At 34.9% G+C, this 60,031-nt stretch overlaps 1 protein-coding gene and 1 long non-coding RNA gene across 2 annotated transcripts; one reads left to right on the forward strand and one right to left on the reverse strand.

The window, feature by feature from the left end:
* Positions 1 to 381: 381 nt before the first annotated feature.
* LOC144351281 (uncharacterized) lies at positions 382 to 997 on the reverse strand. Its single transcript, XR_014930635.1, has 2 exons — positions 630 to 997; positions 382 to 460 (listed from the first exon to the last, which is right to left on the reverse strand). It is a non-coding gene; the product is annotated as an uncharacterized LOC144351281 (long non-coding RNA).
* Positions 998 to 15,679: 14,682 nt separating this feature from the next.
* Positions 15,680 to 57,858, forward strand: LOC102806701 (RWD domain-containing protein 3-like). Its single transcript, XM_078008991.2, has 5 exons — positions 15,680 to 15,870; positions 34,002 to 34,301; positions 43,671 to 43,834; positions 46,527 to 46,645; positions 51,075 to 57,858. Exons 1-5 carry the CDS (start codon positions 15,795 to 15,797, stop codon positions 51,190 to 51,192), a joined length of 777 nt encoding a protein of 258 aa, XP_077865117.1. The 5' UTR covers positions 15,680 to 15,794; the 3' UTR covers positions 51,193 to 57,858.
* Positions 57,859 to 60,031: the final 2,173 nt, after the last annotated feature.

Here is a 60,031-nt window from a genome sequence, read left to right on the forward strand (position 1 = left end):
TTTCATTTGCATAAATTAATATTCATGAGCAATGAAAAACTCGTTTTTTCAGTAATATTGTGCCAAAATGCTTTCCGATAGCATACATGTTAGTTCTAAAATGACTGAGTCTATCGTTACGAGCTGAAAAAATAATCGGAAAAATGATGTAAAGGTATTTTTTGAGACACGTTTTCGATCAGACTCCAGCTAACTCAGGCTGTTGAAAGTAAGCATAGGTTTTCTCTTTACCATGATCATAGCAAGTTACGAAATTCATGGAGAATGCAGAGGCGCGTTTAAATTTCACTCTAGTAAAATTGCTCAAAATATTTTCTGTGACTTTTATCAGTGTGGGTCCCTTTCATGCAATGAAATTAAATAACACCATGGAGGCTTGACTTGAGGGTTATATTGTCTTTAATGCGCACCATCTATCACATAACCATGCGTTACATGCGATATGACACGATACGATTAACTGAAAGATACACAAAGAAATCAATAAATACAGTACTCAAATATTCTCAAAATACAAACATAAATATCCATAGGCATATACATGTACAAGTCACACAAGAAAATTTAATCCAATAAAATATAATGCTGTAAACACAGTAAGTATAATAGCATAAAGAACCATGTCTCACCGAAACAATTTCCCAACACCTCCAATGGAAGGGACTAACATCAGCTTGTGCTAACGGCTTGCTTTACAACAACTGTCCTTCAATACTGGGAAAGCAAATAATAAAATATTGTCTATAAACCAGAAACCACTAGATACCGGTAAAATTCTATAGAATATAACAAATACAATATTTCTGAAGACATAGAATTACAAAACTATGCATAAATCAATAAATCAGACGTAAAATACAGCAAATACTCTCACTAGTGAAATCAGTCAGCGCAAACATATGCAAATGAGTCGCGAGCGATAACATAACGTACCGAGCAGAAGTCACATAGTTGAAACAATTCAGCAACAAAACCTCTCAGAAATATACAATAATGTCAACTGTATACTAAAAAAATGAATTGGAAAACATAGTAGAATAACAAACTGTACATACCAGCGTGCTTTACTTAGCGCCGCTCACTACACAACAAGTTTCTCCGATCAACAAACGGCTGACTGCACGAGACCAGGTCAAACAAAAGCCTAATCCCCCACCTACCAAAGAGGGCGCTCTACTGCAAACCGAACATAAAGAAATTTGGTCTCAACAATCAGTGACAAGTTACTTAATTAGTATGCATTTCGAGAAACCATAGTGTGTGTGCATGCGCAGTTTGAAATGGAACAGTTTTGTAGAAGACGCCGAACTGCAGCGTCAATGCAATCTCCTTCCCAGAGGCCTTTGCGCTTCACGCAATAGTGCCTCTGCCACAGGCAGCCTTTAATTTTGTGGTCAATCACCTCACTACGCACGGCCATTTTCCTGTAGCTGTTACATCTGAAAACGTACTACAAAAAGTGGAAAAAAACGTATGTGACATCCGAACTATTTATTAATGTCAGACTTCAGTAAAAACGTAAATACGAACCATTTTATCGCGGACTATGTTTTGCAAGGTAATGTTACTGTAGTGAAATGGCGCACGTGATACACTAAAACATGGAAGAAAAAACGTTCTGTTATCGTATATAGTTGGGAAAGAAACATTAAAGACTAATTTAACTGAAAGGAGTTTCCTAACATTTCCGTTCATCTTGTATTCTGGTGAATATATCAATACTATTTCTGGCTTGAACGGGTTCGATTTTGCGCGTCTAACAGCAATAGAACACACAGGTTCTAGTAAGTTTATAAAGTTAGTCATTTATAGTAGAAACTAATGCTTTGGCATGTAGAAAAGGATTGTACTTTTCTAACGCAAGTCATGTATATTTTATTCTAATTAACTGAACATTTTATTCGGAGTCGGGGCGTAAAACGTCTTATTAAAGTGGTTAAAGTAACCAAGAGGCTTACGCATAACTTTGTTAACCGACACAACGCCCTCAATCTCCTTCCCATAGGTCGTTGCGCTTTACGCAGTAGTACAACGCGTATCGAACTTTTTCAGAGTTCGCGATGGGTCTGTTCTACCCATTCTCTACCATCAGTCCCAGGCAACAGAATGGCGCGTGACCCTTGTTACGCAGGATGTATTCTATTCTTTCCATTCGATTAAAATGGAACACCCCGAGGTTATGACGTTATGCAAATCCCCCCAAAAAATCGTTGGTTCTGCCAAAATCATGAATGAGATCGCGTATATGGTTTAAACACTCAGAATGGCCAGACGGATGAAACGATTGCTTCCTTTGGCGAGGTCTTGGATACTGGTATTTTCATTATTTTTGTTTTGGGGGAATGTATCTTGCGTGGATATTTTGAAAGAATTTGGCCGACGCTGGGCTGAAAAAACAGGAGACAACATATACTCCGTCGTATCCAGTTCGTTAAAAACAGACACAATCGATGTATCTGGGTTGAGATCGTTGGAAGAAGTTCAATTGTGGAAACAATCACACAGGTATTTTCCCTTGGAGTTTGATTTCACGATCGGTAACAGAGAATCCACGACACCGCCACCTCTTTTGCTTTGCGCCAGCGAGTCAAGCTTGCGGCAAAGCAATGGACAAAACACCAAGGAGGTGTGCACTTTCCAGGAATTGTATACAGTATATGGAAAGGCTCTTGAAAAGAGTGGCTATACCGGAGGTAGCTTTTTAGACGCCCTGTCGTTGTTATACCACTACGTGATGTGTGAGGGAAACCAACGATCTATAGACGCCGATCTGCAACATTGCCCCAATCCGTGTTTGGGAGATCCGTGCTCTGGTATCAGAAATGCTTTACCTAAATCATGCATGGTGTACACTTATCCCGAAGATGAACAATCTCCCCTCCATAAAAGCAACAGAGACTTCACCTGTCTGTGCAAGAAAGGTTACATACAAGTAGCTCATAGGGTCGCGTCTGAAGGCAAGTTACTGCACCCTGACACCTTTAAAAATATCCGCTCTGCTTTAGCAAAACGGGGCTTACAGCATTGCGAAAAGATTACTGGCAAACAGCACCCCTTTCTATTTGACGATGACAGTATTACCTACCGTAGATTGAATGAACTATCAACATTTCCAGAAGCGTTCCTACAGTTTCCAAAGGATTTTGATTTTACCTTGAAAAGTAGAGGAAAATCACTTTTAGCAAGTTGTTTGACTTATAAAAAGAATCGGCTTTCTGTTTGCTCGGCACCGAATTTGAAGAGTTTCTTCAGAAGGCGTTTTATTGGCATGGGGTATACAGAAGATCAATTAGATGACGTTGTATTGCTGCTTGTTTCTTATATTCTGTGTGCTGGAACTGATAAGACCGACGTGCATTTTGCACAGTATGCCCATTGTCCCAATCCATGTTTGTCCAATCCATGTGAACATGCGGAGCACGCCATTAGCGATGGATGTTACACTTTTCCAGATATACTAAGGTATCCGACATTATCGACCAGGTCCTTGCGTTATAGTGGGAAGTTCGCGAATAGAATGTGGTCATGCAAATGTGAGAAAGGTTACGGGCACGTGATCAGCTCCAACACTGAGGACGACGATGCCTATATGACTTCGCTGCACCAGTGTGTAGACACTTTTGATAACTGCGATGGCGTGAAATGTCCCGCAGGAAGTATTTGCGTAGACGCAGGAGCAGGCAAAGAATGTCGTTTTTGTCACAACAAATCTTGCATGAACGGCGGAACTTGCGTGGAAAGAGGAGACTCTAATTACCACTGTGTATGCGTTAACGGTTTCTCGGGGGATAAATGTGAAAATGAAACACCGTCTGGGTGGGGACAGTGGGGGCAGTGGACGTCATGTTCGGAATCTTGTGGTGACGGTTTGACAATGAGATCCCGGACAGGTATTTCTGGTAAAATTATTGGCAAAGAGGACATTATGACGGCACTTTGCAACCCTTGTCGACCAGATTTTGATTACGCGCTATATGCGTACACAAACTGCAATGATGGATTAAAACCCGAGATCGTTATTAGTGTTTTATCAGTTGTATTTATTTTAAAAATTAATTGAAAAAAAATCAATCATTACTACCTTATACTAAAATATGTTTGTATATTTAGAATACTAACAAATTTCCACTCCCGGTTGGTTAGACCTAAAATACACCACGAATATTCACTTTTGAGATATATTTTTTGGTATGTGTTGATTCTTGGATATTTTTTCTTCTTCGTCCTGTACTTCGTTTAGTAATTCGAACTTCCCAGTTTGCGTAAAAAGGGCGAGTTTCGCGATTTCGACATGAAAAATTCCTTTGCTTCATTATTTGCTGAGTGACGGCCTCTTTGGTATGTGCTCTGTAACTTGCAGCACGTGAACCTAAAAACCTTACATAATCAAACAAAAATGACATAGTACTAAAGTCCAAAAAGTACGTTCAAGGTCTGCAATTTTCGTAACATAAAACGATTTACTCACTCCTTATTGTGACACCCTCAAATCAACTGATTTCCATTCCCCTCAAGAGTCAAAATGGTACGTGCCTCTATTTTATGCTACACTTGAAACAGTCTTTTTTTTGCCTGGTGTTCATTTGACTTCAATAACATTTCAGTGACTGTCACTGTCGTACTCTGAGTCTTGCGGATAACATTTTGTTTCAAATTTACCAAGAAAATTCAAGAAATCTTTCATTTCTTTGTCAACTAACATGACGGAAATCAAATTAGCATAACAATGCATTTGAAGGTTGTCGCCATTTTATTCCAGCTTTCCACACTAGTGCCACGCCACAGACAACGAAAAGATTTAAACCTTTGTTGGGAATCTCACGTGCATTAAATGACGTTTTCAAGTGGCATACCATAAATTGCGTTTTAGAGTCCCCCAAGTTTGTTCCAAAAACTGCAGTCGCACCAGAAATAACCAGAACATTGATTCGTTTCAAAAACGTTCATTTTTTATTTAAAAACAAATCATGTCGCTTTTCCATCAAAATCCAAGCAAAAAGATCGTACAACAAATCTCTTCCGTGCTGCGTTCAATAACATTAACATATTTAAATGAGCTATGGTAATTTGAACACGTTGGCATCATCCATCGTTTTCAAAGAACACCGTCCAAGTCAAAACGTGATATATAGAAGATAATATTTCGTAATCGTAGTCCTAAATAACTATTAAAAATAGCTAGACGTTTCGAGCAATGGCTCTTTATCGATAGCATAGAAGAAAATGTACATTTATTAAATCGTTTCAGGGACCTGTTTACTAAATAATGATAAATGACACTTAGAAAACTTGTAAGAACAAACTGGGCCCAAATTGCGCAAATTTGCAATAAGTTTACGCTGCTAGTGTCTGGTTCGGAAGGAGTTCTATGCGTGATTTCATCGCGTTCAAGGACGTTCTATTTCCGAAGAATTTGAAACCGGAAATTACGCGAGTACTTCCGGACTTCAAACACAAACTTGATTGTCGGTATTATGTGTTAGTTTCTGTTGTTTCAAAGATTGAATTATCTATGACAATAATATTTCATTCACTAAATAATATGTCACTAAAATACGTGATTAAAAAGCAACTTAAATTGGAAAAAACATTATCAAGTTCCGTGTATAAACACTAGTGTAAAGGGGCGGCGGAGCGCTATTTTAGCCAAAATCGGCTAGTAAGGCGTCATATGACACAGCGAACTCCGCACAGTTCGATACGCGTTACTTATCATCACTGCACAAAGCAGATTTGCATAGAACTCATTTGCATATTCGAATATGTTCGAACTAATTAGAATAAAATATATACAAGACTTGCTTTAGAAAAGTGCAATAAGTTCCTAGATGCCAAAGCATTATCATTATAATGTACAATAAATGACTAACTTTATAAACTTATTAGAACCTTTGTGTTCTATGACTGCTAGACGCGGAAAATCGAACCCGTTCAAGCCAGAAATAATATTGAAATATTCACAAGAATACAAGATGAACGGAAATGTTAGGAAACCCCTTTCAGTGAAATTAGTCTTTCTTTCCCAACTATATTCGTTAACAGAACGTTTCTTTTCTTCAAGTTTTAGTGTATCACGTGCGCCATTTCACCACTAAAACATAGTCCGCGATATAATTGTTCGTATTTACGTTTTTACTGAAGTCTGACATTAATAAATAGTTCGGATGTCACATACGTTTTTTCCCACTTTTTGTAGTATGTTTTCAGATGTAACAGCTACAGGAAAATGGCCGTGCGTAGTGATTGACCACAAAATTGAAGGCTGCCTGTTGTCAGAAATTGAGAAATTATTTCATCTATAACATGAGAAATAGTGATGTGAATTTGTTCAAATATTCGTTGTGCATAATACCCGTGTATATAATTATAGTAGTGGAAATTAGAATATTACAAATACACATTAAGTGAAGATATTGCAAAAAACGTTAAAAAATTAAAAATCAATATTTTAGTCGTGCAATATAGAATGACACTTTTTTGTCCCCTTTTTGTGGTCAACATGTAATATATCACCTATATAACCTACTCACGTTGGTAAATTGTATACAATATAAGGAAATTTTAGCATTTGGTGGAAAAACATAAAAATAAATATTTTCAGTTATGTTTCCATGGCAACTATTTTATAAACATGGATGGCACCAGTACATGTATGCTACCAATTTCTAAACTTTCAGCCAATTTGAAGCTCAGCTTTTGAAGTTATAGATGAAATCATTTTCTCAATTTCTGACAATAGATTATATGATGTCATACTTTACCCACAATCCTTTGCTTGATAATCAAGATGGCTGACTACATAATACTGATGAAAAGTTGAATATCTAGTGAATTAAAAGTGATATAAAAAAACTGTAAATTGCATTCTCCTATATTTGTAGAGCTTTATCTGTAGGGGTCATTATGTTGTTTGCATTGATGTTTCCTTTAACGTCCCAAATTTTGGTTCCCGGTTGAATTGATGATGATAAGCTTCTTCTCTCGATCGGAAACGCAAGGGAGATAAGACTCGATTTTCATAGACACAGGTCGTTTAGATCGGACGGTTACTTTTGTTTCAGGTCCATTGTTGTTTTGGGTGAATATAGAACATGTTCAAGCCCCAAATTGTAGCAATAATGTTCAAAACACACTCTCGAACTTGACAACATTCACTTACGGACCACTAAGCAAATAGGTGGAAATACCAGTTACATCACTCGTGAAGATGATTGATGATTCAATTGCTCACCGGGATAGCTGCAATAGTGATCATTTCTATGCAATGTAAAATCATATCGATGCTGTGGACGGCGAAGGCTGACAGATTGTTTTGGTTCTATGGCCGGCTCTCATGGCACGGGCAACTGACATTTACTGACTTTTTTTACTATTCTGATGTGTTCTGGGCTGTATATTACAGTCAGACACTGACAAGTAAGTAGGTTGGTACTAGTAAACAGTCCGAGACATAGTCAATCACTCTCCCTTGCAGAGTCGTCGTGACCCAGGAAGCCAAAGAGAGCCGCAACTAGTCTCTGCCACTATGGGGTGAGATTAGTGCCAAAATTAACAATTTCATTATTTTTATATGATTATTATTATATTATTTATGTTTAAATTATTATACCATTCTTATGTTTGTTTTATTCATGTTAGTATTATTATTATATTATTTATGTTTAAATTATTATACCATTGTTATGTTTGTTTTATTTATGTTTATATTATTATATTATTTATGTTTAAATTATTATACCATTGTTATGTTTGTTTTATTTATGTTTATATTATTATATTATTTATGTTTAAATTATTATACCATTGTTATGTTTGTTTTATTCATGTTTATATTATTATATTATTATATTATTTATGTTTATATTATATTAGTTTAATATGCATTCATTTGTTTTGAGTCTGCAAGCACATGTCCAGGAGTTGCTAAACAAAATGGCTGTCAACTTTAAACAGCCAGTCATTGATGAGATACAAGCAGTTTGTGAGTTGATATCACCATCACAGAGCAAAACCAATAGATTTGCTTGTTTATTTGTTCGCTCGTTTTATTTATTTGTTTATTTATTTATTTATCGACACCCCCCCGAAACTAGACGTGTATTATCAGTTTCAACAATCGCTAGTCGTTATTTAAAAACTATTTCATTTAGGGGCGCACCCGATCCTGTCGGAATCACGGCCTTCAAGCATGTTTAAATCAGCTGTAGTGATTTGAACGTATACAAAGCGTGCGTGAACGATCGTAGCTTGTGGTGAATTAATCTTTGTAATTAATGTATTATTTTTTGAAAACGTTAAGACAAATATAAAATATATTACCTTTGTTTATTTATTGATTTATTTAAGTGATTGTTTATTTGTTGAGACCAATATTTTATATATATTTTGGTAACCGTTATTCCACGGATTGCTCTTAATATTTTAATCTTGGGAGACTGGGTGATCTCATTCTGATTTATTAGTTTTATTTCTTTTGGCATCTTCTCTTTGAAACCAGGGTAATTTTACTGTTTCTTTAAATCTATGTAGTTTTCTTTATATTTCTTGTTACTACGGGCCCGTGCGTTATTTATTTAGATTAAACTTGGACAGATCTGAGTGGACTCTTTTTGTGGGATTGACATTGCCGCATGTTTTCTGTGAGGCACATATTTTGTAACGTTCAGAAACTGTTGTTGTTATGGCATCCTTATATTGAATGAATTATTTGTTTAACACTTACATTTGTATTTATTTTTATTCACCAAGTTGGTTGTTCGTTCTCCCAGGCGGTATAAATGCCTGTATGCTCCTCACCACGCCAAATTAGCTAGCCTGAGATTCGAATACGATTATATTTATGAAATTGGGAAATTCGCACCGGAGCTCAAGTCCGGTTATCCACGTCCTCCATTGTGCGTAAAACGAAATATCTCGCGGTGGACTTGGTGCGAGAAATGCCCGAGTTTCATTTTGTTGGCGATTTGTTTAGTTAATTTTAGTAAAATTTATATTTTCTACTAATGTAGACTCTCTCTTGACAACCTTTGGAATATAATTCGTGTCTATGTTCACATCACTTACCAACTTGAAATGTGTTAATTACATCAAAAAATGAAATATATATTGGGCCTTGTAATCGTAACCCGACGATTGCATATCACCCGCTTGTAATTGGAGCGAATGACACAGAACGTATCACAACCCGACGATTGCATATCACCCGCTTGTAATTGGAACGAATGACACAGAACGTATCACAACCCGACGATTATATATCATCCGCTTGTCTTGTAATTGGAGCGAATGACACAGAACGTACCACAACCCGACGATTACATGTCATCCGCTTGTAATTGGAGCGAATGACACAGAACGTATCACAACCCGACGATTACATATCATCCGCCTGTAATTGGAGCGAATGACACAGAACGTATCACAACCCGACGATTACATATCATCCGCTTGTAATTGGAGCGAATGACACAGAACGTATCACAACCCGACGATTACACATCATCCGCTTGTAATTGGAGCGAATGACATAGAACGTATCACAACTCGACGATTACATATCATCCGCTTGTAATTCGAGCGAATGACACAGAACGTATCACAACCCGACGATTACATATCATCCGCTTGTAATTGGAGCGAATGACACAGAACGTATCACAACCCGACGATTACATATCATCCACCTGTAATTGGAGCGAATGACACAGAACGTATCACAACCCGACGATTACATATCATCCGCCTGTAATTGGAGCGAATGACACAGAACGTATCACAACCCGACGATTACATATCATCCGCTTGTAATTCGAGCGAATGACACAGAACGTATCACAACCCGACGATTACATATCATCCGCCTGTAATTGGAGCGAATGACACAGAACGTATCACAACCCGACGATTACATATCATCCGCCTGTAATTGGAGCGAATGACACAGAACGTATTACAACCCGACGATTACATATCATCCGCCTGTAATTGGAGCGAATGACACAGAACGTATCACAACCCGACGATTACATATCATCCGCCTGTAATTGGAGCGAATGACACAGAACGTATCACAACCCGACGATTACATATCATCCGCTTGTAATTGGAGCGAATGACACAGAACGTATCACAACCCGACGATTACACATCATCCGCTTGTAATTGGAGCGAATGACATAGAACGTATCACAACCCGACGATTACATATCATCCGCTGGTAATTCGAGCGAATGACACAGAACGTATCACAACCCGACGATTACATATCATCCGCTTGTAATTGGAGCGAATGACACAGAACGTATCACAACCCGACGATTACATATCATCCACCTGTAATTGGAGCGAATGACACAGAACGTATCACAACCCGACGATTACATATCATCCGCCTGTAATTGGAGCGAATGACACAGAACGTATCACAACCCGACGATTACATATCATCCGCCTGTAATTGGAGCGAATGACACAGAACGTATCACAACCCGACGATTACATATCATCCGCCTGTAATTGGAGCGAATGACACAGAACGTATCACAACCCGATGATTACATATCATCCGCTTGTAATTGGAGCGAATGACACAGAACGTATCACAACCCGACGATTACATATCATCCGCTTGTAATTGGAGCGAATGGCACAGAACGTATTACAACCCGACGATTACATGTCATTCGCTTGTAATTGGAGCGAATGACACAGAACGCATCACAACCCGATGATTACATATCATCCGCTTGTAATTGGAGCGAATGACACAGAACGTATCACAACCCGACGATTACATATCATCCGCTTGTAATTGGAGCGAATGACACAGAACGTATCACAACCCGACGATTACATATCATCCGCCTGTAATTGGAGCGAATGACACAGAACGTATCACAACCCGACGATTATATATCATCCGCTTGTAATTGGAACGAATGACACAGAACGTATCACAACCCGACGATTACATATCATCCGCCTGTAATTGGAGCGAATGACACATAACATCCTTTAACCACAGGGAGCCCAAGAAATCATGCATGGAACGTCCTCCGAGCCAGACACTAGTAGCGTAAACCATGGAACTATAAACCCCTATAGTTCCATGCGTAAACTTATTGTAAATTTGCGCAATTTGGGCTCAGTTTGTTCAACTGAACAAGAGGACACCTTATCATAAGGTACATAATTGTTTCTACTTCCCCTTTACAAAATGTACACATTTTAGATTGGCAAATCTGGGGCAAAATTTTATTTAGTTTATTTATTCTCGGGGGGCGAAGCCACGTCACAGAACGTTCAACATTGCTAAGACGCGCACAGCTGTACATAGACTGGCAAAGTCGGGACTTCTTTTTTGTTTTACAAATATGTCAATTTAGCCTTTTTAACGTGATTGCGAACACTAGCGTGACTGCGAAAGAAATCCCAACTGGACGCATCTGCAAGCGACCCCCTGCGTTGGTGTGAAAACCGGAGCAGAATCACTCCAGTGATTATGTAATTAAAAGTTGCTGACTAGCATTGACGACGAATCAGAATGCAGCTGTTTACGTCATATCTTATCTATGTTAATGTACGTGACCTTTCACTTCTGAGGTCCCGGCGATTTTGAAAGACTACTTATATACATTGGACATTTGAATCGACTTGTTTTCAGTAAACATGGATGAAAGTATCGCTTTTGCACTTAAAAAAAGTTAAAGTATCCATCTCTGCGATCAAATCGAATCAACCTTTAAAAGGTCATGTTTACTTTCACCCATCCACTCATGAATAATCAATGACGTCATAAATAATTAATAGCAGTCAAATGCCCGCAGATGCGTCCAGTCGGGATTTCTTTAGCGGTCAGGTTAGTTTTCGCGATCACGCTAAAAGAACTAAAAGAACAATTAATTATTTCTTTTCGTAAAACGAAATAGAAGTCCCGACTTTGCCAGTCTAAGCTGTACCGTGTATTTCTATAAGCTCTGCGCGAGCTGCTGTGGAACGCCGGTCGAAGAGCCGGTGAAAACAGCTAAAGCGAGGAAACAGCAACAACTTTGAAGTATTTTCCTGAGCAATTAAATTTATATATGTGGCACATGTAGGAGTAATCTTGTTACACTGTTCAGGAGAGTCTCAACAACTATCCCAAAGTACGTTTTTCTGAGAGTTTTCGGCCTTTGTTTTCACCGTGTTAGAAAATCATTATAAGCACTCGTATGACTTGGGTGCCAAACTTTGATCAAAATCTGAAGCTAATAAAAAATCTGTGATCGAATCAAAAACAATACATAACATAAACGTAAAAAGCAAACGTTGCATCCATATTTTGAAAAGAAAATTGTACTCAAAATATGTATTCTGTATTTGACAAACAGTTCATTCGACAAATGAAAATTCACAGGAATTTGTTTCAGCTATTAGAACAGAATGATAGAGCTTTAATAATACTAATTTAAAACGCATTTCAAAAACAAAGATTGCAATGTTTGAAGATTTAGATTCTCAAGAAGCAACAGTACTTCTCTCTCTACTGCACACTAACTAACTATATAAGTTGATTTGCATACAAAGCAGAGCTTGCAACTTGATAGCTATTCATAGAGGGCGTTTTTTTACTTTTCAAAAAATATAGTAGTCACACAATGATTATAATAAGGCAGTTCATATTTGTCTCAGTGTGTCATTAATTTTTGACAGACACCTGTACAAATTACTTGAGCAAAAGCCAGCTAGGATTTTCTGTTATCTTGCATTTTTTATGAATCTATTCACGTCTAAATGCAGAACTTTTTTCTGAGATGAAGCATTTGTTTTTATACTAAAATATCTGAATTACTTTGAATTGAAAGCTGGAATTATGTCCCTTGAAATAATTAAACAAATTAGGCACCAATGTTTTTGTAAGATATTTACATCTTTTAAGGACATTCGGTAGACTGATTCCCCACTGTTGGTTCAACCCCGAAACTTGTTTGTATTTAAAATTAATTATGACAATGCATATTCATATTGAAACAAACTATGATAAAGGAAATAGTATTATATAACAAAGGGCAGGTCACCAGAGTTCAACTATGTTTATTGAAGGGCGCATAGCCATGTTAGAAGCTGGTTATAAAATACCATTGGGTATGCGTTTGCGCCAGTAAAATTGGCAGATGAGACTCCTTGTCGCGACGTGTTTTATTTGTTTCCAACGCGCGTAGTCGGCGCCTTTGATTGCGTTTATTTTGTGTTTTTCTCTCGAAATGTATCACTGGCAGCGTTTGTTTCGTCATGTCTCATAACTGAAAGTCCAAGCTGATTTTGTTTTGGCTGTGAACTCTAAACAAAAGTTCTTGTGAACACGCACAGTGGCATAAACAGTGACACAATTGCCCCCTATCGGGAATTCATGTCCACGTCTATAGCAACGTCCAATGCGACGACTGATACACGTACTGCTCTGTTTAGTCTCGGACAACTATTATACATGTATTAATTGTATGGAGCAAGTACTAGTAGTCCCGGAAATAATTACAATGATATTGAAGTTCTGCTACTGTTTTCTATTTCCCAAGAAGAAAGTAATCTTAGTTTAATAGATGTAACCTACCGTAATAACCAATTTAACAGCATTGTTGCAAAATAAAAGCAAGGCATTGAGGTTAGAAAGACCAACAGAACAATCCCATCGAAAATCAAAATTCAAAGTAATCGGCAAACTATAACCGTAGTGGTACGGGTATATTCAAACACGGACCTAACTACAGAGGGCGTGTTTAGTGTTGTGCGATCGAAATACACCGTGGTCTGGCCAGTGTGAACAACAGTGCTCTCACTCACTGGCTCTACAACAATGTATTTATAATCTGTGTGGCGCGACATTTGTGTTGATAAACATAGATTTTCCCTTAAGGTAGAAATGCAGGTTCGTGCGCACTCGGGAGTGAAAATTTCTTTTTTTTTTTGCTTTTTATTATCCAAACAGTCTTGGCTATAGACTGTTAACATTTTGTAGAATTGTGAATAGTGGAACAAAAAACGATTTTTAAATATAGATAACAGGTGCAAACATTCTCTCTTTTGAATGTTTAGCAAGATTTAGCAAGGCTGTACATAAATAATAAAAAAGAAACATGGTGAAAAAAGAAATGACGAGATCTCCATATTAATCACTATATTTAACTTTTTACAAAACGATAATACATTTAAATTTGGAACTGTTACAGCCATATTAATTATGAGCATTAGCAAACTTCTTACTGAGTGGATTTTTATGCAAATTAGCAATTATCTCAGCTTCTTTTTAGTGCACATCCCAGAACTTTAAAAAAATAGCTCCTAGACGCTTTGACCTTTTGTCTTGTTTTTAGTTGAATAGTGTTACAACAATCGTACAGACAACTGACCTGGGTGTTAATTTATGCATAAACTTGAAGTAGTGAAATTTGAGCTGCTGCCCTGCAAAATTGGCAACTGGTAGACAGTTTTCAAGACGGCACTTTCTTCATAGCAAACAGATGTACCCGTAAACCAATTTTGACAGGAAACAGAAGCATGGTTTAGAAGCTATTTTTTTTTAAAATCACTTTTGACCAAAAAAGCACATTTTTGTGCATATTTCAAACTACAGTGTCCATAAAAAAAATACTAACAAAATTTTAAAATTCATACAATAAGCTTTCCGAAAATATTTAGTTTTGTGGACAAGGGAGGTCATCTTGGTTTCCTAACTAACTAATTAAAATACCTGTCAGGTAAACTGCATCTCTACCTTAATCCAATGCGTGCGAGTTTTGCCCTGGACACCACTTGCACTAATTGCCGACCAAGACTCCTTCGATGCCTTCCAAACACCAAAAAAAAACCTAATTAAGCTTGGTAACCTCTCAGGTTGTACTTGTTCGTGTGCGCAACAGTCAAAATCGCCATCTTTGTGTATATTAGACCCAAATCGACGTCTACGTCCTTTAATCATAATGTGTCATACACAGTTGATGAATTAATGGCATCCAAACTAAATATTCCCCTGTTAAAGATCGGTCTTTCGACTTTGAGCTATGAAAAAATGAAATTCGAGTTCAAAATCAAATTTCTGCGACAGACGTTCGACCCGCGTCTTCCACGCAATACGCGAGATCTCGCAGTTGAACGGAAAATCGCCTATTAAAATTTGTTCATCTTTGTTCCTCCATCTAATGTAGAATTTTCTTTTATCTACTGCCAAAAGTCTTTGTTGAAATTCCGCTTTTCGTGTTTTAGAAAACCTGTGCATCGTTTTCAACATTTGGAATTCGCCCCAACCTCAAGTTCATTAACGCAATGTATAATAGAATAAACGAATGGCCACCATATACCACGGATTATGTATATGTCACCAAACGATATGATACGATTTTCAGTTATGACGAGACTTTTTCCCCCAAAGAACCAATGTTAAATGGCTCAAACAATGTCGTTTTCATGGTTTTTAGCACTTTTTATGCCAAAGGTTGCAATACAATGTCCAGGGACAATGTCATATATTATTTTTAGATAAACGTGATATCGCTTTTTGTTGATCACACATAACAAAATGAAATCTCGAGATAAAATAATGTACATTGTCGTACAGGATCCTGTTACTTGTTTGTAAGTTGAATAGTTGTTCATTCGATAATAAACAGCGCCATCAGTGCCAGCATGGGTTTGATGACGTCGCTGGGACTAAGACATATACATAGAAAGGGAGCTTTGTGTCGAGGTGGACCAGAAGGGCCAACAAAGTGTTATTACAAGTGTGTCGTGGGTCCGGTGCTGACGACTGTACATACAGAATAATGACGGAGGCCGAGATCGAGGCGTTAATGGCCATATATAGCTCTGAGGGCGAATTTACACTGCTCAACGCATCAGGTAGGTCGATACGTACGTGGGCGTGTTGCAGACCGGTGATCGGAGGTGGCTTTGCCGATCAAAACCCCCTTGCATTTCTGACGAGGTGCTTTGGAAGCACTGCCAAACGCACGTCACTGGTGCATATTTAACTAAACGACATCCTTTTACTATGTTGTTTGTTTTATCTCAGCCGTTTTTACCTTTTTTTTCTATATCAAAGTCATTTGTTTTTCTTTTACGAAATACTCCCACACAGTCTGCCACCCACGTCATACCACACCGCGGTGCGTTAAACAGTCTTAGCAAGAAAATCAGTCATTGATATAAAACTCTTTAAATTACGTACATTTGAATTTAATTCTTAAAATAACAACTTTTTTGTTTTTTGTTTGTTTGTAGCATTTCAAGTTGCACGTGAGTCAGATACCTAACGACATTCGTGACGCCATAAACATACTTGAATTGCGATTTGCTTTTTAGCTTCGCGGTCCTGGAATTATTATTCCCTAGTTTGTGCGATTTCTGTCTCTGTCGGTCAAATTAGTTTACAGCCTTCCCACGCAGTCATCACAGACGTCAGTTATTAGGTGCCTGGATCTGTGGGCAGAATAAAACATGTTTAACCAAAATAAAAAAAAAAGAATTTATATTTCAGCTGAACAATTGAAAAATAAGTCATTATCATATAAATTTAAACAACAAATGATTTAATAGATAAAATCTAATAACAAAATATAAGAATTTTTCATCTCCAAAAAATAATTTTTTTACACAATTAAACAAAAAACCCTGATTTCTGTGAAACTGCTTATGTGGGCCTGAGGGGGGAAGCTTACCAATGCTTATTCGTTTAATCTGGGCTTCAAACATATTTGCCGATGTAAATGTCAACAGCCAGGCAAGAAATTGAGGTATTCTCTTTATATGGGCCATTGTGTCATGTATTCGTTGTTTAATTTTTTTTGTAATATAGAAGTATTTATTTAGATTTAGTTTAATTTTCTTGTTTATATTAATTCTTTGCGATTTATCACCTGTGGCTTCACAATCCCCATGATTGCACCAATGCATCATGGGAAATGACATTTGAATGGCCTGTTTATTAGTCCCCGTTCAGACGAAGTTGAAAACGGGGACTTATAATTCCGTTCATTCTTCGCATGTGCTTAGTACTTTATGTGGGACATATGCACATGCAGTGGTTTAGCGATTAGATTCAAAATGGCCGACTGGCAGCCATCTTGTTTTTTGAAAATGTTTTATTTTGGACATGCTTTGTCTGTTTTCATTCAAACTTGGTACATAAGATTATACATGTTAGGATACATGTCTATGACGATTTATTTCACAATTGGATCAAAGATGGCCAACTGGCAGCCATCTTGTTTTTTAAAAATGTTGTATTTTGGACATGCTTTGTCAGTTTTCACTCAAATTTAGTACATAGATCATACATGTTAGGATACATGTCCCCGACCGTCCATGAGTTCCTGAGTCTGTCCGTCCATGTGTCCGTCCGTGCGTCAGTGTGTCCAGAGTCATATTTCAGAATCCTGTGAACCGATTCCGTTCATTCTTTGCATGTGTCTAGTACCTTATGTGGGACATATGCACATGCAGTAGTTTAGCGATTCAATTCAAAATGGCCGACTGTCAGCCATCTTGTTTTTTGAAAATGTTGTATTTGGACATGCTTTGTCAGTTGTCATTCAAACTTGTTACATAGGTTATACATGTTAGGATACATGTCCATGACGATTTATTTTGCAATTGGATCAAAGATGGTCGACTTGCAGGCATATTGTTTTTTTTTTATGTGGTATCTTGGACGTGCTCTGTCAGTTTTCATTCAAATTTGGCACATACATGTACTTTATACATGTTAGGATGCATGTCCATGACAATTTGTTTCAAAGGATGGCTGATTGACATATGACTTTTTGGCCTTACTACTATATTTCCACAATTTATGTACCATTTTCATTTGTATTTGGCACATACATCATACAAATCAGTGTGTTTCATAATCAGATCAAAGATGGCCGAATAACGGCTGTTTTTATTTTTGGCCATATTACTAATACACAGAACACGTGTTTTGATGTAAATAAACAATCTGTTGTATATGCCACTTGAAACTCAAGTTTCAAGGACACGCTCGCGACAACCCCTCCACTTTAATATGACGAGCACAAAGAGAACTTTCAAAAATTTAACGTGGACTATGTGTCATTTTCAATGACTTGTTTGTTATTATGTTCCTAAATAGACTAAATAGAAGAATGCAATGAAAAAGTAGTCGTTCTAGATAATGAATTATATAAGGAAAGAAAAGTCTAATATAAAGACTGTGATATCAAAACAAACCTGAAATAACTTAAAAACACTATGCCATTATTGCATGTACTGGCATTCGTTTCCGCATTGTGATTTGAAAAGTTGTTTTCAACCGTCATTTGAATTCTATAATACATTTATAAATATATACTGTGGAATACTTTATTTTCGTTGGAATTCATTTTTGCTGAAAAGGCTTCTTGGGCGTTTAGTGTGGAATTTATTTTCACTGATTTTTGACTCCCATGTGCGAAGCACAAAATGGGAGTCTTTGCAGTTAGTGTGTCTGTATGTGTGTGTGTGTGTATGTGTGTATGTGTGTGTGTATGTGTGTATGTGTGTCCGACTGTTTCACTGCTATCTCAAGAACCATACATCGGTTTTTGATGAAACTTGGTGCATAGATGCTCTGGGCCAATGCGCAGATTTGATTAGGTTTTGGTAAAAATCCATGCTCGTTAATTACCTAATTTGCATGATAATTAGCTAATTTTTAGCTGTTCTATGACTGTTCCACTGATATCTAAAGAACCACTCATTGGATTTTGATGAAACTTGGTACATAGATGCTCTGAACATATGCGCAGATTTGATTAATTTTTGGTAAAAATCCGTGCATATTAATTACCTAATTTGCATGATAATTAGCTATTTTTTAGTGGTTCCATGACTGTTCCACTGATATCTAAACAACCACTCATTGGATTTTGATGAAACTTGGTACATAGATGCTCTGAACTAATGCTAGGTTTTGATTAGTTTTTGGTAATAATCCGTGGATACTAATTACCTAATTTGCATAATGATTAGTCAATTTTCGGTTTTTCCACTGATATCTCAAGTACTAATCATCACATTTCAATGAAACTTGGTACATAGATGTCATACGACACTGCACAGACCTGATAGTTTTTATGGTAATATCAGTACATATTAATTACCTAATTTGCATAATTAATTAATTTTCAGCATTTGATATAAGTAGTTAGCATTACATTTCAATGAAACTTGGTACTTACATACTCAAGGACTATGCAGAGATTGATTGTTTTCGATAAATATTTGTGCATATTAATCACCTAATTTGCATAATTAGTTAATTTTCAGCTTTTCCATGGGTATCTCAAGTACTAATCATCGCATTTCAATGAAACTTGGTACATAGATCCTTTAGGACTATGCAGAGACCTGATTAGTTTTAGGGTAAATAATTGTGCATATTAATTACCTAATTTGCATAATTAATTTTCAGCTTTTCTACTGATATCTAAAGTACTAATCATCACATTTCAATGAATCTAGAATTATGCAGACCCAATTAGTTTCCGGTAAATATTTGTGCATATTAATCACCTAATTTGCATAATTAACCAACTTTCACACTGATATCTCAGGTACTATACATCACATATCAATGAATGTACATGGATGCTGTAGGACAATAGACAGACCTGAATAATTGTGGGTTAAAATCTGTACATATTAATTACCTAATTTGCATAATTAACCAATTTTAAGCTTTCACACTGATATCTAAAGTACCGTAAAAACCCCAAAATTTCGACCGGTTTTAAATAATTGGTGTTAGAAATGTGACGTGTTTTTAGAGTCAAAATTAAGGTGCATTTTCGGACGGTCGAATTTTTCAGAATAGAAATCAGCAAATGAAAAAATGGGGATGATAGACAGTGTGCTTCATTAGTTTTTAAAAAATGCAATGTCCGTCAATTGACGTAAACTTCCTCATGTTTCACGGTAAAAGCAAAGGTCGTGGCCGAGTTGTAACTCAAAATCTAAACAAAGTCATCAATCAGTGAGTATTATGACAAGCAAAACAAAACATCAAGACGCGGAGAAGAGGTCAGCACAAAACTAATAGGTCAAAAGACAAAGCTGTCTCGCACTACCTAGGAAAACTTGCGAATGTTCGAAGTACAGGTACCCATTGGACAAAAGATACATGGAAGTTTAGCAAACTATCTCCCCGACCCAGTGCAATGTATCCGGTTAGAATCAAAGCTCACGTGTCCCTTATTTGAGGGACCAAATTCTGCCGTAAATTCGCCCTTGGATTAAAAAATAAAATGGGATTTAAGAAAATAAAATGGGACTTTTAAGGTGTATTTTGGCGTCATTTTTCGGACATTTCAATCAATCCTGCCGGCTAAAATAGAGTCTAAGTTTTACCGTAGTCATTGACGTCTGTCTATTCAAGAGTACACGTGTATGATTTTTATCGTGACTAGCGTGAGCGGGTAAGCTTCCTTTCGAGAATGAGCTGTTATCACTGTGAACAATGTTAAATTATTCTTCAGATGACCAGTTTATTTTTTAAAAACAACTAATTTTTTTATTTAAAAAAAATCATGCCGTTTTCGCATCAAAATCCAAGCCAAAATATCGTACTACTAATAAGTCATTAATACCGAGAATAACACGGAAATATAACGCAACTCACCAAAAACAAATATGGCGCCACACACTAACATAACGACTCCAGTCCGACCCGAACGTCTTCGGAAAGCTCCGGAAATAAGGGACGTCCCATAGATAAAGTTCGCAGGGGGGAAAAGGTAAACCATAGTTATCAAACTCCACTCTATCTGTTTCTTTTATAAGGCGAGGTAACAGTTTATAAATTGAATAACACAAAGTCTTCAAATGTTCAATAGAAAATCGTTAACCCGAAACTTGAACAGTAACACAACACAACACAGGAACATAGTTGAAATTATAGTTTCTTAAATGTCCAAAACTCCTTCTTCCAGCGTCTTCATCAATTGTAGAGGAGATGCTCCTTTCTTAGTTAAACAGTCTGCCAACTGTTTAGTAGTGTCTGACCAGATCACTTCTTTCACCTGTTTACTTTCTACCAATTATCTCAATTCTTAGTCTTTTCTCACTGACTAATTTGGTAGACCTAATTGCCTCATATAGAGATTTGCAATCTGTTATGCAGGTAAGTGATAAAGTTTCTGGATCAGGTATTCCTGTAGTCAGTTCAGCATACAGAGTGGCAATGAATACGCCTGCATCAATGGCATCAGCCATTGCCAACGTCTCTCCTGCTAATGTGCTTCGGACAACCCGGCGGATTTTACGAGAGTTCCAACATATTGGTGAGAACTTTCCTGATTGTCCCCGTAAGAAAATAAGATACCCCTCTTGACTGCCACCATCTGGGAGGTTTCCCAAGGACGCATCGCTGAATACAATGAGAGATAGTTTACCCTCTCCCAGATATTGAAACTTCAGAGGCACCGATTCTGATTTGACTTTTCTGATCACTTTGTTAACATCAAGAAGTGCTCTTACTGTCCCGTCCTTGACTCGCGATGCTAAACTACATGCATCATACAACACATCTGGTCTACTTTGGTGCGCTATCCATAATATCTGTCCAATTTTTGACCTCATTAAATCTATCTCTTTGTCTGTAAGAGGGTGGTCCTTTTGCTTAGCTCTGGATTTGTCAATATGAATCTGTCTTAGGTTATCTGCATAATCAGTCTGATGTAGAGCTATTCCAAAATCTTCACTAACTAGCCCGATTCCTATGTATTGGAATGCACAACTATCTTCTTTACCTATGGAAAATTCAGTTCTCACTTGATCAACAATTGAGGATTCAAATTGTTTAGTACCGCCCCATATAAAATCATCAACATGGCTTGCTAATATGCCAACGAGACAACCATACTTATCCATCCAGTAGAAAACTGCAGGGTCTACCTTTGACACTGTTGCACCTAATCTTCTCATCACCGACCTTACTTTCTGGTACCAGTGTAAAGATGCATCACCCAACCCATACACACATTTCTTAAGATGCCATATAACGTTAGTACAATTTGCCTCTTTGGGTGGCTGGATATATACTTCTCTTCCAATTTCTTGTCCTTGTAGGAATGCTGTTTTTATATCCATTGAATATGGCTTCCATTTATTCTGTGCTAACAGCGCCAGAATCAGTCTTAACGACTCCTTTCCGCAGGTGGGGGAATCTTTAAGTATCTGATTACTCTCCATTTCTTCAAATCCGTGTGCTACAAGTCTAGCCTTCATGGTTTGTACACCTTGCTCTGTAGTTTTCAAAGTGCACACCCATCTGGTCGATATGCACTTTTGACCATCATCTGGAATTTCCTCATAGACGGCATTTAATTTCCAGTTGTTCAATTCTTTTGATTTGGCCTCCTCAAATGACAAGTTCTCACAAACCAACACATCTTCGTCATTCTTGCTCTCATCATTACTGGTAGGATTTATCACTTGAAGTTCATTAGCTTGTGTTAGATCTACAGATTGTTTGACACCTTCTAGCTGTGTAGGTTTTAAGTATTCTAGATTATACCAGTTACAATATTTGCCAGTGACTTTGCCACCATGATTCAGTACCTTGGCAGTAAGTTGCTCACCTGTATCTTTGTGTTTATATGCTATGGTGTTGCCAGGCTTAATTGCCAGATAGGTATTGGTCGTGTCAGCAATTGTAGGACTAGGATTTTCATCAGGTTCTTCATTCCTAGTTTCCATATCATCATCTGGTTCCATATCTTGAGTCTTTGTCACAGCAGGAATACATGCATTTCTTTCAGTTTGTATGCCTTCATGTTTACCACTGTCTACAGACCAAATTTCTCTTTTTAATCTGCACTGATGAACTCTAACTATCATTCCAGCATGACGTACAAATATCACAGCACCATCACATCCTATTACTACTGCTGGTCCTTTCCATTCAGCAGCACCCGGCCTTTTGTAATAGACTTTGTCCCCCATCCTCACTGATTCTGTAGCAGGTCTTACTTGCTTCCTTAGTGCTCGTCTAATTCTTTCTGAACATTCAGATTCTGTAAATATACGTCTCGCATTGTACAGACCAGAAATGTGTTTAGCCACAACTTCACTTGTTGTCATCCCTTCTAGAGCAGGAGGTTCATCAACTAGTGTAGAGGGTAGATTTGGGTTTTTTCCATAAACAAGTTGATATGAACTATATCCGTGTACATTACACAAACTATTCTTTGCTGACAAAGCCCAGCTAAGCGCCGTCTCCCAGTCCAAACTTTTTTCTGACTTAACTTTTCTCAGAATTTCTGTTAACGATTGGTTGTGTCTCTCCAGAAGCCCATTGCTCCATGGACTGTAAGCTGCAGTAGTTTTGAACTCAATGTTAAAATTCTCACACATGTCCATTACCTCCTTATTGTTAAACTCACCACCATTGTCGCTGAACAATCTCCTTGGTGCCCCATGAATGCTAATCCAATGCTGGATAAAGTTCTGTACAAAAACAGACGGTTTCTTACTGGTAATTATGGATCCAGCACTAAATCTAGAAAACTCATCTATGATGTGTAAATACCATAGGTTACTTTCCAACTCATGCAAATCGACAGCTACAGTCTCGTTAAAATCAGAAGCTAATGGAAAACCAACTGCAGGCTTGGGAGATTGTTTTTTATATTTGAAGCACACTTCACAGTTGTCAATCACTTCCACCAGATTCTGAAAGACATTTTTATCTTTTGTGCCAGCATTCTCCAATAATTTTCTTAATCGTTCTGCCGAGGCATGCCCAAATTGGCGGTGCAGTTTTACCAGGATTTTCTTTTGATCCACTCTGTTTATATTCTCACCAATCAGTACCATTTCACTTTCAGTCACCTCAGGCTCTGTATCATCAGCCATCAAGGCCATAGCTTGTTGATCAGTAATTTTGTTCTCTTTGAATTTTCTGATGTCAACACAATAATGTCCGCTTGATGTGAATTCTAGTTTAACAGGCTCTTTGAACATTTCTGCTTTGTCGTTGCAAATATCTAATTTTGTCTCAGCTCTCTTTAATGATGTTTTACTCAGCAACAGAGGTATATCTACATCTACCACTTCTGTATCAATCTTGCAAATATTGTTTCCTATCTTTGCCGGTAGTATGACATTTTCCTTTGAAATTATCTTCTTACCATCACCAAATTTGAAGGCTTTATTACTGCATTTCCTGATAACCGCCTTTTTCTGTATGGTGTCGAGATCATCCACATAATTTTCCAGCCATTTCCTTCCACACACAGTGCGTGTACATGCAGTGTCAATTATAGCACACCCAAATGACTCAGTCATTAAAATCTCATTATCAGGCTGTTCTTTAGTAAGTAAAGTTATATTACATGTCTCATTAATCGGATCATTCTCTTGAACCATGCATGCCTTTTGTTCATCTTTGTCTGGGCAATTCTTAGCCCAGTGGTTTACTGACTAACAGACCATGCATCTGGTTCTCTTCCCATATCTATCCAATGGATTTGTACCTCTAGGGGTTTCCGAGTTATCCGAATTTCTGTACTTTTTGGGTTGCTTATATGATGGAGAGGCCTTTTTGCCACTGGAGAACTTGGAATTATTAAATCTTTCAGTGACATATGCCGATTCCTGTTTTATCGTGATGCCAGAGGCGCAATTCCCGCTCAAATCACTTTCCCCAGTCACGTGATCCCCGGAAAAAATTCTCTTCAAGGCCGATTTCATTGATGCAAACTTTAAATCAGACGCCGCTGTTAACACCATTTGCCTCTCGGTCTTATCTAATTGGGCTTTATCCAACAGCTTGAAGGCAAGAACAGCATCGGGAAGGGTCATTTGGTACTTTTGACATTGGGTATACAGTCGTTCGTACTCAACGATAAATTCCGCCATCGGCATGTTTTCTTTTCTTCCGTAAGACTCAAATTTTGAATAGGCATCGTACGCAAGATAAATAAAGAATCCAGTTCTCTAAGCAAAATATCCAAACCATCTTCCTTATTAAGCTCACTTACTTCTATATCAAGCGCCTTCGCTTTGGCTTGGCCAGTGAGTGACAGAGTTACCGCTAACGCCTGTTTCTTTTTCTCGATGTCGGTCATCAGTCTCCATTATTTTAACTTCATTTTTCCATGTTTCGTAAACCGCATCGGAAGCAAACACGGGTGGATTCTTGTAATTATTTGCCATGTTTATGCTCTGCTACCATTTAATAAGTCATTAATACCGAGAATAACACGGAAATATAACGCAACTCACCAAAAACAAATATGGCGCCACACACTAACATAACGACTCCAGTCCGACCCGAACGTCTTCGGAAAGCTCCGGAAATAAGGGACGTCCCATAGATAAAGTTCGCAGGGGGGAAAAGGTAAACCATAGTTATCACTACAACATCAATCTCTTCCGCATTGCGTTCAATAACATTAACATATTTAAATAAGCTATGGTAATTTGAACACGTTGGCATCATCCAGCTTTTTGATTGGTTAATTAGCGATTTGACCTATTTGACCTAAGAGAACATGGCGGATATCCTACAGCATCAAACGTTTATACGAGACCGGAATCATTCGCTTACGATGAAACTAAGTTGACTTTTATTTGTATTTCATAACCATTCAACAAATTTATTTTGTGTACATTATTATAATCACTACTGAGTACAGTAATAATCAACAATTCAGAAACGCAGCATGCCGAGATTTTTGTGTTTGTTTTTATTTGAAACTTCGTTTATTTAGAATATATTTTCGTTACCAATAAAATAAAAATCTCTCAGTCAATCAGAAACCCGGATTCATGCCTTCGAGGAAGGTCCCGTTTGAACGCTCACATCGTGTTTTTTTTCGTTTGGGGGAAAACTAAAACTGGTCGCAATTTTCGAATAAGAATGAGTCGGCAATTTTTAGTGGAGTCGAAAATTTGAAGGTAAATAAAATACCGAAACCCGGCAAATAAATAGGCGGTCGAATTTTTAGAGGGGTCGAAATTTTTGAGTTTTTACGATACTAATTATTCCATTTCAATGAAACTTAGTACAAAGATGCTCTAGGACAATGTACAAACCTAATTAGTTTGGGGTAAAAATCTGTTCATATTAATTCCCTAATAAGCATAATAATTCATAATTTTTTGGTTCTAATCACATTTCAATTAAACTTGGAGACATAGATTTTCTGTTACATTGCGCAGACCTCATTAGTTTTACACTCAAATCTGGTCATATTAATTTTCTGATTTGCATAATTAGTTTTCAGCTAAGTAATTTCGAATTATATTTAATGTGTCTCCAATACTCTCAGCACATGGGAGTTCTTTCTAAGCTTTCTTTGATTTAGTTTAATGTGAAATATAGAAAAAAAAGTATATTCGCTGGATTTTATTTTCACGGAATCATCCCTTCAGCGAAAATAGCGAAAATAAATTCCAAGCGAAAATAAAGTATTCTAAAAAACACTCATGTCTTCATGAACTTAACTGTACACATTTATTAATATTATTGATGAATTGGTTTATTTTTTGAATAGTTAACCATCTCCAAAAAATAATTAGATTCAAAAATGCTATTCATTGTTGTAAACATCGCACAGTACTGGAAAACATTCATAATATTATTACTTTATACTCACTGTAACCACAGTTTGTGACTGGTAGTCAATTCACTTCATTCAAGTGTTACTGGTAGTTGCATATGATTTATTCAAAAATGAGGTTAGTGACCCTTATTTTTTTACTCCATTGTGAGATGCACACAATGGGAGTCTATGAAGTTAGTGCATCTGTATGTGTGCATGTGTGGTACCAACGTTGTGACGACTTCAATTTAACTTTACACCAACTAATGACAACAGGACCTACATTGTGATGACCCACACTATTTTTATAATTTATATTAATATTTAATAAAATTTAAGTTGAGTTTGCGTAGCTTAGGTTTAGCTTTAGTAAAATTGAAGGTTTGTTAAATTTATATTAATATTAATTAATATAATTGTATCAAACCTACCCCTTTTACTAAACCTAAGTTTCGTAAACATTTCTATGTTAAGTCACGAGACTTTTTTTTGATTAAACTTAATTAAAACGCAATTCTATGTTGAATTGCATTGTTATTGAGTTTATTTAAACTCCATATGAATTGCAACCATATATGGGAACGCATTTCAGTTAAGTTCATATCGCAACTATATTAAAAGTTAATTCAACTATATTAAAAGTTAATCAAATGTGTGTCGTTATGGTGAGAGGTGTATGTATGTGTCCATCTGTTCCACTGATATCTCAGGAACGACATGCTGGTTTTTTATGAAACATAATGCATAGATGCTCTGGGTTAATGCGCAGTTTTGACTAGGTTTTGGTAGAATTCATGCATATTAATTACCTAATTTGCATGATAATTAGCTGTTCCATGACTGTTCCACTGATATCTAAAGAGCCACTAATTAGATTTTGATGTATCTTGGTACATAGATGCTCTGAACTAATGTGCAGATTTGATTAGCTTTGGGTAAAAATCTGTGCATTCAATTAATTGCATAATTTGCATAATGTTTAGTCAATTTTCGGCCACCGATATCTCAAGTACTAATCATCATATTTCAATGAAACTTGAAATATAGAGGCTCTAGGACGATGCACATACCTGAATAGTTTTGGGTTAAAATCTGTGGGAATTAATTATCTAGTTTGCATAATTAACCAATTTTCAGTTTTCACACTGATATCTCAAGTACTGTTTATTCCATTTCAAGAAAACTTGGCACATAGAGGCTCTATGGCAATGTACAGACCTGATTAGTTTTGGGTTAAAATCTATGCTTCCCTAATTCTCTAATTAGCATAATAATTGATAATTTTTTGGTACTTATGACATTTCAATGAAACCCAAATCTGTGCTTATTAGATACCTGATTTGCATAACTTGTCAGTTTTCAGCTTTTCCATCATAATCTCAAATACAAGTAATTTTGAATTTTCAATACTCAAAGCTTTCTTTGATTCAGAATTGCTAATACAGTAGCTTATATTACATTAATATTCCAGTGTACAAAAAATTAACAAGTTCTAAATGTTTTTATGAAACTGTATCAAACATTCTTCAACAGTATTATAGTTTATCTATTTGTGGCTATTGTGTGGGTGGTGTGAAAGAAGGTGTGGGCTGGTTAAAATATAGACAGTGGGATTGAGATAATGTTGAAATAAGACATGGTGGGAGGCTCCATGTCGGCAATACAATCAAACCAAATAAATATGGTTTGGAGGTTGTTTTTTTTACTGTGGACTGCGAACTAATGGGAAGTATTGCATTTATAGGATACTGTGAAATTCTTTATTTTAGCTGGAATTAATTTTTGCTGAAAAAGCTTTTGGGTGTTTTGCATGGAATTTATTTTCACTGATTTTTGATGAGTTGAATGTGAGATATTGGAAAAAAAGTATATTCGCTGGATTTTATTTTCACTGAAGCATCCTTCCAGCGAAAATAGAGAAAATAAATTCCAAGCCAAAATAAAGTATTCTACAGTATATTTTACATCCTGAGACAGCATGCCACTCTGATCTGGTCACAAGTGGCATATAACCCAGTCAATTCTCATGGAAATTATAACCAATGACCAATAAATTTTGTATTGGTAGCCTGGATTGGATTGGTAGCTTAGCATTCTAGTACTAACAATCAGTGCAAAAATGGTGCTTCATCACTTCATGGTTAAGAGGTTCATGCTGCACCCGTGTCAGTATGCTTGAAAGTAACCCCCCATCCCACCCTCATTTTTAGATGTATAATACCATTTATTTTCACTGACATTTGATTTCATCATTTTTATTTCACTAGGTTTCACAAACTGTGCAGGGAAACAATGAGTTCCATGTTTATTCTACAAATTTATGTGGATTTAATTTAGCAAATTCCACTTATCAATGAAAATAGCGAAATTATAGTGAAAAATTATTGCATTTACAGTATTTAATAGGTTTTCATATAAATACCTCATGTATAAATGAAGAAAGTATATGGTGATCATACTGACTGACACATAGCACAGGAAGATACAACCCCTGTACTATTTGAGTGCTTTGTGATAACTTTAATTATCATACATCTGTCACTGTAACGCCATAAGTTACAGCATGCCGCAATTTTGCATTATTGCACTGGGTATTTGCATCTTACCATATTAGGAAATGCAAATTCCAAATATGGAATAATAATAATCTTTATTGGATAATCATATCCTTATTTGGATATTGACTCAGAAAAAGAAAATTACAATAAATAATAATAATAATAATAATAATAATAATAATAATAATAATAATAACTCTATTTAATTAAGCGCAACAATTCCAACATATGAAGATCAAAGGCGCTGATACAATAAACAATCAGTCAAATATTAAAAGCACATTTAAATAAGTGCGTTTTCAGTCTGGATTTAAAAATGTCTACTGAAGGACTAGAACGAACAGACAGAGGTAATTCATTAAAAAGTTTAGGACCTAAATTTTCAAAAGCACGGTCTTTGTATAACACCTTGGACTTTTTACTACACATCTGACGAGTTTTAATAAAGATGAAAAACTGAGGAAGTAGCAAAGTGGAAGCACCAAAATTGCCCAGAGTATATTAGGTATAGTAAAATTTATCGTTAGGCATAGTATGGTATGTTATTGTATTGTATGGTTTATATTATATATTTACTTCATCTTGAATAAAATAATTCATTATTGGAACATTGAATCACAAGTATTTAAAATATTTTCCCGATTTTCGGTAGAAACCTGACAAATATCTTTTTCAGTGATTTAAATGCGCCCATTTCTATGTTTGCATAATTATTACGAATACAACGCATTATCAAGTCGGTAATATTGAAATATTCACAGACCCAATACCCCGGGTCAGTTCCCTATTAAACAATGGTAAAAATAACTTGAGTTTGCGTATTTATTATAAAAGCAATACATTACAATGTTGAAATATTCAGAGCTGGTACTACCGTATAATGTAAACAAATTTGCGTAATTAGAAAAGCAGCACACTAAGTAAACGATGTTGAAATAAGTTTTCAAATCCAGTACAAAGTTGCATATAAGTTGTGTAATTACAGTACTGTTGGGTTTAAGAATTTTACTAGATCGACGCGAGGAGCACGAAAGAAAAAGGTTGCGAAGGTAACGCACCAGTTTAGCATGTGGCTTGGGGGTCAAACTTCGATCAACACACACTTGATGTCAGCATCGCGTCTCAAAATGATATCGTTGATCACTCAGTTGTCTGAGCGTATGTTGTAGATGTACAAATGTAGCTTGCTAGTTTTGTTATTTTTTGGCTGTTAAATTTATTGGTATTTGCGTTGTTGCAATGTATTAAATTTACTTCCTTCAACATTTCAGTTCTCTCATTTTCATACAGCTTGCATTCAAGTATAAAATGCTTTTCGTCTTCAATCTCATTTTGGTCGCAAGCAGTGCACTTTCTACCACTGCAAGGATTTTTTTTGTATCAACCTCTCTATTTCTAAATTATGGGCACTAATTCTCAATTTTGTTAATTACTGCTCTATGTTTTGCATTTGCTGCTGTTGTTAGATAATTTTCATATTGACAATTTTTCTTTAGCTGTCTATATGTACACAGCTTATTCTTTTGGTTTTGGTTTTTATTGGCTCAACGGACCATAGGTCCACTGAGCCTATGGGATGGGTTTCTGTCCTGCGTCTGTCGTCTGTCTATCTGTCTGTCTGTCTGTCTGTCTGTCTGTCTGTCTGTGCACGACTTCTTCTCAAAAACCACCGCGTGGTATATACCTTGGGTGGACCTCTATCAGTTTTGTTCATTCTATGTCCATATCTTCAATTTTCTATTTTTAGCGAATATTTTTTGTCATTTTTTATTCAAAAATGATATTTGGGTCTTAACTAGGTGATGAGTGGTTGTTGTAGAGTGTATCATCCCGGACTGAGAAAAGACTTTCATCATTTTCTGTTTGCTCGGAAAACCGGCGTCTAACTCTGCCTACAGTTCAAAATAGTCATTTTGACTGACCGGAGTCTATGGTGGGTCATTGAACGTAGTGAATTTAGGCAGGGTTAGGGTTAGGGTTAGGGTACCCTATGCAAAAGTAGAGATTTCTAACTGTATACAAATAATGGCTAGTGATGACTACGGTAGCCTAATTTTTTATTAGTCACTCCAATTACTCAAATAAATATTCGCTTTTTGCCTAAGGCACCTTGCATCACCAGTCTGCCCAGTGCAGTATACCTCCGATAACAATAGAAAGACATATTGGCCACGTCTATTACCAGATTATTGCTTCTGAAATTTATGAAAATCTTTATAATATTGAAATTTTTTCAAAATCAACCAAGTGTTATGTTAGTTACAGCCTTTGAAGCATACATGTTATATTTATAATGAGGCAAATGGTAAAATCATAAATTATTTGAAAATGTGACGATTCCCAGATTTCTTTTAATTCTAATGTTGTTGAAAACCATGGCAGACCTACAATGCAATCTGTCTTTTTAGTTCTACTGTTGACTGAGTCAACAGAGCAGAGCTGTTCCTATTATCGTTCATCAACTTTACATTTTTGACTTCTTCTTGCTTTGATACTTGGTATTATGTACCTTAATTTTGGTAGACCTCTCTGAGATTTGTTCATTTCATGACTACACCTTCAAATCTCTAATTTTGATAAATATTTTTGGTAAACAGTGCTATTTTCAATATCTTCTTTAAAATAGTTCGCCAAATGCTTCAATATTTTATGATTTCAAAATTTTATATTTGGGGGATCTCTGACAGATTTAATTTTTTTGTGACAATAAGTTTAATTTTCTAATTTTATTGAGTATTTGTGTAATCTTTGGTAAAACATGCTGTTTTCAACAGAAGAGCTATATAAGCCAACAGGCTGCTTGTTATCTTCATCTGAGGTAGTGAGATTGTCCAGTGTTGCCTAGCAACCAAGGGTTTGACCAATAATAACAAAAGTCTAGGTTGTACATGATTCCGGGCGAAATAATCCTACTCTGTCTAAGTTAGACAGATATCTAATAACATTAGTACGTAAGGAATTTGCAGTAACTATCAAATAAACAATTAGACTGGCTTAAAGCAGTATATTAATTTATAATTTATAATTTTTTTTAATATTTTAATTTTTTCTTAAACATTTCTGATGTCCATGTCTGTTTAGCTTAAAACAACGTACAGATCAAACAAAGTAAACATCTTAATTATTTAGCTATAATCTATAGTGATAGAAAGGGCAAACGCTAATGTCACATGACCTACAGATAATCCACCTTGATAATGGACACGTACACGTAATTATAGATGAGATATGATGTTCAGTGTATTGCTGCATAGCTAAGCTTGCGGCCATGATAACATGTTGTTCTACGTGTAAATGTCAGAATTTGTTTTCTAGGTAAGTGTTATCTCTTAAACTGTGTTTTCAAAAAAGCCCACTTTTAATCACTCCTATCCTGGCATTTCACTTCCACAGCTACTTCTGGCTCATCAAGTACATTAAAGATTCATTATTTTCTATATTTTGTTTGAAGGCATAGGTGTAGATAAGCTACTGTTGGGTTGTTGATATATGCCATTAGCCTGTCATCATCGCTGTCCATCATCCGTCCGTCTGTCTTCCGTCAATAATTCTATTTCTATAATCATTTTCATGCTAGAAATGCATTATGAATATGTCATGGGCAGAATAAATTGGTTCCTCTTTGTATCATGTCTGTTACATGACTGTAAATATTTATTTGGCGCTAATGCTAACAGTTATACTCAAAATTGGACGGGGACTTATCATTAACAATGATTTTTTTTTCTTTTTAAAATGAAATAAAATATTTGAAAAAAGAAAAAAAATCAACAACCTTTATAATGTGAAATATATGCAACAGTTTATGGTGTTTGCAAGATATCAAGGTCAGAATTTGTTTGCCCATAGTTGAAAAGTAGCAAGCATTTCCATAGAGTCAAAGTATGCTACTTACAAGATTATACCTGATTGGCTACCTAACACTGGCAGCTAACAGTCTGACCAATAGCAGAGCTCCTTGTTTGTTGACAGGTTTTTCATCGACGTGTCAAATGTAGTGTTTTCTGTTTTCAAGGTGACTATATATCACAAAAATAAAAATGTGATATGTAGAAACACCCATTAACCTCTTTGACCACCAGATATTTTTCCTGCCAGGATATTCCTTAAATTTCAATATAATTCTGAACCATACAGACAGTATCTGACATTGGTTTTTAGTTGTTGATAAAAAGGTTTGTCAATTTTGATCAAGATCTCATGTAAGAAGAAGACTGTATAGAAATATTTTGTAGATGGAGCCATGCATATTAATTACCTACTTTGCATAATGAGTCAATTTTTGGCTTTTCCACTGATATCTCAAGTAATAATCTTCACATTACAGTACAGTAACACTATTCATAGACCTGTTCAGTTTAGGTTTAATTATGTGCATATTAATTACCTAATTTGCATAATTAGTACATTGTTTTTCTGCTGATATGTTTCAAGTACATTTGTACTAATTTCTTTTCAATAAAACTTGATAGATAGATGCTTTAGGGCTATGCACAGACCTAATCAATTTTGAATAAAAATCTGTGCCTATTAATCACCTAATTTGCATAATGATTAGTCTAATCATCACATTTCATTGAAACTTTGTACATTGATGCTCTAAGACAATGCACAAACCTATTTAGTTTTGGTTTAAATCTGTGCATTTTAATCACCTACTTTGCATAATAATTCATAATTTTTTGGCTTTTCCATCGATTATTTTGACCATAGTAACTTCTTCGTAATTTATATAAGTGCATACGCTACTAATAGAGCAAATAGGATAATCATTACAATACAGTGTGATGATCGACTATTTTATAGCCTATGTTAAGTATTGAATGTATCCAAATTATTAATTCATACTCAATGATGTTTTTTTTAGATGGGGTACTAACCAGAAATGAGAATTCATTTGAGATTAACATAGAATGTGAGGAGTATGGAGTAATGAAGCTGACCTTTACCTTACCAACAAACTATCCCAGTGTTACACCTAATGTATCTATATCTTGTGTCAAACTTAAGCGACAGATGTCAGGTCAAATGAGGCGAGATTTGCTGATCTATGCAAATAAGCTAGTTAATGAACACATGATAATGGACCTTATCATGTGGGTTAAAGAGCATGTCCATGAATATATACAAGCACAGCCAGTTGTGAAAGTCAAGGACCAAGATGGAGGTATGTATAACCTTTGAACTCTTGGCTTACTACAAGATTTTTCACAGAAGCATTATGAATAAAAAAATTAACAAATGGCAAAAAGTGTCTATAGTATATTTGGTTACCTTATTTAAAAAATAATACAGGTAACCCAAGATATTTGATATGCAGGTACTTTGGCTGGATTCCTGTCAAATTTGTTCATTTTGAGACAATATCATTAATTCTCTATTTTTAGTCAATACCCCAATCACTTTTTCTTGAAAACTAATAGCCAAGTTGGTACTTTGCTTGGATCTCTATCAGATTGGTTCATTTCATGACAATATTATTACCCGAGGGGCTACTTCCACATTAAGTGGGTAATGGTGTGAAGCCCACCTCTCGAAAACCATACTCACTTCTAAACCATTGTTTTTTAGTCCCTGTTCGGACGCAGTCCGAAAATGGGGACTTATGTTTTGACCTCTGTGTGTCCGTGTGTGCGTATGTGCGTGTGTGTGTGCGTCCGGACCTGTGGCCATTTTTGTGCTAAAAAATCCTAAAAATCAAGCATTTCTCGACTCTTTACAGATGGATTTTGTTCAAACTTGGTGTATACATTATACGTTATGTGACCTTGATGCAACTAATTTTGTTTTTCAGATAAGATTCAAAATGGCCAATTGGTGGCCATTTTTGTTTTAATGAATGTGGCTCTCCTGCCATGTCTCTGACTTGCTTTCACTGATTATATTCAAATTTTAAATATTCATGATTATACATGATGTCAGATTGGATTCAAAATGGCTGACTGACAGCCATTTTGCTTTAATGATTGGGGTTCTAGAGCCATATCTCAAATGCTTTGACTGACTATATTCAAATTTTATATATTCGTTATACATCATGTTATATATATACATGTATTCAAAATAGCTGATTTTGAATGCTGTTCCAGAGCAATATCTCTCAATATGGACAAGTACTTGTTTGACGATCAGATACAAATGTCAATTTTAATGTTAAAAAATGATATTCCTGACATGGTTATATCCCAGCTATATTACTATAAACAAAACTATATATCTTAAATTTGATAACTAATGGGGACTGTGCCATGCATGGCTTGTTCTATTTATATACCCACTTCTAAACACAAGTGTTTTCAGCGAGAAAAAAAACACCCAGCTCACTTTCGCAACCAGTGAGCGCATCCGGCAATGCATTTTATTCAGCCTTTCCAGTATTTGTCTTTGAATATAAGGACCTGTGGAAAAGTAAATAAATGATACACACTTCTAAACCAAACCATTGATAAATGACTACCCACTTCTAAACAAAATAACACGAAATGACACCCCAGCTGGGTGGCACATACCCGTATATTGCACTTCTATGCAAGCAGTTTTTCTTGAAAACTAAGAGCCAAGTAGATACTTTGCGTGGACCTCTATCAGATTGGTTCATTTCATGACAATATTATTAGTTCTCTGTTTTTAGCAAATTGTTTCTGCCATTTTTAATAAAAAATATATTTTTCACTTTTTCTTGAAAACTAATAGCCAAGTTGGTACTTTGCTTGGACCTCTATCAGATTGGTTCATTTCATGACAATATTATTAGTTCTCTGTTTTTGGAAAAAAATTTCTGTCATTTTTAATAAAATAATATATATTTCACTTTTTCTTGAAAACTAATATTCAGATAATGATTGCTTTGATACTTGATATGTAGGTACTTTGGATTCATTCATTTCATGAATATTTTCTATCGTTTTCAATGAAAAAATGTATTTTCAAGTTAATTCTCTATGAAAAGCACTAGCCTGGTTGCTTTGATAAATGGTATCTTGAAACAAATTCAGAAAAACTAATTCAACTATGTACAGTCAATAAGTGAACAGAGTACAATTGCCCAAAAAATATTTTGGTCTTTTGTGCGACCTAAATGCAAAGTTGGATATTTGCCTTATACAGTGTATTTTAAAAGGTTAGAGTTATATAGGGACTGACCCCGATAACAAATATTTAATAATTATTTTTTCTCGGTTTTTGATGTTACACAAAAGAGTAAATTGCTTAAAGTGCCTGTGAAATGGCTGCTATTTTCACGCCTAAAATTATCAATTGATACATAAATATTATTAATTTTTATGTTTCTAAGCATGAATTTTTTTTTTTTAAGTGAAAAACTGTGTTTTAAACCCAGTCTACGGCAACTTTATTTTTGTGTATTTTAAAACGAGGCTCCTCATTAGCTTCTCGTTTGCATACAGAAATTCCCCTTGTGACGTCAGAAGGGGAAGTCGCATGGCAGCTTGCATTGCCGATACGTGTAAATAAGGCAAATTTCTTGTGCAGTTTTCTCGTCTTTGACTATATTGTCACTTATGTACTTGTTCGTCGAGGAAGAATGGACCATAATGAACACATAGTATCATTTTTTGTTGCATGAGGTTGAGTTAGATGCGAAATATGTCCATTCTGGTGTAGCTGGTCACCGTGATCGTCACCGACACCGGCGCACATTTGTACACTGTTGCTGGACAAAATAGAATTTAACGTCGGAATTATCTCGTTATTTAGCAGGTTACTAAGCACGTCACTACACTGTTTTATTTCATCGATCGTCTGAGAAAAACTATCAAATTAAAATAAAAGAGAACATATTTTGACATTCTAAACATTAGACTATAGTGATCACTATAAAATAATTAAAAAAACGACAATTCACAGTTACTAAATAAATGACAGCCACGTGGAAATAAATTGACATTTTGTTGAAATAGGTGAACGCGTCGGGTCACGGCGAGGGCAAGTGCGTTAAAAGCGACGTTTAATTGGATAACAAAAATAATTGAGATCGACACACATACAGATAAATTCAGAGTGGATTCGAGTTAGCTTGATCCATGGCGTGATTGTCATAATTATAACATTGTATTAAAACTTTATTTGGTGGAAAGACATTGAACAAGCCCGGATTCTTATTTCATAAATTATTACGCAGATCAAGCTGCAAGCATGGAGGTAAAAAAGAACAGAGGTGTGAATTCGACATTCAACACCAATCACCAAACAATTCAGAAACGTTTAGCCTTCGAAAATGAAAAGAATTAGCAGTGTGTAAGGGCTGTGTAATTTCTTGTTTGTCCGACGCTTCGTTTTCGTGTCACTGTCAAAATTATTGCTACCTTTTACTTAACAGGGACTAAATGGTCTCTATAAAACGATAATCACAAAAAAAGTCAACTGATTTGAAACACTTGCCAGACGTCTCTCTCTCTCTTCTGAAATCCGCCTCGGTGATCATGGGCTGGTCCGGAATCTATTTCTTTCAAAAGTGTTGCGCCAGGTTTACGTTGTCAGTGTTTCTCTTTAAACCTAGTCGTTTTTTTATGGACGAGGACAGTTGAATGAATCTAAGGTTAAGTGATGTCGATTAGAAACGTGTGAATACATACACTATGGCTATACGTTTCACTGCAACTGCCCACAACACAACATCTAAAAACTCTCTCTCAAAAAAAATAAAATAGACAAAAAAAAAAAAAGAAAAAACGCCGACCGAAAAATGTATATTGTTTAAAAGTATACTGAACGACCAGTGTTATTATGGCTCAGGCGTATGACTTCCTCTCACATTTTGTCATTTGGTGGCGCACTTTCGGCGAGAGTCGGAAATCCAGAAACAGTCGACCATTTTACAATAGGTGGGCGTGGCTACAACACGAGAAATATCCCAAATTTACTTGGATACGAGTAATCATTTTCAGCAAAAAAAATCAATAACTACCCTTTTCAGTGGGACACAGATCTAAAATGGGAAACGTGAGGGTGGGCATTGCACAGACACTTTAATATAAATCGTAATACTAACAAAAACGTCAGGTACACAAGTGTCTCTGTTACTGACGTCAAGTAATAGCTTTATTCGCAGATGTCGCGAAAATATTTAAATTAATATAATGCAAAAAAAAGTATCAAGCAATTATTCTTGAGATGACCATGTTAGAACTAAAATTAAAAAAACTCCACACTCTGGTTAATTCATAGAATCTTTAGATGTTGACTATAAGAACTTATGCAGGTGTCAATTATTATCTCTGTCAATTCAGAATGTAATAATTGATGTACGGTACTTCTTTTTTATAAGTTGTTAAAAAATATTTTAGTAGATCTTGACTTGTCAGATCATTACATATTTTGTAGCAATACAACAAGGTGTATAAGTGATCAAAGTAAATAGCACGTACTCTAAGATAAATGTAACCCATACAGAGGCTAATTATACAATTTGTATTGTTAACATATGAAATAAAATAACAAATTGTATACGATCGATAAAGATTCATTCAGTAAATTGTACAGTTATTATATTAAAGATGCGAATCCAGAGTTATTGGGAACCAGAATTGTAATTTCATATTACAGATTATGACATGGTGGGTGTGTACAAATCTTTTGCTATCGGAGGAGTCGTTGGGTTGGTGCGGCTTGTTAGCTTGTGTATACGAACGCAACGTTCAGCATCATCAAAAAGGATACGGTAGATTGACAAACCTCATTGACGATGCTGAATGTCACTTACATAAAACAAAAATTGCAATTGACCTCCAAATTTTGGTCACCGAATTTAACAATTATTTCTGGCTTTCACACTGCAGTCTGCATGAGCATATCCAAAGCCTAAATAGGTTTTGATTGTATACAGCGCCACCAGTGGCTGTTATTTTTAGAATTACAGTGGCTCCTCACGTGGGTGTACGACTTACCAGGCGATCTTGTAAGGGGGGGGGGGGGTTAATCATTGAAAATGAATAAAAAAGCACATATACACACGGGGGGTGGGGGGTGCATGACATGATTGGTCGAAATAATCATCTCATTTGCATAAATTAATATTCATGAGCAAAATGCTTTCCGATAGCATACATGATAGTTATAAATTGACTGATTCTATCGTTACGAGCCGAAAGAGTAATAAAAAAACTGATGTAAAGGTGTTTTTTGAGGCACGTTTTTGATCAGACTCCAGCAAACTGTTGAAAGTAACCACAGTTTTTTTTTATTACTCTGATCATAGCAAATTATAAAATTCATGGAAAATGCAGAAGTACAATTATATTTCACTCTAGTACTATTGCTCAAACTTGCTCAAAATGTTGTCAGTGACTTTTGTCAGTGACAAGTTACCTAATTAGTATGCATTTTGAGAAACCACAGTGTGTGTGCATGCGCAGTTTGAAATGGAACAGTTTTGAACGCAATAAAATCACGCGTAGAACTTGGGCTCCAGCAAGAAATTGTTTTGAAATAGACATAATTTTAGAGCCTGTATTTTTCTATGAAATGTTTCCAAGTTTTGTTGAGGATTATTCTGTAAAGAAATCACTGAAATTATTTCATATGTTCGTAAAATAGACGTTGTTGCTTTGACGATGGGCTAAGGACGACTGACTTTGAAGCGTTCCATTCAGATCGAATGGCGCCCTCTTGTGCCAACCCCCCCCCCCTGCATACACACATGGGTTTATTTATAGTATGTTTATCTTTATTTATTTACTCATTGCAGCAAGTTTTATAGCGCTTTATCAAAGGCGACTGGCCGAGAAGTACATAAAGTCACAACTTAATTACTCCTGTCGACACCTTGAGTCAGGCTGCTATCACCCTTTGTATCTCAGTAATTGACGGCCAGTAAGTGTTAATTAAGTTGTCTCCTCCCGCCCTTTAACGACCAATTAAATACACAATGCAATGAAACATTAGTTTTACTTTTACTTCAAAACTGCTGGTAAAACACAATCAAATGTTTGGGAGCCATTTAACTACCTGCGACTATGCCAACACTGCAACTCACTGAGGAGTGTCATAGCTAGGGGTTACTGTAGTTTTCTGAATCTTTTTTTACAGATTTAAATGGTACTTGACGTACAGTTTGTTCATGTTTGAGATGTCGTTGAGATTTGTTAATGTTTAATTTTGCTTATTATTTTTAATTTGCTTTCATTTATTGTTTTTTCATGGGGAGCTGCCTTGTATAGGTGTTCCACCTGCCGCACAATCCCTTTCAGTTTTTCTCAAACACATAAAGCTTAATAAATAAATTTCACTAATACAATATTTTCTTTACCCACAAATCTGTTCTAACCATCAGCTTGCTTGTTCAATACAGTAAATAAAGGGGAACCTACCAATCCCAGGGATTGCACCAAAGAATCATGGGACACTATTGATTTTGTTATCCATTGTAATTTTAATCCAGAAAGTAAGTTTGTTGTGAGATTAGGCTTAACTAGAAGTGCTCTTTTAACATATGCATGATTACACCGTCTTGTTTTTAGAAATTCAAATATTCTAATGGAGGTTTTTAAAGGAATTTGATGTCATTCATGCTATATGCAAACAGAAATAGTTAAATTGAGTATTTGTTTGTATTTAAACATTTTTATTCACTCAAGTATTTATACCAATAGTCTAAAATGTATATGCCAGCAAATAAACTTAAAATACTGATGTACTTTAATATGGCTATATTAAAGTCAAGACCAAAAGTTTTACATTAAACTAGTTTATTTTGTCAAAGGTGACAAAAGTTTACTTTACTATTATTTAAGAGTCAAAAAATCTCCGTACCATATAATACATAGACATATTGAAAAGGACAACAAATCATTTGCATTTGCACAAGAGTAGATATACAAATTTACTGATAGGTTTGGTGGCTTTACTATGTGTGGGAGTAAACCATCTGGTAAGAATTTAATTATTCCCACCATATGGTATAAATGTTAATAGTTACAGAAATATTGACATGTTGTGGGCGTCAGTCGTTGCAGAAAAATACTTTTTAGAGCACAGTGTGCTATAAAATTAACTGACAGTTTTAAATTATCTTATCAGGTAGTAGTTGACAGGTGGAAATTTTTTTTTTTTTCACATTTCTGTAATTATTTCAGATTAAAGCCAAATGATTGTATCTTCAAATGTTTATTTTGGTTTTTGTGGATGCGTTTGTGCTGTGACGACTTTCATTTAACTTCACACCTACCAAATGACAACCCTCACTATTTTCATAATTTATATATTAATATTTAACCAAATTTAAGTTGAGTTTGCATAGCTTAGGATTAGGTTAAGTAAAAGGGGAAGGTTTGTTAAATTTATATTAACATTAATTTAATTGTACTATACCTACCCCCTTTACTAAAACTAATCTTCGCAAACATTTCTAAGTTAATAACTTAAGTCATAAGATATTCAACTTTTTTTTAATTGAACTCCAATTAAAACACAACCCTATATAGAGTCATATTTTAATCCAAACATAATCCACAAATATTAAAAGTTAACCCAATGCGTGTTGTCACAATGATAGTAAGATGTGTATATAGATTTGTGTGTTTGGGAGTACATCATATAGTATGTCTGTCTGCATTTACAATGTGTATGTCAAATTTGTTTTCCAACCAATATCTCAAGAACCACTAGCTGGATTGGAATGCACTTTGGCTCATAGAAACAATATGGTGAACTCCAGACGTGATTGATTTTTTGTGCAAATCTGTGATAATTTGAATAAAAATTAACCAATGCTTGCTATATTTTTCCAACTGTGTACAAAATGCATTAAAAAACTAAGTATAGACTTGATTCAGTGTGTGATAAATTAATAATTTTTCTGTTAATGAATAGTTTTCTTTGTTTATTCTATATGATAGCATTAGTTTCTCAAATACATTGTATCTTGGTGCATGGATACTGTGAAATGAAATATGAATTTACACTGTGCATATTAATTAGCTAATTTGCATAATGTACTTTCAGCATGTTTTTTATGCAGATGAATATTTAATAAGTTTCTAATAGTCTATGCATATTAAGTTGCTAATTTGCATAAGGTACTTTCAGCATGTTTTGTTTATGCAGATGAATATCTGATAAGTTTTTAATAGTCTATGCATATTAAGTTGCTAATTTGCATAAGATACTTTCAGCATGTTTTGTTTATGCAGATGAATATCTAATAAGTTTCTAATAGTCTATGCATATTAAGTTGCTAATTTGCATAAGGTACTTTCAGCATGTTTTGTTTATGCAGATGAATATCTGATAAGTTTTTAATAGTCTATGCATATTAAGTTGCTAATTTGCATAAGATACTTTCAGCATGTTTTGTTTATGCAGATGAATATCTAATAAGTTTCTAATAGTCTATGCATATTAAGTTGCTAATTTGCATAAGGTACATTCAGCATGTTTTGTTTATGCAGATGAATATCTGATAAGTTTTTAATAGTCTATGCATATTAAGTTGCTAATTTGCATAAGGTACTTTCAGCATGTTTTGTTTATGCAGATGACTATCTGATAAGTTGTTAATAGTCTATGCATATTAAGTTGCTAATTTGCATAAGGTACTTTCAGCATGTTTTGTTTATGCAGATGAATATCTATTAAGTTTCTAATAGTCTATGCATATTAAGTAGCTAATTTGCATAAGGTACTTTCAGCATATTTTGTTTATGCAGATGAATATTAAGTTTCTAATAGTCTATGCATATTAAGTAGCTAATTTACATAAGGTATTTTCAGCATGTTTTGATTATGCAGATGAATATCTAATAAGTTTCTAATAGTCTATGCATATTAAGTAGCTAATTTGCATATTATTGTCATTACCACATTGTTTTGAACAGGACACCAAAACACAAACTAGAGGCAATATTCAAGTCTTCTTATTATTGGAAAATACAAGACCCAAAGAAGTCCAACTCAAATCCAATATGCTGTCTAATATCATTCACCAAAGAAATCAAGGCTGTGGTTTTGAATTATTCCATGATTGTTGAAGATTTAGATTCTCATTAGACTCGTCATCAAGGAAGTTGAGCCTGGTTGTGGTTTTGAATGCTTTGAGAATGAATCCAAGAACTCTGACTCCAAAAAACTGAAAATTATGGCCAAATCCCACCCTGTCTAATATCATTCTAATATGGATTTCAAACTTTGAAAATCATCTAAGAATTCTGCCTCCAAAAAACTGAAAATCATAACCAAATACCACCCTGTCTAATATCATTCTAATATGGTTCTAAAACTTTGAAAATCGTATAAGAATTCTGCCTCCAAAAAACCAAAGTTGTAGCCAAATACACTCTGTCTAATATCAATTTAATATTCATCTAATACTTCGATAATTATCAGATAATAATCTGATAATGAGTAATGCACTGGTATATATCCTGGCTACCGCAGTTTTTTAGGGGTCTCTTGTCATTTGATAAGAAGAGGGACGTTGTGAATATAATGCAGAAACAGTTAAGTCATGTTATTAGCCATAATTGTACCAAGTCTTTATACACTTAAATGTGAAATTCAAATATTTCATTTCATATTTTAGATGATGTCTGGACTGCACTCTTGCATTTGGATCACATGAGGTCAACGCAGCGATATATTAAAACAATAAAAAGCTGGACCAGGGAGTTAAATTTAAATGGATCACTGATGTTCCTGAATCGTCTGATATTAATATTGCTACAAGGAAAGCAGGATGCTATAAAAGTGAGTGTGAATGCAGATTTGATAACGATAATGTCGTGATTACAATTATCTTTATTAAAAACACAATTTCCAAATTAATTACATGTGTCATGCAGTAGTAGTAATGCCATTTTTACAATATTACTTCCCCTGAGCATCAAATTTAAACTTTGACGTCTCTAATTAATCAGCTAAAATGCCAAAAAGTAGGTCTTTTAATGGCTAGACAAATTTTGTGAAACTGTAATCTGAATGTTTTCACTATATATTAGCTTTACAAGATCGCGCGAGTTGCATCCTCCGTGGTGCTCCAAACACATCACATGTGCCTGACACTTCCCCAAGTACCAATCAAATTGCACAAACGTCAAAAAGTGACAACCATCAAAAAGTAATTTTTCACGACAGAGTTTATTTGTTGACATAATGTGTGATAAGGTGCTGGCAAATTTCTGTTCAATGTTTATCATCTTGTATCTTGTTGAGAACAGTCTGTGATTGTTGCTGACAATGCAAATAAAGCGGATGTACTGGTGACAAAGCAGATGTACTGGAGAAAATCTCACATCGATTTCTTGGTTCAGCGAGGTGTACATCACAAACATCACATGATGTCTAATTGATCGAGAATTCCAATGTTGTTTTCATGGGGGTAGTTTTACTGCTCTTGGACTGCAAAAAAGACACTGCACAGTGACTCTTTCATGCTGCAGTCGCGTGTCGTCCACATCTGTAAACACACGTATACTTTTGTTATCTAATCCACTCTCAAGTTTTAAGTGGTGTATTTCTTTATCAAGTACATTAATTTCATGATTGACAGTGTTACCAAGACCACCAAAATGAACATTCATTGAAACTCATTTCATGAACGAATGAACTTTGTGAATTCACAGTATTTATCTTGCCAACGAGACATACACTATTCTGTCAGGCATTAGTGGGGTCTGATGTCGTGCAGTAGGTGAGGGCACCACTCACGCCTACGTGTCAGGCTCACTATAAATAAATAACTATTTATTTATTGATTTATTTATTTATTTATTTATTTATTTATTTATTTATTTATTTATTGATTGATTGATTGATTGATTGATTGATTGATTGATTGATTGATTGATTGATTGATTGATTGATTGATTGATTGATTGATTGATTGATTGATTGATTGATTGATTGATTGATTGATTGATTGATTGATTGATTGATTGATTGATTGATTGATTGATTGATTGATTGATTGATTGATTGATTTATTTATTTATTTATTTATTTATTTATTTATTTATTTATTTATTTACACACAACATCCCCCGGAGGGAATGAAAAGGGTTATAAATCAAATATTAGTAAAAGAAAAATAACTACATAAAAAGTAAGGGAACAAAAAAGCATTAAAAAAAAAGAAAGATAAATTTGTATACGAGGAATGTGTTACTGGCTTAGTTTATTTAGGTGCTGCTGTCTTGTATTAAAACAGTTTTTTAAATATTGTGCTAAAGGAATTGACATTTTCTCGTTACTTAGTAATGATATGAATTTATTTTCATTACTAAATTTGTCAAAATTTGGTATACGTTTATTAGCTACAATGTAAAGTTTTAATCTTATTTCATTGTAATGAGGACAATTTGTGACAAAATGTTGTTCATCTTCAACATGGTCATTGTCGCACATATTGCAGACTCTGTCTTTAAAATCCAAACCTATATGCCGGCCTGTTTCAATTTTCAGACAGTGGTTGCCAAGTCTAAATTTTGTTAAGGATTTGCGAAGTTCATTGTTTTTCATAATTGTTAAGTAGTTTTCTTGTTCAATTTTGGTTTTAAAAAGTTTGTAGGTTCTTAGTTTATTTTTAGAATTTGATTTTTTCCTATTGTCATTATTTATTTCATTTTTCCACTCAGTTGTAAACTCTTCTTTTAATTTCTCATCAATTGTTTTTAGTTTTGATAATGAGATAATATTTGTTTCATTTAAAAGATAAGAATGGTTTATATTTTTTAATATCAAATCAAGTCTTTTAAACCATTTACTTTTAATAATTTTATTGACATAGTATGCTTCTTGAAGTAGAGTATTTGTGGAATTTGCAATACGATTGGCATATTTTATCATTTGTTTCTTAATAAAAGAGTCAAGAGGTAATTTTCCCAATTCACTATATATTGCCATGATTGGTGTATTTTTTGAGATACCAAGAATGTACCGATAGTATGTAAGCTGGACATCCTCTACAATTGAATTTTGTAGAACTTTCTTCTCCCCAAATGTCACTCCCATACACAATAACTGGTCTGATAAGTTTATCAAATAGTGACAGTAGGATGGACATGTCCAGTATATCAATGATATATCAACAATAGTTTCATACATTCACCAATCTGCATATTCATAATTCTCCCAACATTACAGTTGCAACATGTGGGATTCATTTTCTCCACTGAACCAACACTACTGCTTGCCAATTTACTGTTAAGATGCGTGAAGACCATGGATAAAACTTGCCCAACTTGCTTAAAGTGTTGCTAATGTGTGTCTATAACTATAAAGAAATTGACGATTCCAAAAATTAAGTATTTGTGTTATCACAGCATATAAACTGGCAGAAACAAGTAACCGTGCTTTATGAAAAAATGAATAGAATGGGCTCAGATGCTTAGAACGCACGCACACAAATATTGATTTTAATGATTTTAATTTGGCATTACAGGCTTATATATGTCGCCAGCGGACACAGAAAGTTGATGTTGACTCCAGTAGAAAGGGTTGTAAAGAAAGAATGATGACAGTATTATTTGAAGGACAATTACCTGACAATATCAAGTTGAGGTACAATTAACGCAATCTATTGCTTTTGTTGTAATAATAATAATAATAATAATAATAAACTTTATTGATATCGTATCCTTTATAGAATCTTGAGTTAAATTACAATAATTGTATGTTGAATAATTGCAATTATCATTATATTACCAGAATTTTTGTTACCATAGAAACATGCTACTAGTAGAGAAAATATGGTAGCTCAAACTACATAATTAATAGCTCCAACTCATCAGATTTATAGATCTTTCAAATCTGAATAAAAACCTGATCAGGTAGAGGCTCTATTGGATTTCAAAATGCCATTGATATCTACCTGTCTGATGGAATTTTCAACCAGTTAGAGTGTAGTTCGTCTTACTGAAATTCACCATGTAAAATGACCTTTGATTGGTTGCTGTTGTAACAAGATCTAATCACTATTAAAATATTTAGAGCAATGTGACTGGAAATAATTTAAAACAGAACTTCTACCTGAGAGTTTAATTAGATTCTACTCCAACGTGTCAGTAGATTACATTTTATAGCTCTTAATCACCACTTATTATAGCTGTTATCATTAGTGAATCAGAATTCTAGAGTACTTCGTAGCTCATCAGAGTTATTCATCTCAGCTAATCAGAGTTTTACAGTACTTCCTAGCTCATCAGAGTTATTACTCTCAGCTAATCAGAGCTGTACAGTACTTCCTAGCTCATCAGAGTTACTGTGGAATACTTTATTTCCGCTGGAATTAATTTTCGCTGAAAAGGCTTTTTGGGCGTTTTGTGTGGAATTTATTTTTACTGATTTTTGATGAATTTAATGTGAAATATTGGAAAACAAGTATATTTGCTGGACTTTATTTTCAGGGAATCATCCCTTCAGCGAAAATAGCGAAAATAAATTCCAAGTGAAAATAAAGTATTCTACAGTATTACTCTCAGCTAATCAGAGTTGTACAGTACTTCCTAGCTCATCAGAGTTATTCATCTCAGCTAATCAGAGTTGTATCTTGTATCTAAAAGATTAGTTATTTATTATAGGTTGTGTCTCCTAACCCATCTCCTTATATCTTCTATCTAATCAGAGGTATATCTTCTAGCTAATCAGAGGTATATCTTCTAGCTAATCAGAGGTATATCTTCTAGCTAATCAGAGGTATATCTTCTAGCTAATCAGAGGTATATCTTCTAGCTAATCAGAGGTATATCTTCTAGCTAATCAGAGATATATCTCCTAACCCATCTCCTTATATCTTCTATCTAATCAGAGGTATATCTTCTAGCTAATCAGAGGTATATCTTCTAGCTAATCAGAGGTATATCTTCTAGCTAATCAGAGGTATATCTTCTAGCTAATCAGAGATATATCTTCAAGCTAATCAGAGGTATATCTTCTAGCTAATCAAGGTATATCTTTTAGCTAATCAGAGGTATATCTTTTAGCTAATCGGAGGTATATCTTCTAGCTATTCGGAGGTATATCTTCTAGCTAATCAAAGGTATATCTTCTACCTAATCAAGCTATATCTTCTAGATAATCAGAGGTATATCTTTTAGCTAATCAGAGGTATATCTTCTAGCTAATCAGAGGTATATCTTCTAGCTAATCATAGGTATATCTTCTACCTAATCAGAGGTATATCTTCTAGCTAATTAAGGGATATCTTTTAGCTAATCAGAGGTATATCTTCAAGCTAATCAGAGGTATATCTTCTAGCTAATCAGAGGTATATCTTCTAGCTAATTAAGGTATATCTTTTAGCTAATTAAAGGTATGTCTTCTAGCTAATCAAGGTATATCTTCTACCTAATCAAGGTATATCTTCTAGCTAATCATAGGTATATCTTCTAGCTAATCAGAGTTATATCTTCTAGCTAATCAGAGTTATATCTTCTAGCTAATCAGAGGTATATCTTCTAGTAATCAGAGGTATATCTTCTACCTAATCAAGGTATATCTTCTAGCTAATCAAAGTATATCTTCTAGCTAATCATAGGTATATCTTCTAGCTAATTAAGGGATATCTTTTAGCTAATCAGAGGTATATCTTCTAGCTAATCAGAGGTATATCTTCTAGTTATTCAGAGGTATATCTTCTAGCTAATCAGAGGTATATCTTCTAGCTAATTATAGGTATGTCTTCTAGCTAATCAGAGTTGTATCTTTAAGCTATTCAGTTATATGTCCTCGCTAATTAGAGTTGTATCTTTCAGCTATTCAGTTATATGTCCTGGCTAATTAGAGTTGTATCTTTCAGCTATTCAGTTATATGTCCTGGCTAATTAGAGTTGTATCTTTCAGCTATTTAATTATATATTCTAGCTAATCAGAGTTGTTTCTTTCAGCTAGTTATATATCCTAGCTAATAAGAGTTACTTCATTCAGCTATTTATTTATATATCCTAGCTAATCAGAGTTGTATTTTTAAGCTACTAGTATTTATATATATCCTAGCTACTCAGAGTTGTATTTTTTAGCTATTTAGTTATATATCCTACCTAATCAGAGTTGTATCTTTCAGCTACTCAGTTATATATCCTAGCTAATCAGATTTGTTTCTTTCAGCTATTTAGGTATATATCCTACCTAATCAGAGTTGTTTCTTACAGCTATTTATTTATATATCCTAGCTAATCAGAGTTGTTTCTTTCAGCTTTTTATTTATATATCCTAGCTAATCAGAGTTGTATCTTTCAGCTATTTATTTATATATCCTAGCTAATCAGAGTTGTTTCTTTCAGCTATTTAGTTATATATCCTAGCTAATCAGAGTTGTTTCTTTCAGCTATTTATTTATATATCCTAGCTAATCAGAGTTGTATCTTTCAGCTATTTATTTATATATTGTAGCTAATCAGAGTTGTATCTTTCAGCTATTTATTTATATATCCTAGCTAATCAGAGTTGTTTCTTTCAGCTATTTAGATATATATCCTAGCTAATCAGAGTTGTATCTTTCTGCTATTTATTTATATATCCTAGCTAATCAGAGTTGTTTCTTTCAGCTATTTAGTTATATATCCTAGCTAATCAGAGTTGTTTCTTTCAGCTATTTAGTTATATATCCTAGCTAATCAGAGTTGTATCTTTCAGCTATTTATTTATATATCCTAGCTAATCAGAGTTGTTTCTTTCAGCTATTTAGATATATATCCTAGCTAATCAGAGTTGTATCTTTCAGCTATTTATTTATATATCCTAGCTAATCAGAGTTGTATCTTTCAGCTATTTAGTTATATATCCTAGCTAATCAGAGTTGTTTCTTTCAGCTATTTAGATATATATCCTAGCTAATCAGAGTTGTATCTTTCAGCTATTTATTTATATATCCTAGCTAATCAGAGTTGTTTCTTTCAGCTATTTAGTTATATATCCTAGCTAATCAGAGTTGTTTCTTTCAGCTATTTAGTTATATATCCTAGCTAATCAGAGTTGTTTCTTTCAGCTATTTAGATATATATCCTAGCTAATCAGAGTTGTATCTTTCAGCTATTTATTTATATATCCTAGCTAATCAGAGTTGTTTCTTTCAGCTATTTAGTTATATATCCTAGCTAATTAGAGTTGTTTCTTTCAGCTATTTATTTATATATCCTAGCTAATCAGAGTTGTTTCTTTCAGCTATTTATTTATATATCCTAGCTAATCAGAGTTGTTTCTTTCAGCTATTTAGATATATATCCTAGCTAATCAGAGTTGTATCTTTCAGCTATTTAGATATATATCCTAGCTAATCAGAGTTGTTTCTTTCAGCTATTTAGATATATATCCTAGCTAATCAGAGTTGTATCTTTCAGCTATTTATTTATATATCCTAGCTAATCAGAGTTGTTTCTTTCAGCTATTTAGTTATATATCCTAGCTAATCAGAGTTGTTTCTTTCAGCTATTTAGTTATATATCCTAGCTAATCAGAGTTGTTTCTTTCAGCTATTTAGGTATATATCCTAGCTAATCAGAGTTGTTTCTTTCAGCTATTTAGTTATATATCCTAGCTAATCAGAGTTGTTTCTTTCAGCTATTTAGTTATATATCCTAGCTAATCAGAGTTGTTTCTTTCAGCTATTTAGTTATATATCCTAGCTAATCAGAGTTGTTTCTTTCAGCTATTTAGATATATATCCTAGCTAATCAGAGTTGTTTCTTTCAGCTATTTAGGTATATATCCTAGCTAATCAGAGTTGTTTCTTTCAGCTATTTAGTTATATATCCTAGCTAATCAGAGTTGTTTCTTTCAGCTATTTAGTTATATATCCTAGCTAATCAGAGTTGTTTCTTTCAGCTATTTATTTATATATCCTAGCTAATCAGAGTTGTTTCTTTCAGCTATTTATTTATATATCCTAGCTAATCAGAGTTGTTTCTTTCAGCTATTTAGTTGTATGTTCTTACTAATCAGAGAGTATATTTGACTTACTAATGAGACATATCATATATTTCTTCCTTTACAGATGTGTTGAGTTTCAGTGTAAGAAATTAGAATCACAAGCAGAATTGGAAAATGAATTTATAGTAGTGGGATTACAGCATCTATACGAAGAACATGTTAGACATTGTTACCATTCCTAGCAGAGAGAGTATCACATATAAATTGACCTTGATGACACTCTGCATAACTTCCACAACTCGATATATGGATTCAAATTATTGAAGACAACTCAATATACAGGGTGAGGGTTCCATATGTGGAAATTATGGTGATATGTATGGGCAGCGTGGCTGTGGATGGCTCTATATGAAGAATGTGAAAGTCAAGGTGAAGGGTCAATATGAAGGATGTGTAATCCATGTCTTGGTAGCATCTCCATATGGCAGTGTGGATGGCATAGTAATGGCTCTATATGAAGAATGTGGAAGTTTAGGTGAAAGGTCAAAATTGAGGATGTGTAATTCATGTCCTAGTAGCAGCTTTATATGGCAGTGTGGATGGCATGATAATGGTTCTATATGAAGAATGTGAAAGTCAAGGTGAAGGGTCAATATGAAGGATGTGTAATCCATGTCTTGGTAGCATCTCCATATGGCAGTGTAGATGGCATAGTAATGGCTCTATATGAAGAATGTGGAAGTTTAGGTGAAAGGTCAAAATTGAGGATGAGTAATTCATGTCCTAGTAGCAGCTTTATATGGCAGTGTGGATGGCATGGTAATGGTTCTATATGAAGAATGTGAAAGTCAAGGTGAAGAGTCAATATGAAGGATGTGTAATCTATGTCTTGGTAGCATCCCCATTTGGCAGTGTGGATGGCATAGTAATGGCTCTATATGAAGAATGTGGAAGTTTAGGTGAAAGGTCAAAATTGAGGATGTGTAATTCATGTCCTAGTAGCAGCTTTATATGGCAGTGTGGATGGCACGGTAATGGTTCTATATGAAGAATGTGAAAGTCAAGGTGAAGGGTCAATATGAAGGATGTGTAATCCATGTCTTGGTAGCATCTCCATATGGCAGTGTGGATGGCATAGTAATGGCTCTATATGAAGAATGTGGAAGTTTAGGTGAAAGGTCAGAATTGAAGATGTGTAATTCATGTCCTAGTAGCAGCTTTGTATGGCAGTGTGGATGGCATGGTAATTGTTCTATATGAAGTATGTGAAAGTCAAGGTGAAGGGTCAAAATGGAAGATGTGTAATTCATGTTCTAGTAGCATTTCTATATGGCAGTTTGGATGGCATGGTAATGGCTCTATATGAAGTATATGAAAGTCAAGGTGAAGGGTCAAAATGGAAGATGTGTAATTCATGTTCTAGTAGCATTTCTATATGGCAGTTTGGATGGCATGGTAATGGCTCTATATGAAGTATGTGAAAGTCAAGGTGAAGGGTCAAAATGGAAGATGTGTAATTCATGTTCTAGTAGCATTTCTATATGGCAGTTTGGATGGCATGGTAATGGCTCTATATGAAGAATGTGAAAGTCAAGGTGAAGGGTGAAAATGGAAGATGTGTAATCCATGTTCTAGTAGCATTTCTATATGGCAGTTTGGATGGCATGGTAATGGCTCTATATGAAGAATGTGAAAGTCAAGGTGAAGGGTCAATATGAAGGATGTGTAATCCATGTCTTGGTAGCATCTCCATATGGCAGTGTGGATGGCATAGTAATGGCTCTATATGAAGAATGTGGAAGTTTAGGTGAAATGTCAAAATTGAGGATGTGTAATTCATGTCCTAGTAGCAGCTTTATATGGCAGTGTGGATGGCATGGTAATGGTTCTATATGAAGAATGTGAAAGTCAAGGTGAAGGGTCAAAATGGAAGATGTGTAATTCATGTTCTAGTAGCATTTCTATATGGCAGTTTGGATGGCATGGTAATGGCTCTATATGAAGTATGTGAAAGTCAAGGTGAAGGGTCAAAATGGAAGATGTGTAATTCATGTTCTAGTAGCATTTCTATATGGCAGTTTGGATGGCATGGTAATGGCTCTATATGAAGAATGTGAAAGTCAAGGTGAAGGGTCAAAATGGAAGATGTGTAATTTATGTTCTAGTAGCATTTCTATATGGCAGTTTGGATGGCATGGTAATGGCTCTATATAAAGTATGTGAAAGTCAAGGTGAAGGGTGAAAATGGAAGATGTGTAATTCATGTTCTAGTAGCATTTCTATATGGCAGTTTGGATGGCATGGTAATGGCTCTATATGAAGAATGTGAAAGTCAAGGTGAAGGGTCAAAATGGAAGATGTGTAATTTATGTTCTAGTAGCATTTCTATATGGCAGTTTGGATGGCATGGTAATGGCTCTATATGAAGAATGTGAAAGTCAAGGTGAAGGGTCAATATGGAAGATGTGTAATTTATGTTCTAGTAGCATTTCTATATGGCAGTTTGGATGGCATGATAATGGCTCTATATGAAGAATGTGAAAGTCAAGGTGAAGGGTCAATATGAAGGATGTGTAATCCATGTCTTGGTAGCATCTCCATATGGCAGTGTGGATGGCATAGTAATGGCTCTATATGAAGAATGTGGAAGTTTAGGTGAAATGTCAAAATTGAGGATGTGTAATTCATGTCCTAGTAGCAGCTTTATATGGCAGTGTGGATGGCATGGTAATGGTTCTATATGAAGTATGTGAAAGTCAAGGTGAAGGGTCAAAATGGAGGATGTGTAATTTATGTTCTAGTAGCATTTCTATATGGCAGTTTGGATGGCATGGTAATGGCTCTATATGAAGTATGTGAAAGTCAAGGTGAAGGGTCAAAATGGAGGATGTGTAATTCTTGTCTTGGTAGCTTCTCCATATGGCAGTGTGGATGCCATGGGAATGGCTCTATATGAAGAATGTAAAAGTCAAGAAGAAAGGTCAATATGGAGGTTGGGAAATTCATGTCTTGGTAGCATCTCCATATGGCAGGGTGGATGGCATAGTAATGGCTCTATATGAAGAATGTGAAAGTCAAGAAGAAGGGTCAATATGGAGGTTGGGAAATTCATGTCTTGGGACAATGGCTATGTATGAAAAATGTGGAAGTGGTGTGTTTCATATGTGAAGTGTGCAACTTAACTATGGAGAGAATAGATTCATATGGGGTGTGTGAAAGTCATTGTGTTGTATAGCTTTATATTATGAATGTGAAGATCATAACAAAGGATATATAAAGAGTATGAAAGTCATGATAGTTCTATATTCCGATGTCATATGGTGACAATTTCATATGAAACGTGTGGAAGTTATGGTTCTGATAACTCCATATGGGGAATGTACCATACTCGCCTGACTTAAATTTCTTTTTGTGTTGCCATGTTCGACTATAAACACCCACCTCTTCTGAAACATTCCAAATAAATCCGTCAAGTTATGAAAACCTGTCATTAAACATCATTTTAATTTTTCCGAATAATTACAGTTTATAAATTGGGGTGTGAAAAGGTAAACTGCAATTCAACATGATCTGTTCACAGTGTTAAATATCTTTTCCCACACTCAATTTACCTTAAACAGTTCATATTCAAACATAGGTAATTTACTTCTGCATTATTGCAGGTCAAATCATGCAGAAAAACATCATGACAGAAATTAATTTGCATCGTTTTAGTACATTTTTGAATCATTTAACAACAAAGATAATGATTATGCTTTTGACTTTAAACACCTCCCTAATAATTTTTACCCCTTAAATTCTGATGGTATGTAAATATTATTGTATTAAAATGTGTATATTTTTGTTGATCATTTTATTTCATCATTGTGAAAGTGTTATGGAAATCAATGACAACTCATTTTGCAATTTTATTTCCCCCCCAAAAGACGCAAACTGTATATGCAGTTATATTTGTATCTCACTCATTACATACTTCTGTCTGAATTCATATGGAAATAATTACATAGTCGTATCTAGAATGCATTTCATTGCTACAACACCTGAAGAAAACAAAGAATGTGTGGAGGAGTGTGAATATTTGCCACATGACAATAGCATTATATGAAGAATGTGTATGTTTCACAGACAATAACAGTATCTGAAAGATGTGAATATTTGTTGAATGACATTGAAGAATGTGAATTTGCCACACGACAATAGCATCAAAATCATGTGAATATATATGCTACATGATTGCATTACCTGAAGAATGTGAATATATGTCATATGACATGTGAAAATTATGTGTGCCATATGTGAAGATTATGTATGCCATATGACAAAAACATCGATCTGAAGAATATATGGTGCATGAGAGACAATAGCATCTAAAGAATGTATTTGCCACATGACATCTGAATAATGTGAATGTTATGAATATGTGCCATATGGTGACAATAGCACCTGATGAGTATGTGCCATATGATGACAATAGCACCTGATGAATATGTGCCATATGATGACAATAGCACCTGATGAGTATGTGCCATATGATGACAATAGCACCTGATGAATATGTGCCATATGATGACAATAGCACCTGATGAATATGTGCCATATGATGACAATAGCACCTGATGAATATGTGCCATATGATGACAATAGCACCTGATGAGTATGTGCCATATGATGACAATAGCACCTGATGAATATGTGCCATATGATGACAATAGCACCTGATGAATATGTGCCATATGATGACAATAGCACCTGATGAGTATGTGCCATATGATGACAATAGCACCTGATGAATATGTGCCATATGATGACAATAGCACCTGATGATTATGTGCCATATGATGATAATAGCACCTGATGAGTATGTGCCATATGATGACAATAGCACCTGATGAGTATGTGCCATATGATGACAATTGCACCTGATGAATATGTGCCATATGATGACAATTGCACCTGATGAATATGTGCCATATGATGACAATTGCACCTGATGAATATGTGCCATATGATGACAATAGCACCTGATGAATATGTGCCATATGATGACAATATCCCCTGGTGAGTATGTGCCTTATGATGACAATAGCACCTGATGAATATGTGCCTTATGATGACAATAGCACCTGATGAATATGTGCCTTATGATGACAATAGCACCTGAAGAATATGAACATATGCCATATGACGACACTCGCATCTTAAGAATATGAACATGTGCCACATGACAATAGCATCTGAAGAATATGAACTTGTGCCATATGACAATAGCATCTGAAGAATATGAACATGTGCCACATGACAATCACATCTGAAGAATATGAATATGTGCCATATGATGACAATAGCACCTGATGAATATGTGCCTTATGATGACAATAGCACCTGAAAAATATGAACATATGCCATATGACGACACTCACATCTGAAGAATATGATTATGTGCCATATGACAAAGGAACCTGAAGAATGTGAATATGTGCAATATGACAATAGCATCTGAAGAATGTAAATAAGTGCCATACGATGACAATAGCATCTGAAGAATATGAACATGTGCCACATGACAATATCATCTGAAGCATATGAACTTGTGCCATACGATGACAATCACATCTGAAGAATATGAACATGTGCCACATGACAATATCATCTGAAGCATATGAACATGTGCCACATGACAATATCATCTGAAGAATATGAACTTGTGCCATACGATGACAATCACATCTGAAGAATATGAACATGTGCCACATGACAATATCATCTGAAGCATATGAACATGTGCCACATGACAATATCATCTGAAGAATATGAACATGTGCCACATGACAATAGCATCTGAAGAATATGAACATGTGCCACATGACAATAGCATCTGAAGAACATGAACATGTGCCACATGACAATCACATCTGAAGAATATGAACATGTGCCATATGACAATAGCATCCGAAGGATATGAACATGTGCCATATGATGACAATCGCATCTTAAGAACATGAACATGTGCCACATGACAATATCATCTGAAGAATATGAACATGTGCCATATGATGACAATAACATCTGAAGAATGTGAATATGTGCCATATGACAATAGCGTCTGAAGAATATGATTATGTGCCATATGACAATAGCGTCTGAAGAATATGATTATGTGCCATATGACAATAGCATCTGAAGAATGTGAATATGTGCCATATGACAATAGCATCTGAAGGATATGAACATGTGCCATACGATGACAATAGCATCTGAAGAATGTGAATATGTGCCATATGATGACAATAGCATCTGAAGAATATGAAGATGTGCCATATGACAATAGCGTCTGAAGAATATGATTATGTGCCATATGACAATAGCGTCTGAAGAATATGATTATGTGCCATATGACAATAGCATCTGAAGGATATGAACATGTGCCATACGATGACAATAGCATCTGAAGAATGTGAATATGTGCCATATGATGACAATAGCATCTGAAGAATATGAAGATGTGCCATATGACAATAGCATCCGAAGGATATGAACATGTGCCATATGACAATAACATCTGAAGAATGTGAATATGTGCCATATGACAATAACATCTGAAGGATATGAACATGTGCCATATGACAATAACATCTGAAGAATGTGAATATGTGCCATATGACAATAGCATCTGAAGAATATGAATATGTGCCATATGATGACAATTGGGACCACTGTGTAAATGTAGAAAAATAATATTGAATATATGAAATGCATCCTGCATGCATTGTCTACAAGTTATATAAAGTAGTCTCAGTATTAACTTTCAACAACACAATTACAACAATATGGAAAGTGAGTATTGCCACATTTTCAGCTAGATATTGTGACCACTGTAACTTGTAATAAATTGTTTATTATTTCTCTCATTGCTTTGTCTGCACTTGTCTATTGCATTAACTTCTAGCACCTACAGTTTTGTCATTTTTAGTATCTGTAACACTCTCACTGCCAGATTATGTTTCTGCCAAAATTTTATGCCCAATTTTTGTGTAATTTTGATGACACTTTTGAACTAAACAGGCAAATTCTCTGTAATTTCAATCTTATCAGTGGTGGTGAAAGTGTTAGAATAACTGTTTTCCTCTGAACTACAATGCCTCTGACTTTCTGTCTACCTCAACTTATGTATATGTGTATCATATTCCTTGATAAATATGCATTCAAGTTCAGTGTACATTGTTTCCTTATTTGGAGATAAGTTGGGTCTTTTATTTCCTTATTAGGGGGAGGGGATTGGTTGGGTCTTTTATTTCCTTATTAGGGGGGGGGATTGGTTGGGTCTTCTATTTCCTTATTAGGGGGGGATTGGTTGGGTCTTTTATTTCCTTATTAGGGGGGGATTGGTTGGGTCTTTTATTTCCTTATTAGGGGGGGATTGGTTGGGTCTTCTATTTCCTTATTAGGGGGGGGATTGGTTGGGTCTTTTATTTCCTTATTTGGAGTTAGGTAGGTTTTCTGATTCCTTATTCGGAGATAAGTTGGGGCTTCTACTTTTTTATGTAGAAAACAGTGTGCCCTCCTAACAGGACTGATTTGAAGGGTTCATGAGTCACAATGAAATCCCAAAAAATCAATTAAGTGCCAGTGAATTGTGTATAAGTGGTACATCATATCAGCTTAGATGGAACACTGATGCAGTTGTCGTGGTGATGGTATTTGCATTAGTTCATATGAGAATCCCAAGCACAGTTTTCCCATATGTCTCCGGTTTGCTCTGTTGCCAGATTGATTGATTGATCGATTGATTGATTGATGCTGTGTTCAGCACCTGTCCAACATACGGAATGAAATATGGGTAAAAATCCCCTCACTTAGAGACTTTTCTTTAACTCATAGTTTATACACCTGCTTTGTGATCACGATTTAATTAGGTAGGTAAAGAATTCCATTATGATGCAGAAAATATTCCTTAAGGAATGTAAGCATTGGGGACAACAAACTTTTTATCCTACATTGGTACTGTTTTTCAATCAAAAGTAGAGAACCAATGTTTATATATTCTTCATCAAGTCAATATGTCTCAAGTTTATGTCTCAAGTTGAATTACAAAATGTTTGTGGTTCAATTCTGTTTAAAAAGTGAAATTACTACCAGTATAACAATGTATCGCTTAATATAGGAACTCTAGATTAAAACCAGTAAATATAGACTTACAGTCACAATTAATCCAGTCAAATTATAAACTTTGTTATTACTCCTAAAAATCCTCAAATGAAATCTTCTAAAACCTGTTGACCTTATACAGTATTAAGATACTTTCCACATTTTTGTAGATCAGATCCCAATTTAGTTTTATAATTTTGTAATCTGACAAATTTATGAAATTAAAACACAGTGAATATGCTCAAAACACCAAAATAGTAAAATTAAATGTCTGCAAAAATAAATGGTTTTACAGACTGTAGCATAATTTTGTTCCTAGCCATATAAGGAGATGTGAATTGTAAATATAATTATGCAGTAATTCCAACCTGGTGGAAATGTATGAAAACAAAGTTTGTAGTGACTAAATTTCAAATAATAGTTACCCTCTTGCCAGTAATAGTTTTTTGTGTTTTTTTAGAAATTAATATTTACTACTTATCTGAGCTATTTTGATTTCAACAAACTGTGTTTATCTGTAGTACATCGAATAATTTATTTATGAGATGTAATACATCAAATAATTTATTTATGAGACTTATTTGTTACTGTCTACATAGCACCCACATGTATCATTAAAAACTTTCAGTGAATTTTAACGTTGCATTGTTATATTTCAAATCACAAAACCTGATGTCTGAACAAACCTTTAAATTTTAATTTTAATCATATGTTATAAATAGTTCATGGCCACAAAAAATGGTAATTTGGTAACTTTCACTCCAAGATATATACTTTATATTACATTATTTAACATTGGTTCAAATTAACTGTGCATGATGAATTTGGAGCGATGTTTCAGTTTATTTAAAAATAAAAATAAACATACTTTATGTAACCATGGTGATGGACAGATTAAATAAAGACAATGTATTTGATTTGCATACTGATTGTAGC

Source organism: Saccoglossus kowalevskii, chromosome 9 (assembly GCF_978046115.1).
Source record: "Saccoglossus kowalevskii chromosome 9, keSacKowa6.1, whole genome shotgun sequence".
Taxonomy (NCBI): Eukaryota; Metazoa; Hemichordata; class Enteropneusta; family Harrimaniidae; genus Saccoglossus; species Saccoglossus kowalevskii.

Excerpts from the sequence above, each read along its gene's own strand:
- LOC102806701 (XM_078008991.2), top strand. The coding sequence starts at position 15,795 with ATGACGGAGGCCGAGATCGAGGCGTTAATGGCCATATATAGCTCTGAG. Across the intron at positions 34,302-43,670 it reads AGTCAAGGACCAAGATGGAG|ATGATGTCTGGACTGCACTC; the intron begins GTATGTATAACC and ends TTCATATTTTAG. Across the intron at positions 46,646-51,074 it reads CCTGACAATATCAAGTTGAG|ATGTGTTGAGTTTCAGTGTA; the intron begins GTACAATTAACG and ends CTTCCTTTACAG.